This window comes from Xiphophorus hellerii, chromosome 19, assembly GCF_003331165.1.
Source record: "Xiphophorus hellerii strain 12219 chromosome 19, Xiphophorus_hellerii-4.1, whole genome shotgun sequence".
Classification (NCBI taxonomy): Eukaryota; Metazoa; Chordata; class Actinopteri; order Cyprinodontiformes; family Poeciliidae; genus Xiphophorus; species Xiphophorus hellerii.
The window spans coordinates 26981332-27053420 of NC_045690.1; the positions used below are offsets into that span (position 1 = coordinate 26981332).

Here is a 72089-nt window from a genome sequence, read left to right on the forward strand (position 1 = left end):
CTTCCATTTGTTTTGTGAAGATTTGCAATATTTTTCTGGCTGAACATGAGAAAGGCTTTTTAGAAGTTTTGATAAGAGAGGTGAATATGCGCCAAAGGTCAGAATTCATCATTTGGCCTCTTTTCAAGACGTATGCATGTTTAGAGGTGTTGACCTGTCAAGTTCCTCTGTGTTTAGAAAGAGTGTTATATTAATTACTCACAATCAGAAAAACTGGATGAGATGAAGTATTTGGAAGCTGGGACTGTTTCGGTGGATTTTTGGTTTGTATCAAGGAATCAGCCATTAAGAAGAGAAAACGCAGCTCTAACATGGAAACCAAAGCGTTGTTCCAGAAACAGGCTTGTTGTTTCAAGTTACAGTGGTACTAAGTTGTTGTTGTTTTTTTCATTAGTATTAATGTCAACCTGTGATGTTCATTCTAATGGTCAGAATCAAGACATTTTAGTGTTTTCTGTGGAGTAAAACTGCGTATCTGTAAGTTTTATGACCAGTTGGAATGACATTAGATTGCTCTGTTGTCTAATGTTGGGTTTTACTTTGAAGACAAACAATGAATGTTTTGGTTCAGCAGATGGTGAAGTTAAAAAAATGATAGAATTCATCCTTATCTTAGTGGTGGGGTTGATGAAATGCCCAGCTGCCTTGAGTACAAGTCAAGGAAAACATCAAAGCAAATCTTTTGAAAATTATGAACATTGTGATCTTTATATATTTAGTTTTATTTTGGTTAATGATAAGGTCATTCATTGCTAAGAAAAAACTGAGTTTCATAGTTCATAGTAAAGGTGGACTCTTATGGTGTGGGGCTGTTTTATAAATGTGAGAGAGGCAGAGGAAGTCCAAAACACCAGAGACATGTGAGCGCCCAAAAATCATTTGTTGTTAATATGAAACCATAGCAACACAGAGAAAAACTTCAGGTTGTGTTAATTTGTGATAAATAAATTCTTTACCTTCACCACTTATAACCAGAATGTGAATTATTTTTATTGATTCACTAATTATCAATCAATCGATCGATCAATCGATCAGTCGTTTATTCACTCAATTTAATAAATTTCACAAACATATTCTCTAACAACACTTACTATACATTGGTGTATAGTAAGTGAAATATTTGGACAAATCTGAGACAAAGGTGAGTAGTTCTGTTTTCCGCATAATTAAGCACACCCATGAAATTCATGCAATAGAGATGGGGGGTGAAAAGTTTGTCAGTGGGGTTGTGACACGAAGGGAGGTCAACATGAGACTGAGAATAAAATGACATGATTTTCAAAATGCAAATGCAGCAGTGAGAGCTGATTTTAGGAGTTTGGTTTGACCTTTCAGAGCCATTGAGTGTTGACAAGGAGCACTCACTGAGAGCTTCAGTCCCAATATAACACTGGGAGAATCTAGTCTGCTCAGAGGAGGCCAATCTAAACTCTTTGATGTCCTTACACATTGTGTTTGGAAAGAGAATATTGCAGTGCATCACACCAGAAACACAATTTCAAAGTGAAGTTGTCAGGTGAGAACATTGCAGCGTGGAGCATCTCACTACATGGATGAAAGGCTACAGGGATCTTCATCATAAGATACAGGGTCTTTACATGATGGACTGAGTGTGTATTCCCAAACCACAGGCCCCAAAAACACAGCAGAGTTTTGGTTGAAAGCAAACTGTTGGACTTCAGCAGTCAGTCCCATGACTTATATGAAACTGGCAATAAGGGCACTGAGATTTATTTAGAACATATGTACTTGACTTGGGATTTATCTGTATGAGTGGACTGAATTGATATTTTAAAGTGAAATAATAATAATTTTAAATGAAATAAACGGAATTGAATTTACTGACTATCAGAGTTCAGGGAAGAACCCAGAGAACCTTCAAGATTTAGAGATAGTTTGGGTGTAAGAACGGGTCAAAATACAGAAGACATCTTAAAATTATTTTTACCAAAAATATTTAATAGATATTTCCAATGTTTAATTTTTAAGTTCTTTGTGTATTTTCCTTGTGTGTGTGAATTACTTAGTTTTTGGATGACATTGGGTGTGAATTTCATGTCAATGGCCCAATTAAAAACTAAACAGTTGACATGTTTGACACTTACAGTTTTACCAGCTGTAACTTCTTGATTCCTTTGTTCCTTTTCAGTTTGTTTTATTCTCTCGCCACCTCTCACCCATTATCTTAGCTAGTTCTACATTTTGAACTTGATTTTATTATTATTATTATTATTATTATTATTATTATTATTATTATTATTATAGTTTTTTGTTTAACTCTTAAGACTCATACTGTATTTGGGTTCTCCATAAAGCTGTAACACTAGTGATGACTGGGGTGGACATCACCTGGCTTGGCCTGTGTAATTAACTTTATTTTTTAACTTCACTTGTTGGCACCAAACATTTAAAAAAATTGGTTATCACAATGTTCTTCTTAGCATGTGTGCTCTTATTTATTTATACATATAATTGCAAGGTGGTTAAAATGGACAGGAGAAGCTGTAGAATGTCAGAATGAGCTGACACACAATTCATGTAAAACACTCTGGTTTTTTATGTGGCTTAAAATCTACTCTGGAGTTATTGAATTATTATTTTTGTGTCCAAATGATTTTTTTATTTGTATTTTTTAAATTGCATTATTCGGAGCCTAGGATCAGAATTCTTAGCACAGCTGAGCAACCTCAATAGATCACAGCAGCACTGAATGTATAATAAATGACAAAGTAAGAACTTATAAAAGAAATTTACAGGCTCAAAGCATTTATAATTTTGCACTAAACCTCATCATTTTTGTTGTAAGTCAAATTTTGTAAATGTACCCTGGAACTGGCAGACAAGACATATTTGTTTTATCAAGTTATTGTTATTAAATTACTAAATTTGAAAAGCTCCAGGATATTATTGCTTTGTTTGTCTTGTAGAAACCTGAATTAGAATGTTGGCAGTAAAATATGTTGCATATTAGCCACAGACCAGAGTTGCACAACTGAACTGGCATAAACGGATCAGAAAGCTATGTTGCCATGAAGGTTTGGCTGAGTAAAGCCGGTTATCCCAGTGGTAACTTTTCTAACACCTTCTGCTCTGTCCAAACCTCATAATTAGTACTGAACACACTGAGGCATAAGACTGAACACCAGAACACTTTAACATTAAATTAAGCAATATTCTCCAGTTTAAAATAGGTCAGATACTCTAACAACTTTAAGTTGAACTGACATTTAAATTACCACATTGTTTCTATTTTTTTTGCCAAATTATCAAGGTTTTGTTTTTCGTTCTCATTCATTTTACTGCTCTGTAAAAATTTCTTCTAGTTTTTTTTTTAACTGCCCCCAGCAATACCTTTGCTATACTGTACAGTGTTTGGCTGTCCTTTTCTGTTTGTCCAGCACACACTCACTCAGATGTGTAGGTTGGCTGTGGAGTGTAAGTGGCAGGTAAACAGCATAAGCGGTTTGCAGGCTTGTATTCAGAGCCTGTAAACTCCTTTCAAATTCTCCCATGGGAGCAGAACTGCAGCGGCGACACAAAAATCGATCCAGCTGCTGAAAGGATGGAAGTACGGAGGGAGACGGAGGCCTGGCCTGGCAGGAATGACTCAGGAATTTTTTGTAGAAATAATTGTTTCAAAATTGGGCTGATGGGAAATAACATGCTGTACATTATAAAAGCACAATGGTGGCTTATGAAAGACTGAGGGTCAATTTTGTTCTTTCAGGAAAAAAAATCTGTTTTCTTTAACAAAGCTGATATGAGTTTTGACTTCCTGCTTTTTAAAATATGCTTATTAGTTTAACTGACAAATGTTACAATATAAAAAGTGAGAAAATTCACTTCAAATGCAATGTTCACTCAGTGAAAATAAATTTTTACCAAAAAATCTAAAAAAATATATATATATGTCGTTGCTAAATGCACATGGTATGTTGTGTTTTGTTACTTTTCTACCAGCAACGACGAGGTGGACGAAAGACGTCCTCATCAGAACGGTTTGAGGAAAAGGTGTTGTCTGGAGCCTCATCCAGAGAACACTGTTGTCTCAGAGAGGTTAACCCTGCAGACCAACAATGTAATGGTAATTTTTCCAAAATGTTAGAGTGTGGACATGAACAGGTCTCTATAGACAGATTCTTTTTTTAATTGCAGGACTGAATTCAGCGATGTGAGCGCTGCCAGCACTTCTAACGACGGTGACATTCAGGGTGCCAATGCTGCTGAAATTTGTGGGGGTTCAGTTGGCTTAGAGGTCCAGAGCAAAAAGCTTCAGGATGGAGAGCACCCAAAGTCTCCCCTTAAGTCATAATTGAGAGCACACACACGCACACACACGCCCACGCCCACACACACAACTACACTTTGATGCTAACAATTGAGGCTTCTTTTTTCAAAGAATGTTAGTCATGTCAAACAAGTGAACGTCCCACAGATATTGCGTAGAGTTTCTTTACTGTTTATTGACTCATTAATCTCTCACCACACAGTTCTTCTAGCAGTGTTTTGGGTTAATGTCTGTAAGACTCAAAAGTAGCGTCATTTGAGTGCCGTGCAGAGGTTGGCGTGTGGGTGGGGGGCTTGGAATGATTTTTTTCTTTTTTAATTCATCAGTTGTCAAAATAATTTTAGCTGCACTATAGCTGTCTCCTTGCTCACCAGCCTGCTTTTTAACTGAACTAAAGGTCCATGTCAGTGTAAAAGGCAGCTCTGCCTTTCTGCATACATTTTATGTTGTGCTTCAACAGTTTGTTCAGATGCAAATAAATCACAAGCACAGGCATGAGGTGAAAACACACGCGCACACACCTCGCACGCGCACCCCCGCACACAAGCCCACCCACACACACACACACACACACCCCCACACACATACACACCTACACTTTGATGCTAACAAAAGAATTAGCCTGATTCACTTGCTCAGCCTGCCTCCTGACCAGAAGAGAGTTTCACTGAGTTATTTTTGTTAAACTATTCTTAACTCTAGAGTTCCCAGGCTGCATTAAAATGGTTCAGTAAGATGTCTGAAATAAAGGATGTAAACATAAACTGATACTAAAAAATATATTTTTTGAAATAGCTAACTGTAGTGAGCACCTTTCTGACTGCACACCACCTATTCAATCCCCTTGGTTTACATGTTCACTCCAAAAGTAAGTTTGTCCCATTTTATTTTAAAATGAAGGAGGATAAGCTGCAGTTTTTTTTTATTTACCTAAATTCACATGAAAAAAAATTACATATTGTGAAAATTAAACATTATCATAGAGGCTAAATTATATAACTATATGTTACTTTGTAAGTTGAATCTTATTTAAACATAAACAGAATTTATCAGCTTTATACATTACTGTAATTTATACAGTAATATACAGTTTTACATTTATAGACTATAAATGTAATTAAAACCGTCATAGCGCAACAACAAAGTATATTCCGTCTATCTTACAAACTGTAAATTCTCCAGTTTTGAAACATTTTATTAGCTCTGATGAACTGCATTAAACTTTAATAGAAAGATCTGATAATTGGGAAAAGTTTCATAAAGTATTGATTTATTGCAGTCATAGACATTTGGTTTACTGGGCTGAACATGGGAGATTCTGTCTATCAAAAGTTATACAATCAACACTGACCTGAGATCAAGTAATCTTCCTAAAAGATTGTCCTAGCTAAAGTACATTTCAAACATCCCTTGGGTGAAATGTGTGTCTGTTAAGTACATTCAACCAAAAAAACCTGATGACTTTATTTTAACTACCAAGCTCTTGACCGCTTGAGGACAATGACCAGAACATTGGGGTCTTTATCCTAATACATACACTCTATACACACACTTTATACAAAACGGGAGCACAGTCATCTGCTGCCTGCTAATTTTCTGACAAAAATAAAGGGAGGAATGACTTGGTAAATCAATACATTCTGTGAAACTCAGATGTTTACACTCATTCATATAAATATCTGTAAGAATTTTAGACTCACTGCTTAATCACCGTACATTCTAAAGTTTAGTGATATTTTCTTAGTATTTCTCATAATTACTCTTTAAACTCTTTGACTTGAGTCAAACAGTTTGAGTGTCCTTCCAGATTTTCTCTCAATAGTTTACTTGAGATTCGGTCCAGTCCACCAGACAGAACTGGTGGAACTTATTAAGATGTCCAGGCTTCATCGCTCACACACACACCCCTACAGTTTCACACACATATTTTCTATGCAGCTGAGTTCAGGGCTTTGTTACAGGCACTCAAAAACACAGATGTTGATGTCTTTAAGCCAAATTGTGACTAATTTTGTGGTGTGCAAAAGGTCATGCAGGTGATACTTTAATATTTTTTAAAGTAGTAATCTTTGTGTTTGAGTTAATCTTGTTTGCAGAGTAAATCTGAGCTGTTTCAGGGTGTGAGGGAAACTCACAACTGATTAACATACCAGGCTTTCTTGGCTAATCACACGCTTTTATTATTTTTATTATTATTTTATTATTTTTTATTATTTCAGGCAGTTTGACCACCGTATCTAACCCATGCCACTAACGGGCTGTTGAAAAAAAGTAAAAAATAAAAACTGTCCAGGTCTGTTTATGTGTCCAGGGGAAATGCTAAACCTAAATCTGGTCCAGAGCCACCAAGTGATGTTACAAATGATTCAGTTCTTATGAACGATTCTTTACCCTGAACTATAGAACTCAAGGGAGAGTTATTTGTTTTTTTATATATATATATTTTAAACTTTGCTTGTTTTTAATGTTTTGCACAGATGTCAACAGCTATTATTATTATTGTTGTTTAATTTAAAATGATATCTATGTAATCAGTGAATAAATACAACAGAAGAAAGTATGGCGATATGAGTACCATAATTCATTGTCATAATTGGTGTAGTTAATGGTAGAAAAGAGGATTTTTGATTTTGTTGAACTTAGGTTCATGTTTTTCTCTACAAATTGTTACATTTTTCTTTTAGATTCAGTATTACAAAAAGCAATAAAAAGTTATTAGTGCACACAACATTATACATTCCCATTGTATTTGCACTGGCATATAAATGTTGTAACAGGTGAACATGGCAGAAACATTGTACCAAAGGATGAAGCAGAGTTGCAGACATCCATAATTTTCTTCCTGGTATCTTTACTGAATTCTTGTATTTACTTCATGACGTCCCACAAGGACCCGATGTGTCAGAGGTCTGGTCTTAAAATACATCAACAGCTGTGCCTCCAACTTCAGTCTTGTCAGTCCAGCAGTCAGAAACTCACAAAGCCATGACATCATGTCTTGGGGTTTAAGTGTTGGGGGTAAACCCTAACCCTAACCCCCAACCCAAGTCATGAGAAATCCTCTCATTATTCTGCCTTTCAGAAAATGTTAATTACTCACTAAGACAAGAAAAGTTTAGTGCGATTTAATGTAAGAAACTGAAGACAAAAGATTAGATCTTTCCATAAGGTGTATGCAAATATTTGGACCTCCTAACTACGGTTGTGTATGTGTTGGGGGTGAAAAGAGAAAGAATCTAACTGTGGTGGTAAATTATTTAGACCTACCTGTCACAAGTCATCTTTACTCGTCAGTCGTAATGAGTAAAGGTCCAGTAGAGGGTTTTGAATCTTACCCTACTTCTGAGATTTTCTTAGCAGTGTCTTGTCCATGTTTATTATTTTTACAAGAACTCAGGTTTTTGCTTTGCCTGACTGCAGCGATCAATAAAGCTTCATCTCAGTGAGCTAAAAACAACAAACATCTGAGGAGATGCTCTGAGATGAAAAATTAGTTGGCAGCGAGGCAAAAATTGTGAGGCACGATTCATTTGTTTTTACTCGTCTGTTGTCTGTGCTGCCACTTTGTGTAGTCAACATGTGAGTGAGCATGGCAGACAGACGGATGGAAGGGGAAGGGAGAGAGGGATAGTCAGAGGGAGGGCTGCCATGTTGTCTGGTCTCATTTATTTTCTAACACACAACTAAATCACCTCGATGTGGGAAAATGGTTGTATATGGATGTCGTCACTGGGTGATGCTTCTGATTTCAACAGAGAGAGGGCTGAATGAAGTAGTTACTACGGCAACAAACTCATCATCCCTCTCACTACACGAGCAGAAAGAGAGTGAAGGAGAATAGACAGCAAGAAGAGACTGAATATTCAGAGGGAGGGGAAAGAAGTGAAAGACAGTGAGAGGATGAGGAGGTGGAAGAGGATGAGAAAGTAAAAGATGAAGATAAAAAGACAGGAGAGGAGAAAAGCTGTGTGAGACCGCAATATAATAATAATAATAATAATAATAATAATAATAATATAATAATAATAATAATAATAATAATAATAATAATAATCAGAGCAGCTGGAAGGTGCTGGAAACTAATATAAAGACCCAGACAGAAAACAACCCAGTCTGGTTTTTACTTTTCTATTTTCTCTGAATTGTACATTTGGTCTAAATATGGATTCATTTGTATATATGTGTTTCATCATAAGATGGCAGATAAAGATGTCAAAGTATTAGTGCTAACACCGTCTCCCATGCAGGAGGACAAGCAGCAGCTTTCAAATTCCAAACTTTTAAACAGCACATCAATACAAAACAGCAGTTAGCTGAAATCCAAAAGCTTCCTGTAGCATCAGAACCGGCCCTTCAAGCAGATTTACTATCTACATTTAAATTGGACCATCCTTTAAGCAGAAAACACGAAAAGTAATCTTTTAAATTAATGATCTATATCTACGTTATGCACTATTGTTGGAGAGGAAGTTGAATTTCTCTCAGTTGGATTAAACATCATATATCTGCTAAATCTTCTATAACGCTTCTGGACTGTTTTGGTCATTCCGTATTTAAATACAAGCACGTCTTAAAAATTTCAGACTCCAAGAGAAAGGATTAAGTTGATTTCTAAAATGCTGGAAAGACGACAAAAAGAGACAAGCGAATAAAAAGAGGGAGTAATGAAGCGGGAAAATGGCAAAGGGAGTGAGAGACATATGGCGACTGGTGGTTTGCAGACTTTTCCGCCTGGTGGCCTCGAGCTGACAGCTCGCTTCGTCCCCATGAATAACGCAGGAACACAACATGGACGGACATAAAGACAAGGTAGAGACAATAGAATCAGGCAGGAGTGATAAAGTAAAGCAGAAGCAAATGGACGCGAATGCAGAGCAAAGGGTGAACGTATTTACTGGGTTGTGTGAGCAGAATATAATGCCAGCCAGAGAAAGAGAGAACATTTGTCTGAGCCGGAGCGCCGTGAGCTCCCCCACAAATGAATGCCTGACAGATTAATGGCATCTTATCTTGTGTTTGTACTCTGAAATATTATCTCTGAAAAAAAAAAATAAAAAAAGAGCAGATAAAGCAGAATTAACACAACAGCACAGCAGGAGAGAAAGGAATTAATACAGCAAACAAGGAGCTCAACCTAAATAAAAAAATATGGCAAAATATAAAACACAGCAACAAATTGTTTTCATGCATTTGGGAGGTAAACAGAAACTGTTTTACTTTTGAACTTTTTACTCATATTTAACTAAATTGCTTTTAATAAATAAAAAAAATAAAGTATAATAACAATAACAATAATAATAAAAAATAATGTTAAGCATATAAATGTATAATATAAAAGTTAATCACATTGTGCAGCTTCTTTATACAGTAGAGGTAAAGACAGCTTCTGATTCATCCCTGTACATGGAGGTTTTGTTTTAGTCACTGACGTTTCATCTGTTCTGTTGTTTTGGATCTCTGCACCGCACAGCTTTTGATTTTAGGCTGCCGTTGATTCAAAAGCTCAAGTAACTACACACAAAAAAATCTAAATATGAATAAAAACAAACAATACATAGATACAAGATGCTAATGTGAAAATATAGAGCTGTGATAAATATACAAATTTGGATGACAAGACAATAATAACACAGTCATCAAATAAAGTTGATCCAAAGTGTAGAATTATTATTGTACAAACACAGCAAAAAATGTAAAAATGCAGAAGCAAAGCAAGAATGTCAGCAAGACAGAATACAATGAGGCATATATTAAAATTTTATTTTATTTCTACATTTAAAGACTGATGTTTATTTCAGACTTAATTAATAATTAAGCAAGGATAACTACTGATTTTTAAATATTTACATGTGAATATTCTGTAGATCATAATACATTATTAATAAATGAGCAAACAGGAAGTTACTGTCTACATTTTGCCCAACTTTAAACTTTTAAAATTCAAATTTAATTCAACTCACAACATTAGAATATTATAGAATATTAAAATGACATGACATCTAAAAATATCACTAGAATGGTTTTGCATGTTTTACATTGCAATCATATATACGTAGTCATATTTAATAAATGACAGGTACAGCTAAGTTTCCTTTTATCGGAATAAAATTACCTTTTGAAAACAACAACCTTTAAGCAGGTATTAAATTTATGTTTTATTAAACCCACATTAAATAAATGGAGTTTTCAGTATTATTTTTATTTATCAAATGGGTATAGAGAGCATAAGTAGATCAGTAAAATTCCTTCTGCAGTGAATTTTCCATCTCTATTTGTAATTCCCTGGCCAGTCTATGGGATCATTCTCTGTGATGAAGCTTTACTGATCTTGTTTTGTCCCACCTGAAGTTTCTCTTTGTTTATTTTAGGCTGCTGGATTCATCCGCCATGCAATCAAACATCTGATAAGCTGCTGTATGTGGCTTTTCCTCATTGTTTGGTAGCTGCAACAGCAAACGGATTGTTAAAGAGAATCGAAACACAAAGACTGTTTCCCGCCGAGCGAACAGACAGAAGCTTCTTTCTCCTGCAAGAAAACAGGAGAAACAAACGGCCCGACACAGCAGACAGACCAGGATTCTGCTGGAAACACGTAAGAGATGGAATATTGTATTTTTGTTTCATAAAAACTGAAATGTGGGTTACTGAAGAAGAACTGTCAATAAAAAATTATACTGCTTTAATGTCCTAAAATATTTGCCTAATAATGTGTAAAACTCCCAAATGTAAAGTAATGTTAATATTACACAAAAATGTAATGTCAAAAACAATTACTTCTGTATTGAATAATATGCATTCAATACATAATAATTCATTGATGTTTTAATGTTGATTATTTATTGTGGTAAATTCCAGTTAATTTCCAAATATTAGTAAAGATAATCAGGATAAAATAATAAGTATCAGCTGTGTTCATCCTGGCAGAACAGAACATTAGTAAACAATAAAGAGCTGATGCCAGGAAACTGATTTAAAATTCTAATGAAATGACTTGTTTAGCTGACAAATATAAAAACAATAGCAATGCAGCGTGTCATGTAACATGTTGGCGGATCTGCAGACACACACTGTCCCTGCAGAACAAGACAAAGAGGATTCAGTTCAGTTTTCCTGCAGCTGCTTTGACTTGACAGCTCATTTACACACGTGACAGGTTTCACTGCTTTGGTTTGTGTGCGTGTGTGCAGGCGTGTGTGTGTGTGTGTGTGTGTGTGTGTGTGTGTGTGTGTTTGTGTGTGTGAAAGCATGAAGCCCAGGTAACAATGTGTGCTTTGCAGCAGAAGAAAACCTGAATTAGCTGCTCGCAGTTGGATTTTGCACGTTGTACAGTTTGTCATTTCATGTTTCTGATCAAATAGTTGGAGGATTTCAGACTGTTAATTGTCGTTTGCCTGTAATTAGCTTCTCGCAGTCTCTAAAAAAAAATATTTCTGTTTTTGTCTTAAAGCCGCCTCCTTCTCTCCCTCCATCTCTGTGTTTTTTAATTGGCATATAGGGAGGCTTGTTTGTTTTTGTTGTCTGCTGTTTCTTAAATGTGTGTGTTCGTGCTCATGTGGCCCCCGGTGTCCCAACAAGCACTGCGGTAGGTGTTGGGAGGCGCTTTCGGTGGCAACAAACACACAACAACAAAACAACACAGAAAATCTCCACACAGGGATCCACATGACAATGTACACGACAAAGACAGAAATAAACAACACAAACCTGACACAAAGCGCTCTGGAAGGCACAAAAACACAAAAATATGCACATGCTTTAAAAAGGAAAAGGAAAAAAAAATACACACGCACACACACATACACCCCCACATTCATCATAAGCAACTGAAGCAACAGTCTCAAACGTTAGTTGGCTCTCATGTGGCGCCATCTAGTGGCAGTGTTAAAAAAAGAAAGAAATAACTCACCCGTAAAAGCAGCAATTTTTTTCATGTCGGGAAAAGATGAATTATTTCTGCTTTTGTGATAGTGAATTTTGAGAACAATAAAATGCAAAAATAGCCAAAAAATAATAAATAAATTTACAAAGATACCTAGAAATGAATGTTTTTAAATTTCTACATTTCTTCTACAGTGACTTCCTGCTGATTTCCTGTTTGCCATGAAGCCACCAGGCAGACAAAGCATCCTGGAAACATATGCAGAGTGGAGCGCAGAGTCACAAAGTGATGCAGAGGGAGAGAGGAGGCAGATGGAAGTCACCGGCAGCTCAGTGTGTGCATCTTCATCTGCTGTTGTGCGGCATGCAGTCCATAAAAGATGAGTGATTTACCTACAGGTTTTTATTTTTGCTGTTGTTTGTTTTGTTGTTTTTAAATTTTATGCCTGAAAAACTCTTTTATTGATGTAAATCCTGTGTTGCGTGAACCACTGAATAAACGTGGATCCTAAATAAACAAAATGAAACGAAGAAAAGAAAAAAACTTAAAAATAAAAGGTCACATATGACAGGATTGAGAATAATTAATAATATTATATAATATTAATGTAGGCTGGGATTTATTTGTTACTGTTGAGGATACATCTTCATTTACAAGTTTTCCACAATAGAAATATTGTGTGACGTCTATTTGATTAAAGCTACGCTTAAAACTTTCCATTCAGGACTTCTGGTTAGTAAATTAATGATGGGTCTGCATTTAAATATTCTTGGAAGCTCAATCCAACATATTTTAATTACTCCTGTCTGTAATTACATCACTTTTAAGGAGTCAGAAATAAAATAAATGTAATCATCTTTAGTCTGACTCTAATTGTTGGAGACGGCTTTATTGAAACTTTCTGAGGAAACGCTTAAAGAATCCTTGGGTTTAATCGAACGTTCTGACATTTCATGATCAGACTGGACATGTACGGCTTTGATTCTTTTTTTCCAAACCTGCCATCTTTGCAGCCATGTGGGGAGTGGCTGTTGTCTGTCTGCAGTGGCTAATGGTGGAGGTGCAGGTCATCATTTGACCGTGAGTTAATGGAGAGTGTTGGAATACTGTGACCAGGTGTTTCACTGGAAGTAGGTTCTCCCTCCCAAATGTTTAAGTATTTTATAATTCCATAAACTAATTTAAGTAAAAAAAAAAAAAAAAAAAAAAGCCTTTGTTTGCATTTTTCAATCAACCAAGACAAATTGAACAGTTTCCTCACATAAATGCCTCTTTCAGTGTTGCCCAAAAGTAATATTCAGGTTATTGATAGGTTTCCATGAATACTATTATTTGCAAAATACTCTTAGAAATTTCAATAAATTTTTAGCCCAACAGCTAAAAATAGTTGTGTTGTACCTGCAGGGGGTGATGACATCAATACTAACCTCAACACAACACACACACAAAATCAACCTTAGCAGAACTTTAGTAATAATGTGGCTGTAGAACATCACTAGATAATGAAAGTGCTTTAAGTTCAGATCGTTTACCGTTCTGCTCTGTTCCTGAGGCGTTAGCAGGAATCCACTGGGCGTTGGAGGGTGGACAGGCGGTGCAGGTGAGCTGACAGGAAGGAGGAAAAGCGTTGCTGTGAAGAACAGCTGAGTCATCCAGGAGAGGATATTGTTGTTAGTTTTCCTGATGTTTTTTTTTTTTTTAAATCGGTGATTTGAATGGATCATGGAGTAAATACAGAAAACACAGGTAATTATTTGAGGGTAAAACATATTAAAAAAAATCACTTGGAATAAACCTGAGGTACCAGAGACTGGGAGAGGGTGCAGCAGGTGCAGCAGGTGTAGTCAGCTTGATTTAACCCCTAGAGGTGGAAGCTGCAGCTCAGTGGAAAGGAAAATATCACACAGACAACAACACACCCCAAACCAGGACAGTTACAGAGTAAAGTCTCTGTTATCTTTAATTATCGTTGTCTGGTAGTAAAACATTTAGGTGTGAAAAAAAGCAAAAACAGAAGAAAAATGCGAGAGAACAAATACTCTGACAGCGCTCCTACTTTCAGGTTAGCAAAGATGTGACAGCACAGTTATGTAGCAATGGGATGTTTATGAGTGTCCTTATGTAAAAAAATATACTAAAGACCACAATTAACTTTGTTATCATTTTAATTTTGTAACATAAACAAATAAAATGAAGTTCAAGATAATAAATTGCAGCGAATTTAAAACACACTGCAAAAAAAACATTTAAAATGCTCAATTACCACTCATTCCACAAACACATTTTAAGAGCTATAAGCAGCATGTCAACATAGTTTATGATAGAGTCATTGTGTTGTCTTTTTTTAATGTGAAATGAAAGAGTTAAGAGTAAATACTGTTATTTTCCAGTTCAGAAAAACATCCATCCATCCTGTTGCCTGGGAAGAGATGGGTATGAATAAGGAAGAGGGGTGGAGTACACTCTGGGTCCCAGATATGAAAAGATTTTTATAACCATAAAAACAAGTATGACACTGAGCATTTCTTCAAACAGCCAATGAATTCACAGTTATGAATAAAGGCATTTTGAGATTCAATGATCAGTTCACCAAACAGGCATGCACCTTAATAAGCTTTAGTTAACAGCAACTGGCAAAAAAAGAAAAAGAAAAACAGAAATGGAGACCTTAGACACTTTGTCAAACAATTATTTACAGAGCAACTAATGTTTAGGACTCTACTTGAAAACTCAAAGATCCATCCATCCATCCATCCATCCATCCATCCATCCATCCATCCATCCATCCATCCATCCATCCATCCATCCATCCATCCATCCATCCATCCATCCATCCATCCATCCATCCATCCATCCATCCATCCATCCATCCATGCTTATCCTTGCAGTTTTGTAGGGGTGGGGTTGGTGGGACAGTGGTGGGAGGACTGGGGGGTGCCTGGTGCCTATCTCCCTCACAGAAGATGTGCTAAAATTGTTAGCCTGAGAGCCTGGAGAGAAGTCTGATAAGAACACTGACTGACATTTTGCAAATCATCTGATGCAGCCACATGAACCCAAAATGAAGGGAGACTGATTGTTCTGACACAATATTTTTGGCTACTCTTTAGCTGTGGAAATAATTACTATCAGTGGTAAACAAATCCCGTGTAAGATATAGACTAAAGAAAATACTTTTGTACCCTTCAAAATGTCAACCAGAAAGTGCAACTTTTGATACCAGTTGCTGTGGTTTATTCAATCCATAAATAATTCTGCCATAAATTTCACAGAACTTAAAACAGTCCTGCCTATTGCAAACATGAAGCTCTTCTTCTCTAAACCATGTTTCTGCTCTCATAGTGACGGCAGAAACACAAATATCTCACAAATATCATCTGTCCATTTTTTGATCTTGCTTTTTGATTTCAGACTGATTGAAACTGAGCGATTATTATTTTTAGCAGAGTGTTAACTCTTACATCAGAATAATACAAAGCTCTGGTCAGGACACGACTCTGGTTAATAGCCCTCCTTTACAGTAACTTCAGTCATTTGTTCAGTTTTAATTTTTCACACCAGCCACCAGAGGGCTCTGTAGATTTTCTCCAACAGATGACTGACAGCAAGTATGTGCCAAACAGTCAGGTTGCCTTCAGGTCACAGGTGCAGTCATGTAAATCTAATATCACATTATCTGCAGTGAACTCTGTTAACTGCACAGACAGCAGTGACTCAGTGATGTGCAGTCAGGGTAGACACTAACTTTTTCTTCAACCTCAAAGCAGCTTTACATTGTAGAATAATCTGAAACAACATAACCTAGAGTTAAAATCAGTTCAGAGGATTTCCTGCTATTAGAGCGCACGATCACAGTTGATTTGTTCCTTTGCATCTACCATAGTCGTATCATATAGATCTGTTGAAGTACAATAAGAGATTAATGGGAAGGTAGCCTGTTATGCTGCTTTTAGACTGACTCCTATGGTGCATGTGTAAGGTTAAAGTTCAAAAAGAGGCACTGTAGAAGAAAGCAACTAAAGTCACTTTCTCTATTCTTAGATGAAGAAAATGTGATGTCCAGATGTCTGGAGAGGCAGATGAGGCAGTGCATCATGACATCATGACATGTAAGACACTAAAAATGATAAAAGAAAATCAATTGGTGAACTTGATGGATATTAGAATTTATAAATAAACATATTCATGGTCAAAATTGCTAAATTTACACATTCCTGGCGAGACAGTGATGAGCCATGGTGGTGCTCACTCTGACTGACGCAGGCTGGAGATGGCAGAGATTAAAGCTGCAGAATGTGACTTTTATATAAAAAAAAATGTTTACATAAACTGAAACTGTCTCTATGGCTGCGTTCACACTGCAGTCTGAAGTGACCCACATGCTTCTTTTTTTTTAGCTTAATGCAGTGGTTCCCAAAGTGTGGGGCCAATGTCATTGTAGGGTGAGGGGGTGCGGCAAGCGGTATGGATGGATGAAAAAAAAACAGTTGCACAAAGTGTTTCACTGTAAAGATGGTTTGTAGTGTGTTCTGTTGCAACCTGAAAGGGTGAAACAAACTTCAGTGGCATTTGAAAAAAAAATATGTGTATAGGTTTATGTCTGGTTGAACGATGTGTGTGCCCAGTTGATTATCTTTTCATATTTGGGGGGATTTGTAATCCATAGGGGGACCAAGAAAATCTTTGGGAACCACTGCCTTAATGTGACCAGTATCTGATCTTGTGAACAACACAAGTCAGATTTTTTTTAAGGTGACCCAGGCCTCTTGAATATCTGGTTCTAAATCTGTTACGTATTTAATCTTTTCATATGTGACCTGAGTCTGTACAGCAGGTCTCATTCATCCCACCTGGACGTCATTGATACTCGACAAACGTCACTATTCTGTGTCCTGATAGCAGGAAGAAAAACAACAACCATGGTGGACCATAATGAGGATTAAGTTGTTAATCTGGATAACAGCTTTAAAATTGTAAGGTACGCTTCACCATTAGCATCCATGTTTACTTCAGCTAACACTGACTACTACTTCTTCTTTTTTATGGCAAAACTCTGAGCACGCTCACTACATACATGACCTTGCACCCTCTACTGTGCATGCGGTACACTGTCAGGTCATTTGCAGTTCACCCAGGAGGTCACACACAAGTCACATAATATTTGGTAATGTGAACGACCACACAAAAGTACTCTGATTTAACAAGCAAATCAGATTGAGGGAGAGCAACAGCCTCACAATTGGTTTTAGCTGTTTATCTTTAACTTGGCCACTGAAAAATATTTCTTTTGTTTGGTTGTCTTTTCGAGCCATTCAGAGTTGGACTTGCTGCTGTACATTGGATCATTGTAATACTGGATTAACTAGACTAGTCACACCTGTAATAATTTACATCAGGCTTTCCAAAGTGTAGTGTAAACATCTGTGAATGGAACATCAAGTATAGCGACAGAAAAAAAACAAAAAAAACAGAAATAATAGCAACAATGTAGTTGGTGGTGAAGGGAGTTTGGAGGTTGTCGATTTGCCCTCTGACAGGCAACTAGCGCCGCTGTACTTTGAAAACCCCTGATTAGGTTATTGCATATTGTTCTGAGAAGGTAGAGATCTCCTGGATGAGTTGGTGGAGTGCTCTTGGAGGTGTTTTCTCTGTGCATATTGTCTCTCACTGTAGTCCGCTAGAGTCACAAAGCCTTAGGGTGTTTTCACACCCGACAGTCTGGTAAACTTGATTGGGGACCAAAATTGCTGCATTTGTTCCATTTCCAGCTGGTGTGGTTTGCTTTCACACTGCACTGTGTCAAACCAACTAAACCCTTTGAAAAATCTGTTCACCTCCTCGCCTGTGGCGGCGCTGCACCAAGAACTACTGAAGGAAAACTTCTGAAGAAGACACTGAGTACAACGTACTTGTTCAGGAAATGTAAACCACAATGGAGTGCCATCAGATTTTAGTGTTTGTAGTATATTTCTCTTTATCTCTAGACTCGCGTTTGTTTTGGTTGTCTTTACCCAGAATCCTATGTGCTATCGTCTGCTTCTTTCGACATCCACATATGCATTCAAACCTCACCACAGTTCCCTTCTACTGAGTCAAAGCTTTGACAGAGTTTGCTTTTTTGGTCTACATCAGTTTTATTATGCATTCACACTTCTGCAAATAAACCGGACTTTCTAAACAAGACTGGAGTTTGATCAAAGCAGATTGAACAGGACTGGTGTGAACGCACCCTTAGAAATAGTTTTGGACCCCGGACTGGAAAAACCCCCAAAAACAATAAATATGTTTGATCTGTTCTTGAATATGTTCAGATCATGGCAGGATGGGTTGCATCTTAAGACATCAGGAGGGTTAACAAAAAAAAAAGAAAAAAAAGCTCACAGAACATTTAAGAGTGACAATAAACTGAAATCTGTAAGGGAGATTTTGTTTTCAGTCTGATATGTTGAGAAGCTTGAGGTCATGTACTTCCTATTTCTTATTCATTTCTCCATCTCTGATACTGTTAACTAGAAAGATATAAAGAAGGTATATCTATTATAATTTTTATTTTGAGTTTACTCAAAAACAATCATGAGACCTTCAATTCTAATGAGCTGCCTCCTTCAAAGGGTCACAGCCGATTAGAACCTGAACTTCATATAAGCCATGGGGGGAAACCAGAAACAGAAGCAAGCTAAAGCTTAAGTTTAGCATCTCTAATAAGAGCAACATGTATGTTTTAGGAATGTAGGCAGAAGCAGAAATCAGATACAAGAAAAGCTACTGGAAAGACATGCAAACTCCACACAGAAAGCCTCCAGTCAGTGTTTGACAGGAACAGGAACATTTAACTTGGAGGTGTCAGCGCACACTGCCGGTGTGCAGATTAGTAAACCTGTAGCTGTTTTCATAGAAAAGAAGCCGATTTGAATGAAATGAAATGTAATACCTGCTTGAAAAATATTTGTAAATGTTCAATACTGCTCCTCCAGAAAAAGTTCAAACTTCCTTCTTCTGATTTGTGTTACTTCGCGACGCTGTCCTCAGAGTTCACTGACCCTCTCACTGAGGGTCTCCAGCTCCTCCTCCTGCTCATGGTAGCGCTCCATCCCTGGATCAACATCGTTCAGAGGACCATTCATGAAATTCGAGGGGTAGTCAAGGCCGCTGAGCTGAGCATGATGGAGCCAACGAAGGTCATCGCTCTCGTGGGTGATGTACCGCTCATTCATTCGACCCTCTAAATTCCTCAGGTCCAGCCACATCTGATAATCCTAGAGAGAAAACACAAACACACCTTAAGATTAAATGATTTAAAACTAATTTGATCTTTTGTCATAGTACAATTAAATATCAATGGGTGGAATAAAAATCAATATTTTTGTGTATTAGAGGAAATAGTAGTAAATGTGATGAGATGGAAAGATGAAGAATGCACTTTGATGAATTTTGGTAAACGTTCGATGGATAGAGACTGTTCACTGTTTTTTTTTTGATAATATCAGAGAGGAAAATGAGTTCATTTTATACAAATAAAGTTGTTCAGGTTAAAGTGTCATTTCCACACTTCTGTGAGTTAGAAATAAATATTTTGGAATGTCAAAGAAAAAAACCCCAACAACAATAAAGTCATAACTGACACATAACAGGCTTGCTGGACTATCTGGGCTATTAATGGTATGTTGTTTTGTGGTTTAAGTTAAGAGGTTGTTAGTTACAAGGTCTCAATTCAAGATGAGGTGACTCATTGGTATTTTCTCCCTTTTTTAAAGCAGTCAGAGGTTTCACTTTGTAGCAGAAATATGTGACTTTTATAAAAATATGTTTACATACTTATTAAAACTGCCTCTGGGTGTTTTACTTTGAATATGACATGAACTGTTTTCATGTAAAAGCTTAATGATCTGATTTTCTACAACATATCTAAAAAGTTACATCACATTATCAACTGCATACTTTTTTTAAACATCAAATAGAAATAAATAAATAAAGATAACACTAAATAACACAAAAACATTGTGGACAAGTGTAATTTGTATTTCTATCACCAAAACCAATTCACACAATTCTACAATCCTTATGAAAATGGGTCTGCAGGTAAAACAGACACACAAACTGTCCACTAGTTGATTATATTAGGCTCTGTATTATGCAGAGCAGCTCTTCTTCTGTTCATTGAAAACTTGTCATGTTATTAGAAAAATGTGTTTCATAAAAGCTTTGTTTAGTGTGTTGTAAACTCAGTGTAGTACCAAGGTAAGATGAAACATTTATTTTACAGTTCAGCTATTTTCTTTTGAAGTTTTTAATTGGACAATTTGAAACAATATAGCATGTTACATATAATTAAACTCACCCATAAACACACACTAACACCCAAACAAAAAATACAGAACAATAACAACCCCATCCATTTTTTTTGTTAAATGATCACTGTAAAAGTTTTGAAATGTGTTTCCTACCTGTAACCAGGGGTGACTGAGAGTCTTGTCCACACTGTACCTCTTCCTCATCTTCACCTGCAGGAGGTTGTTGATCAGGTCGATTGCTGCAAGGAGGAGAAGTAAGCAACAGAACCAGTAAAGAAAGTAAAGATGGTTGTCAGTTTTTTGTTTTTCTGTCTCAAGCTGGAGTGTTTTTCTTCACTGTGTCGAATAAGAAGTTCATTTACAAAGCAAGACAAAAAAGCTTCAGTCTTTCTTATCGACAATTGGTAAATCCAGAGCAAGAGAACAACTGTGTGCACGTTTTCCAGTGATTGTAAAGTTCCTGTTTCACATGTTTTGCTTTGCATTGAAACACTTTAGAAAGGAAATGAACAACTTAAATAATAATAGGGCATACTCAAGCATGATTGACATCACTAACACCCTCTTCCTGACTGTGATTGGTTGTTTCTGACCAGGAGCAGTGCATTTCTGAAGATGGCAGTAGAACTACAGGGAGGAGGAGCTTGACTTTTTTCATAAGTTATCTTTCTCATCATATACTGTCATGACATACTGACAGTTTTAAAGTGTCACTGATACGATAAAACTACTGACATGATTTAAAAAGATCAACTACTGCGGTTTCTTTCTGTTTACACAGAAGCTTTTAATAAATATCTCTCACAGAATACTATAAATGCAGAGTGTTGCTGTTTTTGTCTGTGGGAACTATTATGTGCCATGTTGTGACATAATCAGGGTAAGTCAAACCTTAAACAACTAAATACACAGGCTAAATACACAAGAAAGCTGTGAGGATTTCGGCACAGATTTGAGAGATTTATCAGTTTGGAGGAAGAAACTCAGATGGAGAGATGAAGAAGATGGAGCTGCTTCTACTGAAGGACTGCAACAATGTTTATTGAGGCTTGTTGTTCAGGAAACAATGATGACTCCAATGTTTCTGGGGAGGAAGGATCCGACGGTGGAGGTTTAGAGCTGAATATCTGTTGCCTCCAAATCACTGAATGCCAATATGCACATAATTATTACTCTTCTTTTATTCTGAGGTTTCTACATTTATTACAAGAAACTTTATGAAAGTGTTTTCTTCTTGAATTTGATGGTTAAATGATTTATTTTGGATTTTTAGCAGGTATTTTACAGTCGAGAGGTTGAGTTAATGTGTCAAAATGCTGAAAAATGCTGAAACTAATAATGAAATCCTGACTAATTTAATAGGCTCTGCATGCAGGTAACTGACCTAAATGTTATTTCATTTAATTATACAAAAAGTTTAACTTTCACCTTCTTTTATTTCCGTCTATAAGTTGTAATGTTGTGTGGGCAGCAGTCTTTCTTTAACCTGATATTTGGACATGCAGATCTATTGTTCGAAGACTTTCTCCTGACATTTAATCTGGAGGAGCATTGCCTGCATTTACTTCTAAACAGCACCTTAAGTCACTCTGTCAGGATGAGGGGGAGGATGGAGAAGTGCTCGGGGTTTCTGGCTGAGGAGCGAGTGAGTCACTTATAAAACAGTCTCAGTGTCAACTTGACAACTTCAGTTAACAAACAGCGTGGACACAGGTAGAAACATCGACATGAGTCACCGAGCCGCCCGGAGAGGCTGCAGCAGACTTTACAGACATGGTGAACAATAGCAGGGCGAGGCTGGATTAGTTAGCTGTAAAGTGTGTCCAAGAACATGACTGCAGTTTTTTTCTCTTTTGGTAGTCTGCTAGCATGTTGCTATAATAACTGGTGGGTTTCAGGTGGGTGATGTGAACCTTAAAGCTGAAGTATGAAACTTTTATAATTTTTTATATATATTTGTTGAAACTGTCACTTTGTCATGACAGTATAATCTGTGGAAAAAAATGTAGCTCCTCTGCCTACTCCAAGTGCTAAGAGAAAGAACCATTCAGAGCCAGGAGGCAGGTTGTAGCGCTGCCAATCACCCTCTGTGTGGCGCTGCACACCCCTCTCTCCTCTTTCCCTTCTTGCTCTCTGCTGCCCTGCAGCTAGCATAGCATGTTGTGAATGTTAAGGTTAGTTAGCATAGCCCATGATGGTGGCAGATAAACGGTATTACTGTGATGATGAGTTGTTTCTCCTTCATTGCCACATTTAGAGTAGATGAGGGTGATTTACAGCGCTAAGCCCCTCCTACTGGCTCTGATTGGTTGTTTTTGGTGGCCATGGTTAGTTTCTTCAGACTGCTCTAGCAGATCAGAGGTGAGGTGAAGGAGAGCCATCTTTTCACAGATTATCTGTCTCATAACATGATGACAGTTTCAATAAATATGTAAAAAACATGTTTTATAAAAGTTACATTCTTCAGCTTTTAGGTGTGATAACAAACACATCTAAAACAATTAAAATATGATGAAAATTTTAAATATTTTCTGCGATTAAATCTCATACACTATATAGATTTATTCATGAAATTTTTTTCTACCTGTCTGAAGTTAAATCTCACTAATTCTGAATTCGTATTTCATACCTTCTGATTTTCTCAGTAGTTTTTATTCTGATGTTATGTCACCTTTCTTTCAAACCTGGTTCCAGTGAGCTCAGGTTTCGTTTTCTTTTTGGTTTTTTATTGAAAATTTTATGGAAAATAAACTGTGGTATGGTGAACCTGACGTCCAGCCTAAACCACTAAAGAGGTTCTGTAGAATCACATACCTTCCTGGGAGACTTTCTTCCACGGGTGTGGAGGGTACATGAAGGCAGCATTCTGGATTTGATCATTAATATCTTCATCTTCATTGAAAGGGAATGTCCCACTTAAACTGCAGATACACGATATAGTTACAATGCAAAATATTGCTATGATGAGAAATATATTCTTTCTGTAAATATGCATCTTTCTCAATCCAAACATGAATTCGACCATTGATCACGAGTCATTTTTCTGATGCCTACCTGACGTAGATGATGACTCCCACCGACCACATGTCCAGAGAACGATTGTAGCCTTTGTTTCTCAGGACTTCAGGAGCAAGGTATGCTGGTGTGCCAACCACTGAGCGCCGGAAAGACTTCTCACCAATGATCCGAGCAAATCCAAAGTCACAAAGTTTTACCTGCAGCACAAATGAGAGGAGGGTGGTCTGACAAACCCCCACTGCTCAGCAATTCCCTTCCCTGCTGGCAAGTGACTGGGCATAATGGGTGTTTTCCAGTCTCTGTCCCAAACACAGTGGCATGACATGAAGCCTGGACTTCTGGACAAGTTTCCATATGCACATAAAGTATTTATTTAATACTTTAACCCATCAAAATGCAAACTTGATAAAAAGGTTGGTTTTCTGGCACTGACCTGGTTTTAGAAAAAAATCTTAGACTTTCAGAAATGTTTGCGGGATGTTATTTGGTGTAGCTATTGTGAAAGAAACATTCAGTTAAAAGAGGACAAGAAGCATTTCCTCTCAACATTTTACAATACATGTCTCTGTTTTCATTAGTCCTTTAACTAAGAAGGATTTCTTTCTCAGGAAACATGGAGACCATACCTGAAGACGTCTTCTAAAATTAAAGAAGCTAAGAAGATAACTTAATCTGATAACTTAATAACTTAAAGATAACTTAATGTGGTTTGGCATTAATAATAATAATAATAATAATGCCAAACCACAACAAGAAGACTACACTTTGAATATATAGCTATGCACCATTTTTATTTAAGCTTGCAAAACAAAGACAGTGTTATTTATTGTTGCCTTCATGTATTTTCCAGTCATCATTCACATTAAGACTGTAAAACAGCATTTAATTTAGCTAATTAAGTTAAGGTTAAATGCAGCCCAGCCATAATCTGTACTCATATATGCACACAGATTACCTGAGGAAAAGAGTCTGCAGAAGCCAGAAGCACATTTTCAGGCTTCAGATCACAGTGGACGATGTTCTTGAAGTGGAGATGCCGCAGAGCCACCAGGATCTGATGAAGAAGCAGAACACAGAGAAAGAGCATCACAAGAACCAGCTGGAAGACTCTGAGGGAACTCCAGAACCAGAGCCCTCTCAACCGGCTTTTCTGCAAGTGTTTGCTTTATTTTTGCATCGGATTCACATAGAAGATTGTATCCATAAAATTCCTAAATCCTGTCCACAGAGGCTTTAACTGTGAACATCTCCACTGCTTATATGTTGTGTGACGACAGACAAAAGGCTGACTTTCTAACATCTTTCTGTTCCAAATAAACTCGATGGAGAAAACAATGTCAAATAATCTAATTTGAGACAGATTATTGTAAAAATAATAAATTATTTTTATTCTTGGTCAAGATGATGTGGCTTTCAGACCAAATGTTGCCAAAACTCCCCCAGAAATCTGCAGGTTTACCTCTGGAGCTAAAAAGTAGGAGGATATTGTGACAGTGCACAACGCAGACAGCAGAGTGGGCGTTACGGAAAAGCTATTTCCACACTGACTGTTTGCCTTTTGCTCTATCTGGAGCATTATGATACCTGCCTCTATTGGCTGAGCGTCAGCGCACCGCAGACTGATTTCAACACTTTCAACTTTTGCTAGCGCCACCTAGCTGCATGGACTGCCTGTAATAATAACGATTGGTTCAGAGAGCTCACTGTAGTCAGTGCTGCTTTCAGCCCGAAAGGCGCATAGCACATCTTTGGTCTGTTTGTATTGGAAATACTCAAGAAATCTTCCCGTTGATTTGTGGATTTTCTAATACTGAAGTTGAATGACTGTCTTTATTTCATAAAGTTTAGTTAAGTAACTTCAAGCTCATGATTATGGGTAATGCTGATTATAGTAAAGTATTACCTGTGTGACTAGGAACTTGGTGATTCTCTCTGGTAACCGACCTTTCTCACTGGACAGGATCATCTCAAGCATGTCTCCATGGAGCTTCTCCATCACCACAAACACTCGCTCCGGTGTCTCAAACATGCACTCTAAGTTGACCACGCCTGGGTGGTGCAAACTCTGACGGAAAAGAAGACAAATTAGATTCATCTCCACTTGGGCAATAACAATCAACAATTTTTCAACTTCAAATGAGAGTTTATACCAATAGTTTCTTCACCTTCAGTGTGCATACATGTTTATGAAACAGTAATAATGCATAATGGAATGGGAAAGTTCCCTGGGTTTCTGGAACTCGCACCAAACTTCCATAGGAATGTTTTGCTGGTTCCTTGTCATGGTGGTGATTTATGCAGCATTAGTCTTGATTGTATTAGCGTCTGATCCACAATTCTCTAAGTCTGAATTTGAAACAGGGCAGAGTATTCTGACTAACAGGCCAACACCATGATCCCATCATGCTCACACTGACCGGCAGCGCATAAAGAATGTTGACTAAATGTCACTTTAGAGACAACAGGCACCGTGATCTATGGTAGGGCTGGTTTATAAAACAATATTGAGCAACAGAAAATATGTCAGATAGAGTGTTGATAATATCTTTGAACTCAGATCCAGAACCACAGCATTCTGGGGCTTGTAGGCAGAGGAAATGCTTTAATTGCTCAACCTCTCACTGCCAGCTATAGGTTGGCATCAGCTAACTCACTCTTTGCTAAGCTAGTAAAACCTGCTGAGTAGCATGAGCACTACCAGTTTCATGATGTGCCATCATGCTTCAGCATGTTTAACTCCTCAGTGGTCTATGTGTTTTCAAAGTGGATGTCCACCAGAAATGCAAAGGTAAGTTTCTAAGACTGAGTATGCTCACTGACATGCAAGGGAAGCTGCTCAGCAGGAAACTGCAGTCACATTGAACTGTTTTGTAATGTGACACCAAGGTGTTAATGTTGAAAGTCAGCACAGAGTATGACACAGCATGACTGCCGCTGTCTGTGCAGTGCCAACAGTTGTGTGGTGGCTGCCCTGGTGGAAACGGAGCTAGACGCCCAACCCGTGCACCAAGCCTGCTAGTTTCCCTGCAGATTGTGGGAAATGAAGAAATATAGAATGAGGAAATATAGGCAGTCTGCCTCAACTACAAAACCTCAGGTAGAAGGTGCAGCGTGTGTGGAGTCTGTGGAGTTTACACAATACAGACAGCTTAGGAGGAAAGTGTAAATAAAAGAAGAAAGGTCACCACCACCAGTTTGACAGTATTTATGAAATGCTTATATCATGATATGTTTTTCAGCCATATCACCCAGCCCTGCTCTATGGGTCCTGTGACTGCTTTGGTTTTACCAAAAAAGATCTTATCATGCAACTGCAACAAAAGAACCAGACTCTCCAATTCAGTAAATGCTGCACCATGCTGTGGCCCTTCCCACACAGGTCATGGTAGGTTGGCATCTTCTGCTCTTTGGGCCAGGGCTCCCAGTTTGGAGAAATGCACAATAGTTATAGTGGAGCTTGATGAAGCACATAAACTACAATTTGCTGGTTGCTGGGAGACCAATGAAAGTTTTAAATCTTAAGAGTGTGTTTTAATTGAAATATTTACCTGTCAAATACAGGACCTAGCATTTTATTTACTATTGATAAAGTAAACAGGAGAAGAAATTGGAGGAAAAAAATATGCTGGTGTTTCTTTTACTTACTTCTTTCTTTTACTTTCCATTTATGCATTATCTTCAGTTATTGCTGCCATCACCTTTATGTTCTGTTCTTTTTCTCTAAAGAAGACCAGGTGTTGCTGTGTTTAACTGAGTCTGCTTCCTTGACAAAGATTTTGAAGGAGCTACTTCTTTATATGTAGCCAGACCGCTAATGCTAATGAAGACAGATTTTGACCAGTTCCAGCGATTACCAGGGCAGATGTTAGTGTCAGTTTTTTTTGTTTTTTTTTATTTTAACATTTTTTTTAGTGTCAGGTTTGAACAGCCATCGTGTGTTCGTGAGGTTACCTGCAAGATGGCCACCTCATTGCGCAGTTGGCTCTCCTGCTTAGTAGGGAAACGAAGTTTATCAATTATTTTGATGGCAACATCTCGACCAGACTTCCGATGTTTACCTGCAACAAATATAACAATAACTTTTGGAAACATTTAAACAGAAATTAAGCACTTTCAGTTTTGTTGGCTAATACTGGTAGTGCAGAAATATAGTATATATTTGAGAAGGTTACAGTGACACCAGGGGAGATTTTAGTTTTAGACCTTCAGGGATTCTCAGCAAGTAACTGATATGGACTCTTTATCGAAACAACGGCTAAACAATGTTTCACATCACTTTATTATCTTTTGAGAGATGCCTGTCTCTTTTCCAATCAGAAACAAACTGGTTGAATGAAATATTTAAAAATTTTAATTGGCCAAGGGTATGAATAAATTTGACCTTCAACGTATAATAACAGTTTAAGGAAAATCCTCACATATATCTCTAAAGGTGAGATAATGTTCAGTCCTATACAACATGGTCTCTAGGTATTTCACTTTTAGTTTCTACAGGTCAAACAGTTAGTTAGTCAACCAAAAAAAAAAACTAAACAAAAAAGAGTGTTTGTCGGATCATGGAAAGGACTTTGTTAGGTGAATTATTTCTCCTGTGTTTCAAAAGGTGACATCAAAGTTATAAATCATTTTTCTGTTACTAGGGAAACAATTTTATCCTGCTATCAAGGATAAAATCAGGTTTCACTACATGAGTAGGTGGCATTAAACAGGGTAAGTTGGTCACCTGTCTAGCCTACAGACTGTAATAATAGCTAATTCATGCCAATAACCTGCCCACATTAAGCACTGTGAACACCCAACATGGGCAACACTTAACACAGGGGTGGGCAATTCATTTAGCATTTTATATTATAGCACTCTAAGACCCAGTGTTGTAATGTTACAAAATCATGTTTTTTGTTTGCCACGCAGACTTAGAGACTGAACCTTATTGTTCAGTCGAGTGCTTATGGTAAGAAATTTGGAACTCAATTCTCAGAATATGGTAACAACTTAAAAAACCTTAAGTTGTGACTTGCTCAGATCTTGACTGAGCAAGATCTCTGAGATCTCTGTGATTCACTGGACCAGAATAATCAAAAAGAACCAAAACATATTTTTCAATTTTGGAGTAATTATTACAATGTCAGTTGGTGCAACACTTGAAAAATGGAGCATGTTTTATGTGTTGTAATATTACAGAGTTGGGACAGCATGGCAGTCCATGTTGCGCTGAAAGTGCACAAAGTTAAGTGTGGTCTAAATAGATATATTGTAACAGTTCAAGTACAATCATGTTCTCTCCATCCTGATGATAATCAGAGCTCAATGCCCTAAATTTGTTTTTACAATTTCAAACAGTACATGAGAGGCCAGCAACACCCATTGGGCTTCCAAGTGTGGGTGACAACTGGCATATCTGGTATCATGATGTGTGAGTTTGATGTGAGCCATGGTAACACGTCTACCAATGATATTCATAATTTGCCTCATGATAATCAATCAATGAGGCGAATTAAACATTCAGTTGTTCAGTTGTTATTCCGACAATGACTATCCATAACTTATGCAAAATTTTGCCATATAATACACCCATTGTTGTGATATCACATTTTCAAAAAACATAAAAAAAACCCTCTGAAAACATCATATTTTCTCCTCCAAATTCATTTAGATCTGACAGAAAATCCAACCCGACCCAACCTTGTGTCCAGTCCGATCTAACCTGATTAACTGACTCTAATTAGACTTTTGAGTGAAGTAAACCTGACATATTATTGTAACCTGATAGTTTAACTTAAAGACCTCTGCTCTCTGCTGGCCAAACTGTCCTGTTTTTAGCTAAACATCTTCCAGCTCCATTTTGTCGCTTACTGTAATCGCAGGGTGAATCAAGTGCAAATCTTCTGGGATGTGAGATTGTTAGGAGTGAAGCAGTGCAGAGCCGCAGTGCGCTACACTTGTTACAGTATGATTTTATTTTTTTCTTTCTGTCTTTCTTTCTGCATTTCTTTCTTTTCTTCTTTCGTCCTGTCTTTCTTTTTCACTGAAAGCTTCACATTCATACAGACAGCTAACTTCCAAAGAAACTTATACAGTATGTCAAGTAAATTTTGGTATTGTTCAAACAGTTGATTTTTAATACATTTAATCATTTAAAATGCTCTAATAATTTTACAAACAGTTAGCTGTAACAGAATAAGATCCTAACAAATTTGATTAAGCTACTTCTTTGCAGTGGAAACAATTACTTGAACTATACACCTTAAATAATAACAGCAAGGGTTTGGATGAATGTGTAACTCACCTCCATAAACAATACCAAACTGTCCAGAGCCAAGAACTTCATCTGGAAAAATCTGATAAACTGAATTGATGTCCTGGAGAAAAAAGTTTGAATACAAGATCAGTAGCAGATTGGATAGCATTAAAGTGTTGATTAAACTTTAATTTTTCTAAACCAATTTAATCTACAGTATGTATGTACTGCAAAAGCAATAAAAAACATAAATGAGACAGATTTCAAAATTGGTAAATTTGTTAATATAATATTAACAGTAACTATCAATGATGATCAATAAGTATCAATAACAGAATAAGAAAAAAGCAAAAAAAAAAAAGTAAATGTAATTTGTCTACAAAAAACATTGCACTTATACATATAAGTGTTCATATAGAAAAACTAAAGAAATATGTCAAAATTAGTGAGTTCGGTGTCAATAACAATCTTAAATTGACAAAATTATGTATATACATGTGAAACTGGCAGAAAATCAATCAAATCAAAAACCACAGTCACATTCTGTTTACCAGGTGGGGGTGTTGGAGAGGACAGGGTTGGGTCACTGGGGTTGCAGAGGTTTGGACGGTTACCATGGGATCGGTTTGTTTAATTGCTGCTAATCTGGCTTTAGTTTTAATTGCTCATCCCCAGACATGGAGCTCTGCGTCAGTTCATTTGAACTGATTGTTATGTCACACATAATGCTAGAATTACTGATTATTTAACCTGATTTTGTATTATATTTAGGTTAAATCTATAAGTAAGCCTGACTGCAGAGAACACTGAACATTGCTCCCAAGTTGGTACTTTGCTCCAGGCGTTCTGTACCTGCTGCTTTCATTTACTCGTGTGTTTGGCAGATCATTTTGTAAACTGGTCACTGTTGCTTTGGTCCTATTAATGGAGGAATGATCAGAATCTCAGATGCCATTTGCCTTTGCATCTGAGCACTGAGCATAATGGCGGAAAGGATTTTAAATGCGTTCTGTGTATTGTGAGGAATCCATACTATTTTGTGATATTGGGTCTTACCCCTGAGCTGCAACGACAACATCACCAAACTTGACTCAGATTTTAAGAAGTTCAACAATTTCACATGTTAACAAATTAAGCAAAAGTTGTTTTAAATAAAGAGAGCTTCCCGGATTTAGGAATGGATCCAGGACTGGACTGGAGCCTGGAGACAGCGCTGTGCCTTACAGCGTGTCACAACACAGCATCACAGATCAATATCAGCTTTGAGTCTGAAACTAGAAAATATTTCCTGCTTCTGCTGTTCATAATCGCTGTCATTTCATCCCCGGTTCACAGAAAGCCTAATATCACACCTCAGGCAAAGACGACAGGAATACAATATTATAAACCTCATCCTCCTCCTCCTCATAGTTTGTGGTCTAATTACCATAGTCTCTATGGAAACCATGTAGCTGAGTGAGTAATCACAGTAATCTCCATTTGATGTGCTTGATACTTGCTCACCTTGGAGATGGTAAGGGTGCATGTCTGCATGGAAACATGACATGATGTTCTTGGCAGCTTGCAAGCTTTTTTCTTTTAATATATATTTCAGTTACATAAACCCATGCTGACACAACGGCAAAAATATGAAAAGTGTCAGTGGAAGCAAAAAGCATAATTGATTCAAATCCATCAACTCTGTAACCTTGCAAACGCTTGCGTGTGTGTGTGTGTGTGTGTGTGTGTGAGTCTTCTTACCACATTTTCCTGGATCTGAGAGTTGGAGACTGAAATACTGATGGAAATTTCCTCTGTTGATCAGAAACAAAGATGATCAGAACAGAAATGGAGCCAAACTGTCACACTGAGTCATTATCAAAGAAAATTCAGTTCTTGGTGCAACTTATCAGTCAAAAAGGAAAGAATAACCTTGTAACTCAACTCTTAAATGTTAAAACTGTTGTTTCCCATTTCCTCTGGCAGTGATCTGATGTTAAATCAATATTTTAATCTGTTTAAGTCATATACCTGAAGCCTGTAGATGACTGTTTTAGTTCAACAAGCAACCTCGGTCTGACTCTTTGGAAGGATTAGTCATGAACAGTTTGACGTCACAAAAGCTTTAAATATCTCTGATGGGCTTTGAGTGGGCATTGTCAGTCTAAGGAGAGCAAAGACCCTGCAGGGAGATTCAGCTTGAACAAAAACTGTTGTATCTAAGTCATTTACCACGGAGATGATTTTCTATTTTTGCAGGCTCTACAGTGGTACAATATTTTACCTCCGATGCATTCACATGAAGAGTCCTTTATTTATTCTACAAGGACTTTCTCAAACTTCAGTCTGTCATTTCAGTTCAAGTAGAATAAAAGATGAATTTACATTGAGAGTTAAATTGAGAAAACATTCCATGTTCAGTAATCAGTGTTTGGTTCGTTGTTGGGTTTCGAATCAACGTCTTTAGATTTTCAGTTTTTTAAAGCTAAATGTAAAAATGTAAAATCAGACTAATTTAAAATCCACAGGGTTTGATTTTTTGCTTCAGTCATTAACAATTTGAAATAAAATCATACAATTATCAGTTTGTTCCTGTGATATCATCAGCTGCTCCTGAAATGGGTCGACTCCTTCTACAGACAAACAGGATAAGACTGGTGCTGTCTCTAAAGTGTGAAATGAAAAAGTCATGCGCCTGGAGATCAGGTCATGACTTCAGGCCAGAAATCAGAATGTCCAGAAAATGTCCCAGAAATATACAGCTCCACTTCACTTTTACCTTTAAAGTGACAAAAATTGTGGCCCTCATTTTAGTTTTCCAAAAATACTCCACCTGATTATTTGTGTATTATTGTTTTATTTTGAAATGGTAGTAGCGAACACTACACAGATTTGCAGTACAAATTACATATTTTCAATTTTCAATTGATTAGTTTTCAGAAGCAGCGTTTTTATCTAAATGTGTTCCTAATTTCACTGCCTTTAAAAAAGAGACATTATGACTAATACTTTAGACCTGGTGTTTATGAGTTTTCTTTCACACACAGCCCTGTTAAGGTAGCAGCAGCCTATAACTCTGGTTGTGTGATGCAACATACTGCAAACAAATCATCATCACAATGTTAGTATTTACAGTCAAAATATTCCAAAGCTATTAACGAAGTGTCAAAAATTTCTGCTTTTCTTGCATACATTGTGTTCTACCAGTTTTATTGATTCTTAATGCTTTAAATACACTCAACTGGTAACCATGAAGGTGTTCACAGAGTACTGGAAGTGTTGAATGGTGAACGTGAACTTAATCCAGATGATATCATCAAAAGCAGCACTGTGCATTATGCACTGGCTTTTCTATCTAATTAAAATTGATACATTTTTGTTAGAGATAATTGTGTATTGGTTTGTTTTTCTTACTTGTCCATATGTTGAGGTTTAAGTAAATGTTGCACAGGGTGAGCTCTGCTGGACACACACATTATTGCTGTAGACTGACGGGCTCCTAGCTGGTCAAAATGACCTTTTCAGAGTGACGATGAAAGACAACAACTGTTTCACTGATGTCAGTTCTTTGCTGTATTTTCTCCACATCTTCAAAATCATGAAGAAACAATGAGGATAAATTTCAAGTCTCACCTGTTTCTCAGTATCTTGGCTAGTTTTGTTACTGAAATGATTCACTGAAGGTATCATGTCCTACGCTGCACCTTTATCTGAGATTGTGCAACAGTTAATATTTTACCTCAACAAGGACATGAGTCTTAAAGCTTTAGGCATTGGTTGTTTAACAAAGTTCATAGTCATTTAGTCTTTTACATTTTTAATTCATAAAATATATGCAGGTGAGCTGGTCTTGTGTCTTACTGTGCCCACTTCGGTGGGAATTGTGGCAAATTCCTGTAGAGACGGCTGGCATAAGAGCATGCTGGATGGCCATTTCCCACATCCGAGACACATCCTGCCCAACTCCACTAACCTGAAACCAGTTTGTGGAAATGAAATATTTTAAATTATTATTATTTATTTTTTTTATCTATCCATCTTCTTCCACTTAATCTGGGGTCAGGTCACGGGGGCAGCAGGCTATCAGAGGCCCAGACTTCTCTCTGAACAGCTAATTGTCCAGCTCATCCAGGCGAATCTCATGGTGAGGCCAGGCCAGCAGAGAAATGTTGTCCCTCCAGCATGTCCTGGGTCTCCCTCTGGATCTCTTCCCACTTGTGAGGAGAACTTGTGAACAAGACCCTGGGACCCTTAAACTCCTCCTTAAACTCCATGGCCTTAGATTTGGAAACCCTGATCTTCACACATCTGCAAACTGCTCCAGTGAAAGCTGTGGGTCATGGTGAGATGAAGCCACAGAACCACATCGTCTGCAAAAGGCGGATTCTGAAGCTGCTTACGAAGTCGTTTTTGTTGTTAATGGAAATGCAGCTATTGCATTTGTCTTTTTGTATGAAGATTCTAAAGTGCTAATAACAACCAAATGACTTTCTACATTTTAGAATTACTTTCAATTATTACTGAAACGCTGGGATTCATTGGCAGTAAACAACGCAGATTGTAACCAACACCAACCATGCTGGGATTGAGAAAATACATTGGCTACTATGCAAAAGGATGAAAAGGCATGCTCATAATACAATCTACTCAAAGTTCTGTTCTGATAAATCATTTAAACACCAGTGTGGGTGCATTAGACCCTCATGCACTGAAAGCCAATTCTACATCATTTCACTTCAAATAGAATTCAAATTGGTCTCTCACCAGGATGCTACTGCCAGTCATGGATGCTTCGCCTCTCAACAGGTTCTCTCCGACATAGTAAACCAACATTGCTGTAGTGATTTCAAAACAGTGAGGGTTGGCTCCTTCTGGAAGCAGAGAGAAGTTCTGAGCTGGCTCCAGAGACAGGATTTCTGACAGAGGAATCTCCTGAAGACATATAAGGAAATAAATGGAGCACAACTTGTGAAGATACAAATTCTTGACGGTGTATGGTTTCTCTTGAATTTGGATTTGGGAGATGAGTAGAATTCAGAAAGAAGCTTCCATAATGTCTGGGTTTACTGAATCCACTTACTCTGAATCTGTGTTCATTTTGGAAACGATGACGATACCTTTTCTAACAATGATAATGAGATTGAACTGAATTGTGACTAGAACTAAATTACATTTTAGGCAAAGGACTAAGATTAAAACTAAATAAATAAAAATTTGTTGTAAAAATTAAAAATACTCTGAATTGGAAATGTTAGTATTTGGTTGCACAATATTGACTTCAATGTGGTTTAAGAATTCTGAGTACTTTTAAGTTCAGAGTGAGCATAAGAGCTATACAAATCCATCGTGGTGAAGCCTTGACATCTTGAATCACCATGGCAACAACTGGAAAATAAAATCAAGCTATTTTACCCTGCTGCTGCAAGATGCTCTCCTTCAAGCTTCTAAAGGACATGATAAGATATTGAATAAAAGAGTAACATGGCAGCAGCAAGAATACTGCCTCACAATACAATACTCAGTTGAAAGCATAATTATGCGACAAAGATATTTCACTGAGATTATTATTAATTTCAGGCTTTATGTACCTTGTTTATATATTTGTTATGAAACAAAGATTAAGGGGTGATAAAATATGAATTCTGAAGACAGACAGACAGACAGACAGACAGACAGACAGACAGACAGACAGACAGACAGACAGACAGACAGACAGACAGACAGACAGACAGACAGACAGACAGACAGACAGACAGACAGACAGACAGACAGACAGACAGATAGATAGATAGATAGATAGATAGATAGATAGATAGATAGATAGATAGATAGATAGATAGATAGATAGATAGATAGATAGATAGATAGATAGATAGATAGATAGATAGATAGATAGATAGAGGAGTTCCTTAGTTTATTAGTCTTGTCAGAGCTCAAAATGCCCCATCAACACATTTACTATCATAGAGAATGTGATTCTTCCTCAATAATCAAAAGGTTGGAAGTGTGTATCCTACCCTGTAGTATTTACTTCCTGTATCGTTTTGATACAAGGTGATGCATTTACTGTCCAGCCGCCAGTAATGCCTTTTTCTCTGAAACAGAGAGAAAAAGAGACGTCAGCAGGAAAGCAAACATAACCAGCAGTAACTGAGAAAGGTCAGGATCAAAAGGCTGTTTTGGTGGAAAAATAATTTTTAAATTTACTCTATTGTGATTAAAAACCTTTTCTACGAAAAAAGGAGCAAACATTCTCTAAATATCATTTGGAACTCAAATAGGACTGCAACTAATGATTATGTTAGTAATCAAATATCCTCTGGATTGTTTTGATGATTAATCAGTTAACTGGATAAAAAAATGGCACATTCTGCAGATTTTTCATTGAACCAATTAAGTTTATTTTACTTAGTATTAGAAACACAATCAAAAAACACAAAAAGTCCACGAATAATTCAATTCAGTTTTTACATAAAATAAACATTTTATTGAATAAAATGTAGTAACAGCATTTCTTAAGTGGACGTCTCAGCATCTGCTACAATATTTTTTATTTTAAACGCAGTATATAAAAATTTTAAGCACAGTTTTGGCTTAATTGCAGCTAAGTCTCAGTCTCTGTATACTCCAATTAGCGACCAATCAGTTGCAAAATTAGTAGATGATTATTGATTATTTCAATAACTGACTGATCACAATTAATCCAATTAATTGTTTCAGCCATGAACTCAAATTGTGCTACTAAAAAATAAAGAACAGCATTTAACCGAGTAAAATAATCCACAATTTGTGAAAATATAAAAATCAATTACAAGAGTATCCTTGCTGGTGTAGTGAACCATCCAGCCTTCCTTCATCACATTGCTGTTCTTCCTCTTGGTGTGTTTGACAGACTGAACAATTCGCATCAGTGGGATGTTGTTACTGGTGGACGGGCTGCAGGCAGACAGACAAAGCACAGCCTCAGCCTGGTTCTGTTCCAGCTTCTGTGGATGAATTGTTGGAGTGTTTACCTGATGGCACGGTTGGAGTCATCCAGGTCAGGGTCACGCAGGTCACTAAGGTCAGCAGAACCAGTGTCCAGCATTAAGCCCCCATCTGAAGTTAGTGCTTCATCCATGTCATCAAGTAGGCTACCACGTCGGTCACCACTGGGGTCGTCAAGGCAACCCTCCACCATCACAGCATCTGACTCTGCTCCGGGGCTCAGAAGATCTGTAACACAACAATTAAAGTCAAACGACAAAGAATTTAACTCAGACTGGAATACAATTTCAAAACAAAACTGGGCTGTAGGGCGAAGGTCCAGAAATACCTGGTCAACCTGAATAGCTTGGCCTATCAGGGTTGTTGTACAGATTGTTTTAGCAAGAGAATCCATTCACCTATATGTGTAAGTACAAAATAAGCTCTGATGGTTTTGTGTGTGGAAACTTGCCTTCATTTCTGGAAACTTCTCCAAGGCAGTTGTTTGGCACTTTCAGAGCACATCGTTTATGGCAGTTAAATTTACAATCTGAGAAAGACACAATAACGGAGAAGGTCACCATTAGAGTGAGTAAGCCAGCTACTGAACCAGGTAGTTACTCTTCACCAACCCCCACCAAAATAAGGTACTTGAAGACGTTGAAGTACTGGTGCTGGCGTAAAAATAAAGATCACTAATGTACATACCTTTGCACTGGAGACCCTGTCTGAAGAGGCCTTTCAGCAGCTTCTTGCAGTGTTGGCACACAGTTGGCCTGGTGTATGAGTGGATTAGGAATGTGTGGGGAACCTTGACCTTTGATAGTAGGATTTTGTCCAGCTCAATGGGGCGTCCGATGTATGACTGGGTGCTAGCTCGCCGCTCCCTGCCAGAGTAATAATCTAACTGGTTCTTCTGTCGCAAAGACAAAGAACCATGAAGTTTGCTGGTGACATGTGACATTTTTAAAAACAATTATAATTCAGACACAAAACAGAACAGAATGATTCATATGTTTTATCATTAAAGCAAAGGTAGCTAGCATGACACAAGTGATGTGTTATAGTGCGGCTTAAGGGTACATATTCAGCCTCTACTATAGAAACAATACTGGAGTCTAATTTGTACTTTCTGGCTTAACTCAGTTTCATTCTAATCACCTTAAGGAGTATTTCAACATCTAACTATTATTTTACTGTCCACATTATAATCTCGATATTACCCAAAATATTTTCAAAATCTCTTTACTTTTGTTCTAAACAAATAGTAAGTTTTTAAGTTAAAAAAAAAAAAAAAACCTAGATTGTAAAATCCTGCTACTGCATTTCTACAATAAAACATTTATGCTGAATATATTCATTACACAAATTTACACTCGAATTTTGAAATTCCTATGAATGAACTTGGAGGGACTTACCTCAACATTGGGACTTACAGGAGACTGTATCATAATGAACATACACAATAAAACAATGCAGTCAGTTATGTCTGTATAAATAACATTACATATTTTGGTCATCTCTTACAATAAAACTGACCAGCAAAGCATCATCTGTGTAGTGGGGAGGTGATGGCTCAGCAGAGAGGGGGCGGCCCACATTAACAATTCCTCCTGTTAGTGAAACCGTTGAATTGCGACGCCTTCTCACCCCACTGCAGTTGTTGGGAATCTTAAATGCACAGCGTTTGTGATAATTGAGACCACATCCTGGAAAACAAAAGTCCAACAAGAATTTTTTTTTTTAGTTATTATACTCTGGGTTTTCCTTTCTTTCATCATGCTCTGCTTTTGAGCCGAAACCTTCTTACCCTCACATTTGAGCCCCTGCCGTACCAGACCCCACAGCATCTCACCGCAGTGGTCGCAGAAAGTTGGAGCTCTGTACGAATGAACAAACAGACTGTGTGGACGGATTTGGAAGTCCTCCATAGTGGCTGAAGCTGCAGAAGATCAGATCATAATAACTGTGAACTTGTAGAAAAATATTACTTGTAGAAATATTACTGTTAAAAGACTCCTTGTGTTAAAATAAAGCTAATTCAAATTGTTTTAGGTATTTTTAATGTAAATTATTGATAAATGAGCTGAATAGTGTTACAATTCAAGGTAACTGGCTGAGTACTCATTTTATCAGATCCATCCATCCATCCATCCATCCATCCATCCATCCATCCATCCATCCATCCATCCATCCATCCATCCATCCATCCATCTCCCCTAAAAATAGCCCCTATCCCCAAAATATGGGGCCTGAGCTTTGGGCCCTATAAGAAGTGTGGGTCCTCACAACGTAGCATTTGTTGAAAAAAATTTGTTGAAAAAATATTTCTCCCCTTGCCAGGTGAGAAATTAAAACACACTCCCACACAAACTCAACTGTGCTGTGTTGATAGTGTATACAGACATTGGGAAACAGCAGTGGTCCGGCTGTCAGTGCTGCTGTGTGTAAACAGCTGAGTCCTGTACTTGAGCCCAGAGATGGGTCTCAAGGACAGATGAGGACCCAGCTCAAAGAACTGACATCAGTTTCAGGATGAGCCCACAACAGTACACTCACTGGTGCAGACAAACATTTCTGGAATTGATTCAAACATGTCGAATAGCCACTTTGTCAGTGTGTGCCATTTCACATTGTCAGGAGCCTCAAAGGGTCCTACTGAAACAACCCTACTGCAGGTCTGCCTGTGATTTTAAAATGTGAGGAAAAGCATCTCAACCTAAAGAATTCAGTAAACATGTTACTCTTTTTTTTTTTGCCCCGCAAGGGGTCTTTTTGTGGGCTCTAGTGTCCCTTTTTCAAAGTAGGCTGACAGGAAAGGGGGAAGGAGAGGGGGGAAGACATGCGGTAAACGTCGTCGGGTCCGGGAGTCGAACCCGCGACAGCCACGTCGAGGCTACATTTGCCTGAATGTGGGTCGCGCTAACCCCTCAGCCACCACGGCACGCCCAAACATGTTACTCTTAATTAAGAAACATATTACAAGCAAGACATGGCTCTAAGTGGCTAACTTAGAAACTGACAAACAACTAGACCTGCAGTCAGTGTGAGCAATATCACATATTGCTTTTTGAATATTTCACATATTATACAAACTATAGGAAGTCATCAGATTGGGTTTACATTTATCAGAATATTATTCAGGACATCTGGTCTGTTTCGTGACAGAGCAGATCTTCAGAATCAGAATTCCTAACTGATCAATTCTCATGGAGACCTGGATTTGTTTGTTCAACAAAATGATATGCAAGACCTATCATACACATTCGCAGACTCACAAAAATGTATTCCACAATACCCAGAATGTTTTGGCTGTTTGGCAATGCACTAACACTCTTCCTCCTTTCTCACCTGACAGAATGGCTTCCACCAGGTCACCCTCCAGGATCTGCGAGGCAGAGCGCAGCAGCTGCAGCATGTTGTCTGATGTCTGGTCATGACGAAACAAAAGAATCTTTTCATACATCCCATAGAATCCACACTCTGGCAGCTGACAAAGAGAACAAAATATGTTTTTAGTCAAGAAACGTTTGTCAGCTTTTGGGAAAGTTGTAACTGCTATATTCTTGCAGTATTCTGCCATTCTGAGGGCTGATTAACGAAGCTGTTGCCCTTGGAATGACAGAATCCTGACTCAAAAACAACAGAAAAAGAAATGTAAGCAGATTTTATTTCTTTAACACTTGAAAAAAATGGTCAAGAGTTTATAAAACGGAAAACAAGAAACAATTAGTCACTGCATATCTCAGCAGCTGCACTTCCACTGACCATGTAATTTCACAATGTGATATCTCGAAAATAATTTTGCTAAGTGTAAAAACATACATTTTGCAAAGACTTTCGTTTTTCAATAAAAGATTTTTTCATTAGGATGAGATGGGTTTTTATGCCGTACTGAAATTGGTTTATTTCGTAAAACTGCAAAGAAAACATTTTGCACCAGATGTTGCCACTGGTGGAAACCATGAAGAAGAAATGACAGGAAGTAGTTGGAGTATCATGGTCCAGCATAACTTTTAATGACTTACAAATAATGTTAAATTAAATAATTAATATTAAAGTTAAAATTGAGCAAAAAAGACAGGATGGATTTTATTTGCTTGTTTTGCTCTTTGACAACCTATACCATGGCACATTCTGTCACAAGTAGTTTCTGTTTCATTTACTCAACAAAAATACTTTCAAAATACAAAATATACCGAAACGCCAAAATATGAAAATTATATTTACATGTATAATGACTCACTATGAACAGAGAAGAGACTATGACATGCAGGAGCAGAGAAGGAGTGACGTGAGCAGAAAATGATGACAAAAAGAAAAAAACATGAGGTTGAGCGGCCTCATTGTTCAGACCTTCACCTGCCTCTCTAACCGGCTCTTCAATGATACACTTCATAGATACAGTTTTTTATGTGTGCTGTCACCATAGCAGCATTGCAGCTCTTGTTGTCATAGAGACAAAAAACAAGGCCGATTCCTCTCCATCTTTCCAATCATTTTATTATACAGCTTACAATATAAAGCAACACATAAAGCTTTAAGACTTTATGTGTTGGCCAGTCAGCACAGCAGTTAGACCTGCAGATCCTCAAATGCTCCATTTAAATTATTTTAGTTCATAATGCAACCCAAAACTGAAAGCTGGAAGAGTTACAAAGTGTTAGCCATCAGTTAATGGGTGATATCGGTTACACTCCTCCTCACAAGCTTTACTAAATAAAAACAAAAAAGTGATCATTGCATACTGCCAACTACTGTACTAGAGAAATTATTTTTTAAACAAAAATTATAACACAATACATTTATGTAAAACTGAATATCTTTAATGAGGCCTTTATAAATAACTTGAGAGTTTTAGCAAGCCAGTTCAGATTATTTCCAGGTCTTTGTGAGCAGAAAATTAAAAGTCATCCAGAGTTTTACATCTTAAAAACAATTTGTGCACCTGATGGTATTCATCTGGCTTCAGGGAATAAAATAGCTTACTATAATCTTCACTACATTAAAATAGTCTTTGCTTTCAAATGATTTTGCCTTTCAGGGGCATGCACACCAAGTAAAGATTAAAATTCAAGAGCAGAACTCTATGAAACATGAGTAACTGTAGTGTTTCTTCTATGTACTGACCACAATGCACACAAAGTAGAATAGTTTACCTCTTAGTTTTTCACCACTTAGCTTCTTCAGACTTAAGACATACTGAAGTAAGTCTTAACAGTAAATGAACAGTAGATTGAGCCTCTGCTCCTTCATTTTCGTCAATATAAATTCTTAAGCTCTTAGTCCAGAGGTTTCTATCTCCAGTCCTCAAAAACTACTTCCCCATGCCTTTAAGATGCTTCTCTCCTCTAATGCAGTTGAGTCAAATGAATTGCTCATTTCCAGGCCTTTGCCAAACTTGATGCATGCTAAAGAGGTCATTTAATCGTTTGAACAAGGTGTGTCAGAGCAGGGATGGATCTAAAAGTTGCAGGACAGTAGCTCCTGAGGACCGGAGTTGGAGACCACTGCCTGACTATCATTGCAAAACTGCCTGCTTCGTGTAGCCAAAGTACCTATGATGCATGTTCTACACATACTAAGGATCACATTAGAAGCACCTAGTCACCATGTAGCAGTCCAAGTCTGAGTTAGCTCAGCTTGTGATTTTACAGTATTAAGCTATATTTGAAATACTGTGATGAAGGGCCAGGAAGAATTCATTTTTGATGTATTCAAATCAGTGCACAATAATGTCAATAAACCTGTCATTGGGCGCTTTAACCACATACTGGGTGATGAAAGAACACATTACAGTTCTTTAGTTGTGAATAGTTTTATCAGAAGTGTTGACAATTCTGAACAGAAGAGGTTAAAAAATAAGGTTCACTGAGCAGTAAGTTTGGTGTGTAACCATAGACCAACATAACAAATGTGGATAAACTGACTCTTTAAATTGTAAGTGATGGAATATTTGTACCTTAAAACTAAATTGAAAATCAAGTAACAATTACTTTAGAATGAGCACACTTTAAATCATACTTAAAACTGAAAGTTTTTCATATTTATAAACCAGAATTACCCATAACATTTTAAGCTGAGAGGGGGATAAAATAAGGTAAAAAGAAAGAGGCATGAATAAATAAATGTGAGGACTTGAAACAAGCAGGAAGAAATATGACTATGAGACGGACGAAAGACACACATCTGTTCATCATCTTCCAATTTGTTTGGAAAGCAACGGCCTGTCTGTATGTGTGTGTCTCTAATAACGGCCCTCACAAGGACACTTCACAGTCCCAATCATCATCAGTTGCCAGGCAACAAAGGGAAAGCACAACGGACTGATACACAGTACACACAGTTCCAGTTTTACTGCTATAGAGGAGTAGAGGTGTTAGTATATGTGCGTTCAAAGCCTATGAGAGGTTATAACCAGGCTGCTGCATGAATTAAAGTTAAAGTTAAGTTATGATATATTATAACTTAAGTTATATTTTCTTTATTTGACCCAAAAACTCTTCCTTGTTAGTTCAGACAGCATTCATGCAAAAGAGAATTGAAAGAAGTCAGAGCTTCACCTGGATGATGGAGCTCCTCTGCTCACCTCTCACTAGAAACTTAACCAGTGGACTACTACTCTATAATATGTATGAATCCTCTTAGTCAAAGTAAATAAAACTTTATTTTTGTAGCACCCTTCAAGATGTAGATTGCAAAGTGCTGTGCAGAAAAAAAAAAAACCAATTAAAAACAGTTTCTAGTTAAAAGCGGTTTCAAAAAGCTGAGTTTTTCCCTCAAATTAAGGGGGAGATCTTTCAGTCTCACAACCAGCAGGTCTTGGCCACATGACCTTAGGATCCTGCTGGGGACATGTGAGGAGATGTACACCAGTGCCTGGCCAGCCCTGTAAGGTCTTAAAGTGTACTCTGTAGTAGATGGAGAACCAATAGATCTGGGCAAGTATCTCTGGGATGTTGGCACTGCACAACTTCTAGTTTTATCAGCCATGAAATTATGTAATAACCATAGTTTAGTGTGATAATTAGAAAACCTGATAATTAAAAGAATTTCTTTATGGATTCTCATTGTGCACACCTCACACTAAACTGAGCTTTAGGGTGTTTTCACACCTGAACATCCAGTAGACTTGGTTTGATTAGGGACCAAAACTGGAACATTTGTTACATTTTCCCCTCTAGTGGTTAGCTTTCACACTGTTCTGTGTCAAATGAACCAACCTTTTAAAACACCTATTCAGCCCCTCACCTGTGGGGGCGCTGCACCAAGAACCACGGAAGGAAAATATATGAAAACAACTGAAGAAGACACTCAGCGTAACTTCCTTCTACAAGAAACAGAGAGTTTAACTGTGTTTTTCTTTTGTCTTCATCAAAAAGCCATGAGCCATTCCTAGACACGTGTTTGTTTTGGTTGGATTTACCCCAGACACCCTGCGCTGGAGTCCACTCCATGCTGTTGAAGTGTTCTCTGGTCCACTCGGCATTCACATAGGCATTTGAACCGCACCAGAGTTCACTTCAACTGAACCAAGACCTACGTTTGTGGGCAGACCAGAATTTTTTTTTTTTTTTCCAGATCAGAATTTGATTGTACATTCGCATCTCCTCAAATGGACCAGACTTTATAGCAAACAAACTCGGGTTAGATTAAAGCAGACTTGAAGACATCAACAGAAACAAACTGTTTGCAAAAACTCTGAGGCTCCCAAACAAAACAATTTCATTTCCAGGACTGCTACCTTTTCAGGTACTATCTGGGAAAATCAAAAAAGAGATCACTGACTAAGGAAAGCAGGGGGAACCCTTATCCACGCTAGAAAGAAGCTCAACTTCCCTTGAATTCAATGGTGTTAGCAGAAGCTCCAACTAAACCCGAAAAGTCAGAAGGATCGTGAGGCCCCGCTTTCACGGTCTGTATTCATACTGAAAATCAAGATCAAGCGATTTAAGTGACTAATTATTTACCAGCAATACCCACCACAGATTGTTAATGTTATATGCCTTCTCTGAGTTCACAAATCTCATGTGGACATGACAGCCAAACTCATTTGATTTCCTCACCAACTCACCAAACCAAACTGAAGATCTGATCCTCTGTTTTATAACCACAACAAAATCCACATTTCTGCTCCTTAACCCAAAGCTGGACAACTGAATGGAGACTCCGTTCTGACACAATAGACTTTTTCTGGAGACTGAAGTGTATACCCTGGACAGTTGAAGGGCACTCTCCAAACTCCTCTAGAAACCAAAACCCTGATCTGCCACTCCACTGGTGTTGTCTGTGGCAGTTCAAAGTGCTTTAAATGATAAAATCATAATAGAGTAATAAATGAAACCAGTAATTTACATTGCATTTTGTCAAATGCAATCATCAAAATCATCAAGAATAAGAATCATCAAATAAATCAAATATAGTGATCAATCTTCTATTACAAAATTAATCAAAGCAACTTCAAAGCTTTCAAAGTCTCTGAGCAGATGTCACCCATTCCTTGTAGCCTGGAACTGAGGAGCCTTTTAAATATATTGGCAAACTCCACCACATAGTAATTAGACTCAAAGGTGTTGGAACTTTGGCTTTAATTTATGTTCACGTTTTGATCATTTATATGTTGTTTATCTGTTTAGATCTTGCCATGTATTTCTTTTATTTCCTTAAATTATTGTTTCTTCCTGTTTATTATTTAAATGACTTTCAGGCTGTTTATAATCATTTTCCTCCTTTCCTCTTGTAATCACTTCCACCTCTTCTGGTTTGCATTGTTCTCCTCTGGCTCTTATGTCATACCACTCTCTAAAATATTACTGCTCGTTTCCCCATGTTGATTATTTTCTACATTGTTCTGGCTGATCCACTCCCGGTTCTTCCAGCGGGAGTGGAAGAACTTAAAACTTCTTGCTCTCCACAAAATGTGTATATTTTCTCTACAAAACCCATTATGACATACTCAAAGTTCTGCTGCAGCAAAAGATGACAGATTTAAGTATATTCAAAAGGCAGTTTTGCTCCACATGAGAATATTCTGAGTCTGGACTAAAGGTGAAGGTACTCTCAGAACTTACTTCAGGACACTGACATTCTGCCTCCAAAGCTTGCTTGAATTCCTCCCAGACCTCTAGGTTTTCTGGCCACCCAGCTGCTTTAGGAGCGCTCAAAGTAAGCCCTCTGTATTTTTAAAGCATGGAAATACAAGCAGGACCGGTGAAATGTCTTGGAAACAATGACAGAGACAGACGGAGTTGGGGTTCAAACCGGCAACTCACCAGTTACAGGACAGTGACTGGCACTGTCACCTCCTTATTAAATAACATTAAGCTCTACACATTTGGAGTGTGTACTTTCTTTTTCAACATGAATATCAAAGCATTGATTTGGAAACTTTTTTGATGTTGAATTTCAAAGTACTCACTGGACCTAAAATCAGGAACACACTCAGGTAAGCAAATTCGATCTTTTGCAAACCGCAAAGAGAATAAACTTTTCAGCGTTCAAAGAACAAACATTGCAATGGCTCCTCATTCATGTTCGTGTGTGTTATCACATTTTAAAATAAGGTGTTATTCATCATCAGGTGTTAAGTTCTGTGGAATTACCATGCCAGCTTCTCTTGTTTTTAAGGATCAAGCATTTCTCATGACATTTGTTGCAACATTCCCTTTTCCAGACAGGAGTATGAGTCTTCAAAAGGGCGAGACACCAAGGAAATCCTTTCACAAGAGAAGAAAGAGATTCTATTGGGAATACATGATTAGTGTCTGTATAAGCAACGTACTCAGCAGAGCTACTTAGGTAACCTATTCAGAATCAGCAAAAAGTTGCAGTTTGATGACATTTGCTCAGATCAGGAGTGTTGACAGTGCTTATGGACTCCAATTTTAAAAAATTGCTCCAGGCCAACACTGTGACATTTATTTTTGTTTAGTTATTTTGCTAAAGTCGCATCATATTGCTTTGTGTACCTTGTTTTAAATAGAATATCACTGAACTGCACATTTAAGCAAACATTCAGTTTCTTAGGAGTTTTTGACGTTCTTGTGAATCAATTGTTTAATAAGCCCAAAGTTAAAAATCAATTCAGACAATTGAGGCTTGATTAAAAAAAAATGTAATCATGCATCCTTTTCTGGAAATTTACTCATCAAAATAAGATGTTGAAGGGGATTATAACCATGAGCATTTCTTCTGGGAAATTCGTTTTGTAAAAATAATTTTTGGTAATCAGCTTTACAAGTTACACAAGGAAATTGTTACAGTATTAATGTAACAATAGGGCCAGCTACCAGATCAAGAATATAATTGGAAAGCTGCATAGAAGATCAGAAATTAGTATTTCAATCCCTATTTAGAATCTGAAATATGATGGCTCAAAATGTAACCTAATAATAAATGCCAATTATAGCTCAGTTTTAGCTCACTCTGTTTTCAGTTACAGCTAAAAATAACAAATTAGGAAATGTAGGATTTTGAAAGAGCTGTACCTGACCAATTATCAGGAAAATATATTTTTATGTAGAAAGATGTTAGCAACCATTCCTCTGATCACTACACTGGTACACTAAGCATTCACCTTCTAAATATTCAGAAACAACCAATCATGCACAGCGCCCTGAAACAATATTTGCCCACTTGCAGATTTTACCTTTTTTTTAACAGTTAAAATATTTCAATATTCCTCAAATACATACATTTTGGAAGACAAAAATAAGCTGTGCACAGTGGACCTCCAGTGTGGCTGGGCCATAAATTTAATCAAAAGTGCTGTTATTAAAAATAAAATTTTTGGGAAATGTGATTTTTTTTTTCTTCACCAATAAACTCAGAGTAAATAGGTAAATATTCTGAGAATAACTCGAGTTACATTCCACAGAAAAATCAGTGGATGGGTGAGAGCACAAAAAGTGGACTGCAAACAGGCAGGCTTCATTGTGAATGCAAAATGTAATTTCCAAATGATGATTTCAGGTATCCAAACCAACGTGGCCTTATGCAAAATTATAATTACCCTTTTGTTAAAGAATGAATTAAGAGTGAGCAATGCAGGTGGGATTCTTTAGGCACTTTATGATTTGATTCATTTATAATTCAGAAGCAGAAGATGTAATCATAAATCAAATGTTAAACCCTTCATTCACACAGAACCACCACTAATCCTCCGTCTTCGTAACGTTAACCTTCTGTTATAGTTCATTGATATTTAATATTTCTCTTATTCGTCACGAACAAAGTGAACAAAGTGAAGGTTTCAGAGTGGCCTAATCAAAGTCAGGACTCAAATCCAATTGAAATTGTGTGGCAATACCTTAAACATGATGTTCATGCTCAAAACGTGTCCTATGTGGCAAAAATGAAATGTGCAAAGAAGTGAGATAAATGACTCACTGCCAGTTTTTACAGATGATTGATGGTGGCGAGAAAAAACAGTTGATTTTTTGTTTCGTTATGGTTTTTTTTGTTTGTTTTGTTTAATTTAGTTTGGATAACATATTTTCTCCTAAAAAATTGATACGTTATTAGAAAACTTGTCTGTATTTTCTCAGGTCACTTACGTGCAAATTATCACACTAAACCTTATTTCAATGCCAGGCATTTGAAATTTGGTTTCTGTAAGGAACTTGACATATTAATAAAAAGGATGAATGATTTGTTTTCATTTTAGAATACTGTATGAAATATTACCATTTTAATGACCATAAATGTTTCTAACCCAGACTAAGTTTGGTTAGGCCAAAATAGATGTAATTTATTAAGCACTTATCAAGGAGAAAGCAGCTGATTAATTAGTCAGGCTACCTGCTTGAGTTCAGTCCTCAGTCAGCTGCTTGACAGATAAGCAGCTCGTAGCTTACCAACTGTACTTTTGCAAAGGGTGTTACATTAATAAGATTAAAACACACAATGACTGTGTGTGTTTTACACACCTGGAAATATCTGCAAACAACTGAATGTGACAGTTTTTTGAGTGGGAAATACGATATGTAGGAACCTCATATCAGCCTTCTTACCTCAATGTATTTGCTGAACTTTTTTAGCAGTTTTGTTTTCTTATGGTAAATTTGTGTCTGACTTTCCAACTGTGGTCCAGAATTTCCCAGCTGTGCTGTGGTCAGTATCAGATCAGTATGAGGGGCCGTTTAGGACAAAATTTACGTTTTGTCTCTCACACACTACCAAAAACTCTCGCATACTCCAAAAAAATAGCCTCGCACACTCCAAAAAATTACGTTTTGTCTCTCACACACTACCAAAAACTCTCGCATACTCAAAAAAATTACATTTTGTCTCTCACACACTACCAAAAACTCACGCATACTCAAAAAAATAGCCACGCACACTCAAAAATTACTCACGCACATTCAAAAAATACTCAAATTGCGTATACACACACTACTAAAATGTCACACACACACACACAAACGTTAACTTTCTCGCTCACATACACTACTACCAGCTCGCTCACATACACTACTACCAGCTCGCGCACATACACACAAACGTTAACTTTCTCGCTCACATACACTGCTAACAGCTCGCACACACACAGACGTTTATCTCTCACATACACAAGACTAAAGTTGAACACACACACAGTACTAAGACTCGTTTTATGTATGTGTGAGAGCGAGACTCTTTATGAATGTGTGAGAGCGAGACTCTTTATGAATGTGTGAGAGCCAGACTCTTTTTGAATGTGTGAGAGTTGTCACGGAAGAGGCGGGGCATAATTTTTGGATCAAACTGCGCATGCGTAGATCCTAAACTATAAGTTTCGATTGTTGACTCACTGTATGTTCTATTACTTAGTATATTTGTGCTTTTAAATATATATAGAACGTTTAACTTTCTTGTAGATTAAATGTGCTATAGAAATAAATGAATCTGATTGATTGATTAAAAATAGCAAAATTGCTGTAGTACAATCTGTCCACTGGGTGCCAGATTGTAGCACTGCGGGCAGTCGTTGAATCGTTTAATGCGCCTGTCAAAGTGCTGGTTGCCTCCGGAGAAGATAGAATGGTGTTTAAAATGGCAGCTGCCTGACCAATTCTCTCTCGTTTCGAATTAGAGTTAGCCATGTTCGGTATAGCAAACTCTTTCTTCTTCGGCACTAGTTGGCGCCGGTTAATAATTCCTGTAATACTGGCACCCAAAACGTAATTTTTTGGAGTGTGCGTGGCTACTTTTTTGGAGTATGCGAGACTTTTTGGTAGTGTGTGAGAGACAAAACGTAAATTTTGTCCTAAACGGCCCCTCATAGATCAGAGTGCTGCACTGACCACAGCGCAGCACTCTGATCTGCTGACAGTTTTCTAGAAGCTCTGGACACAGTTGAAAGAACAACTTTCCTTCCTCTGTCTCCAGGATGCCAAAGTTTTACAGGGATGATTCCATCTGCAGGTGTAGCATATTAGTGTTATGACTTTGATATCCTGTTCATCTGTTTACATTTTAGTGTATTATTGTATTCATTTGTTATTGTTTTGTTTTGTTGTACTTGTAAAGTGTCCTGCACAAACACAAACAAAACACATTATTATTATTATTATTATTATTATTATTATTATTATTATTATTATTATTATTATTATTATTATTATTATTATTATTATCCTATACTAACTGGATTTAAGAACAGGTGATAAAGATCAGTAAACAAATAATTACAAAGTGCATCAGGATGTGGTTATTATTGAAAGGGATTATGAAAAACGTTTTTGTGTTATATTTATGCATTTTCTTTGCAATGTGTCAGATTCTAAGCTTCCGTTGAGCGTCTGACAAACTGCTGGTTACCTTCTGGTTGATAATGGAGCACGCCACTTCCCGGACCTGACTGAGGTTGAGCTCCGCGGCGTCTAGCAGCACCGGCTCCCGGCTCATGCCTATCTGGATCTGGAAGGAGATCACGCCGCCTCCCCCTTCCCCACCTCCTCCCTCGGTGTTGGGGCTGCTCGTCCCTCCCAAAAACGGCAGCGGGCTGGGCGCCCGGATCAACGGTGGAGCACTCATTGAAGCCTTCTCCTCTGTGGTTCCCAACTTTGCCAAGAAACAATTAGAAGTCACGGCGGTGACAGATAATCGCCCGGTGCTCAACAGGGAGAAAGAGAGGAAGGAGCCAAGGGAGCAACCAGAGAGGAGATTGAAAGCGTGGAAAATCGCGGGATGCTCTGACGCACGGAACACCCCAAAGCGTCAGAAAAGCGCAAAAAGAGTTTCAGACAAAACACAATTCATCAACTACAGGAAATCTCTAAGTAGACTAGGCTAAAAACGCACAGAGACGACACGAGGACACAGAGAACGGATGTGAACGGAGAAGGAGAAGTGACTACATGACTGGACCAGAGAGCTGCCTGGAAACCGGTGAGGCGGGTGACAGAGTCATAGACGTCAATACTGGATGGAGACGAGGAGGAGGAGGGAGATGAAGAGGAGGAAAGGAAACCTCCTGTGCTGATATGGACTGAGATATTCATTTTTAAGTACCATTGTTTTGGCTTAGAAGTTTGAAGTGTCATTTACTGGAAGGAGAAAATCTCGAAAATTAAGAACCGGTGCAAACAAGCAGCTAAAGTTCTAGAAATATGGAAACTTTGGAGACTAAATAAATGAATAAAATTAGCTACTCATTAGCTACTCGGTCATATCTACAGCATTTTATATATACATATATTAGCGAGTATTCTGTGGAAGGTGCTAGAAAAGGTTTTATTAAATTGTTAAATTGGTTGGAGTTTTTTCTCACTTCTGACAACCAGTTTACTTCTAATCCTAAACATTATTTGGTTTCAACATTGACGTGCATTAAAGGAGATCTTGGACGTGTATAACAGGCACAACACTGTAATATTTATGTATTTTATTTTTGGTTCAACACATCTCATTCAAATGGTTGAATTATCTCCTCAGTGCGGTCAAGTTTTCCAGAGTCCCACTAATAACCTGATTATTTCACTCAGGTGTGTCTAAAAGCTGCCTGGATTTGAGGATCGATGCTCTAAAGCATTTGATTGTGTGAATCATCAAAAGCTTTTCTACAAGCTACATAACCAAGGAATTCCTATCAAATCCTGGTTTATTGCTAATGGCATCAGTAAATGTATGTGAAATCTGGTAATGCTACGTCTGATGCATGTAATGTTGGGATTAGATTCAGGCCAGGAAGTATATTGGCCCATTACCTTTTTAACATGAAATGTCAAATGTGATGCCATAATCAGTCACCTAATGTATGCAGATGACTTCATAGTTCTGTGTCCATGTTTTTATTTTTATTAACGGCACTCTATTTTTTATAATGTTTTGTAATTACTATACAGTATTTTTTTATTCCTTTTCAATTTTTTCATATTTTATTTTTCTATCTTTGTGTGAGTCTACTGGCTTTGATTGCCTGCCGCTTTGCTGCTGTTGCACTGGAATTGAGACAATAAAGGAATTTCTACTTCTATAACTCTCTCCCAGTCTTCCCAGTTTTACTAGCTGTTTGCCACATTACCACATGAAAGCTGAAAGCAGCATTTGCACTCTTCTAAATGAAAAAACACACCTTTGTTCCTTAGTATTGATTAAATCCCTTAAATTGATCTTGTTACATGGTGTCATTTTGGGTAGGACTGTTAGAAAGCACTTAGTTCTTTCTTAACTATTTTATAGTGTATTTTAAATGTTGTAATTTAAATTTTAAATAGTACTTTATGCACTAAGATGTTAGTGAAATGTTTGGTTGTTGTATTTGAGTCAGTCAGGCCATACCTTACCATGAGAGTGTGTCCTCTGTTTCAGTAATCTTGTATCTCAAATACAAGATAACTTCCTCTGTTATAGGAAGTGAGCAGGTAAGAGCAGGAGCTAGATGGACTGGCAATGTGTAATAATTCCAAGTAAGTAAGAGAAGTATAAAATGATTTATAAAATTTGTATGTGTATTGATAACGTACATCTGAAAAAAATTGAATATTGTGCAATAAGTGCAATATTTCTTGCCAGTCATCTCAGAAAGTTAGACAGTCACTGAATGATATTTTCTTCCATTTTTTAAAGTTTGTAATGTACCACAAACCTTTAAACATTTTCATTAGAATTGTGTGTAATTAACCAACACAAAGTAGAAGTGATAAGTGGACATGTAGTTTTAAACAGCTTTCATGAATTGAAATCTAAAAAGTGTGGCCTGCTTGTATTTTGGAACACGTGTCTTACTATATATATCTATTTTTTTTCTTAACCAGGACTTCCCTGGATTCACTTCAAGCCATTTATCATAAACTCTAACCATCTTTCCCATGTCTGTTAAAGAGAACGATCCCCAAACCATGATGCTCCCACCACTATGTGTCACCATGGTGACTGGTATTTTCAGGGCAATTATCTGCTGGACAGATAATTACAGGTACCAAGCTAACTCTGAGGTGATTGGGGCCCTTGCATATTTGGAGAAGTTTGTAGTCATGGTACCTTGGCTCTTCTGGTCAAATGAAATCCCCCTTGCAAAAAGTCTGATTTCTTGAGTGTTGCAGCTCTATGCATCATGCCAAAAGGCTGTCACATCGCTGTTTACACAGTCTGAAGTAAACATGGAGGTGGTCGTTGTTCAGTTGTAGTTATTTGACTAGATCATACTTGCTGATTTCCAACCATATGCTAAACCCTGTCTAGCCACTGTTCACTCTTTCTGCTCATCATCATCAGTTCCTAACAGACTAACAGGTGCACACTCTCTCATACTGTCGAGCTTTAGCTTTTTAAAACTTGTATAAAGTTCTTTACAGTAACCCATACTGTTTGACCCACATCCCATTTCGAGGTGAACACACACAGAGAAGTAATGCTTGACATGAGCTGCTGGCTGGTCCTCTAAACTCATCTTTTCACTCCTGCCTCATGTTTTACAGAGCACCTGTTGCATCTGCCTGCTCAGCTGGCTCAAAGCAGACAGAGACGGAGAGGTGCTGGTTGCTAGGAGACACACACGCGTATGTATACTAATACACACTTCAATCAGCCCTCCTACACTTCAGCCTTGCCTCTATTTACTTCCCTTTGTAATCAAGAACTATGACTGTATTTTAGAATCTGGTGCTTGTGTGTCTATATCTATGAGGGCTAATTTGCAAGTGACTCTGGTTTGAATGTATTTGCTGTAACTAGGATAGACCTTCAAATTGCTGTTACACAGTCTGAAGTAAACATGGAGGTGGTCCTGTTAGGTTTTAACTTGTTATGAGTTGGATGTGAAAAAGGGATGTACTTATTTATGACAAATTCATCATATCAGGGTAAAATGAATGACAATAATAGAATTTGCCCAGTTTCAGACAAATGAGACAGAGGTCCAGCATCAGATCAACATCGTCTTACAAATGTTGTTTTACTGTCATCCAAGTGAATACAGTAAAAAAAGACAAAAGAGTGGTGGAAGACAAATTGGACTCCTGTAGCTCATCTTTTTCTGACTGCTGCCCTTTGTCCAAGTGGCCTCAGTACCTGAAAGTGTTTGTTTTGATCCAGTTTTGCATCTTATACCTGTTTATATATTAAACAGTGATTGTTCTTGGTATCAATTATCATTTATATTACAGAATCAGGCAGAATCTAACACCAGTCCTGATCTAGTTCCAAAGCTTCATGTATGAACCATGTTAGGTTCTACATATATTGAATGTTTCAAGGTTCTTATTGTGAGTAATAAATGAAGTCGTGTCTCAGTTCCTTTATTGTATATAACACACTATTGATAAAATAATATTACAATGTCAAGGTGTTCAAGCAATACCTTGTGTTATGTTTTTGTCAGTTCTGCCAGCTATACAGCTCACACATCAGTAATGTACCTGCCTGAAAGAAATCTGACAAATTAAACATAGAAAACATACAGTTCCAGAGATCACATCCTGCTTTCCACCAGCCGTAAGGCTGTTGCTCAGGATTTGTTAGACCCAAGGTTTTACCTGGCTGGTATTTTTATTCTTATTATGCAGGGGGGAAAAAGAAAGAAAAATGCCTTTGTATAAAAATCAAGTTTTTGCAACACCACAAACAAGAAGTCACTCATATTTAATAGATCAAAATATTATTAAAAAGTAATGTTTTTTAGTTCCTCAATAAGGAAAAAAAATACATAAATATAATTAGTTTCTCATTGATGTTTTCAAGAATAAAAATATTTTTGATACAGAAATGAAGGCATGATGAAAAGCAAGTTTAATACCTGCTTAAAGCCAAGACAGCAGATTTAAGCAAAAAGGCAATTCAAAGGGCTTTCAATGATGAAAACCTAAGACAACAGTATCATTCAGTGGCATAATAAAAAAGCGCATTAACAGTTTGAATTCAGACGAAAATGAGTTGATTATTAATCAAAGGCAACTTTAAACAAATGCGTTATTAGCCTTGTCGTAAAGGAGCTCAGTGTTCCAGCACTTTTGCATTTTTATGGAAGTTTTATTCCAGATTATAGGAGCATAAAAACTGAAGGCTGTTTCTCTATCTTTGGTTCTGGTTCAGGAGATGTAATGCAGACTGGAACCAGAAAACCTGAGTGGTCTGGAAGGTTGATGCAACCATGTATTTTGGTGCTAAGTCACTCACTGATTTATAAACTAACCAAAGCATTTAAAGGTCTTTTCATTGAGCTCCAGGGAGCCAGTGGAAGGACTTTAGGACTGGAGTAATATGCTCTAGTTTCATGGTTCTAGTGAGGATGTGAGCAGCAGCGTTCTGGATCAGCTGCAGCTGTTTGATATTTTAGGCAGACCTGTAAAGACACTGTGACAGTAATCAATGTGACTATAGATGAGTTTCTCGTTCTAGGACATTAGCCTTTTGACCCTAGAAATGTTCTCCAGGTGATAGAAGGCCGATTTAATAACTGTCTTTAAGTGACCCTGAAGGTTTAGGTCAGTCTATCACTACATCCAGATTTCGGGCCTGATCTCTATTCTCTATCTGCAATAGCTGCAGATGTGCAATGACTTTAGTTCACTCCTCTTTAGGTCCAAAGTTAATATCTTCAGTTTTGTTTCTGTTTTACAGAATAAAGTTATGTCAGATCCATGCATTGTGTTCTATGTATTTGTTTAGTGCTTGAATGGGTTCATAATCACCTTGAAACATCATAATGTAGAGTCATTATCATAACTTATCTTATGTGTTATAATCTGAGCTAATGGGAACATGTAGATATTAAATAAGATGGGGCCTAAGATGGAACCTTGGGGTGCCCTGCATGGGATTTTTGTCTGATCTGATGAAAGCTTATATGTTGGCTGAAAGAAGTTCCCATTCTGTGAGTAAGACTTGAACTAGTCAAGTACTGTACCAGAAAGTTCAACCCAGGTTGCTGCTTTTAAAACTACTTTTATTCTGACAAATGAATCTCATTATGTCAAATGTAAAAAGTAGTCTGCAGTGAGAGTTAACAGAAGTGATGTGAGCAAACCATGAGAGAGAAATCAGACTCATGTATCAGGCACAACAGTGTCATGTCTGAGTAATATTAACCTATTCATCCTTTTGTCAAACACCCTGAGGCATTAAGAGATGCTTTATCCACCACTTCTAATGACCTGGTTTTCTATCTGTCAACAAGCTAACACCAATAGCTTTCCTGTGATATCATGCAAGCTATGGCTTTATAGATTGGTCTTTTTTCCCCATTAAGATCCATCCCAAAATAGGGCCTAATTACACTTCACATCACAGGTCTTAGGAGTAAAACATGACTGACAAATAGTCCAGTGAGAAATGAACCAACTTCTGGGTGAGGAATACTCTGTTCTCAAAATACACTCAAAGTGTATTTCAATGTATCAAACAGGTCAGGCTCAGTTCCATCCCTTTCCTCCTTTTTTAACTTGGTTGCAGTGATTCACTATGACTGCTTAGCCCCCTGAGGCTTCATGTAGGCTGAAAATATTTATTGTAGTCAATGTCCTTATTTGTGGAGCCGCTTGCTAAAACAGGATGTTCACGATGAGTCATGGAGGATGAGCAGTAGAGGAGTAAACTGTGTGAGGGAGTTTCATTTCTGTGTGAATAAGCAAACCATATTGAAGCACTTTGAAGATACCAGGAAATGCAGGTAGTGATTTTAAAAAGGAAAACGACCTCTTGACCTTCACTGAAAGTCTAAACAGGACAAAGAAGACATATTCAGCAAATGACAACCAGAGTTCTCAACCAGAATTAATATTTGTGGATCAGTATTCGCAGAAATTACCAATACAGCAGAACTACTGACTAAGATGTATTTGATGAATGAACATGAGGCCTACAGAAACTGGTCCACCACATCCATAACTGGATCTCCAGGTTCTTGGATAAATTAGAGCAAATCTGAGCACCACTCTGTAATGTCCTCCACCACAGCAAGGCGTGTTGATATACCAGAAGTCACAGTAATAAGTTTTGAAATGATGAGAATCAATAAGAGAGTTAGAGGAACAGCCTCTAACTGGAGGAAAACGGTGGGAGTGGGTGATTTAGCATGACTGTGGGCAGAACAGGAAGTCAGGGGAGCTGAGAGAAGGCTGAAGGTCTAAAGTCTCTTATTTACGGTAAAATACCAGCAGAAATTTACTGTATCAATACTTTTTTATTTTTTTACAATGTATCACATGAATATTACACAAAGTCATAGACCTTACACATATTGCACAGCAGCTCAACCTGTTAAAGGTAACATTGTGCTTGAAGACCACATATGTCCTATAACTGAGGTGCCTCAGTTTCATCCTCCAAAACTAAAAGCAACTGATATTTCTTTCTTCCATCAGATGATTCAAAAATAATCCAGTCTTAACAAGTCATTCACCTGTAGATTTAGTCTCATTCAATTCATAGAACGGAATCTTATTTACATAATTTGTTGTAAGAACAATTACCAGTTCCTGAAAGTCACATGATGCTTAAATGTTGAACTAAATGTACATGATTATCTAAATGCTTTCTGAGACTGTCCAGGTGTCGATGACTTTTGGGTTAAAGTATCTGAAGACCTGTCAATATGCCTCCACGTCTGTCTCTAACTTTTCCTGCTTGGTGACATCATACAGTGACTTGCAAAAGTATGTCACTGTATCCCTTGAACTTTTACATATTTTGTCACATTACAACCACAAATCACATTACAAACCCAGTCATGGTCAATGCGGTGGGACAGGTGCAGGGCTGCTGGGGAGTTGGCCTTGTTTCATGCAACAGCAGAATAAATGATGTGATTTCTTTATGAAGCTTTTATCAGATTTTTTCAGAGCAGTGTATTTTAATATTAAATAACTATCATTTATGAGTAGAGTTCAGTTTCATATTTCATACGTGTGGATCTCTTTCTGTTTGCCACATTAAGAAAAAACATCTGCACCATCTAAATTTAAATCTATATGATGACATAAAACAACATGGAAAATCATTACATAGTTACACGCTGACTTTTTGGACATGCTCACTTCTTTCTGACATAATGTGTTGTTTGGTTTTCATAGCCCCCGTCTTTCTGCAAGGCTATTCCCATTACTGTGGCTCATTATAGGGCCTGAAGTGTGCTCCCGCTGAATACACTAAATTCAGAAGGGGAATTTAGCTGTAAAATATGAAGTTAATGAAGATTTTTGGTATGACATCTTTTCAGGGGTTACATGCTGTAGAAATATTATAAAAAGTGATAATGGATGGGTGTTCCTCTTCTCAGAAGCCAGAGTAGTTGCTAGTTTAGTGACTTTATCATTATATATTAAGCAACCTTTCAGACCCCCTCTATTTTTAAAAGCAACTAAATCTAGCAATTATTTTCTGTTACTCAAGACTTTGGCAACAGCATGTGAAAGCATCAGTCACTCTGCAGTGATTGAATGAGCAACAAGTCTTGCCTTGCAACAAACCCGGCCTGCAGTCACAGCACAGGGGACTCCCATTCCACTCCATCCATGTCCACATTGCAGATAAAAGACTTGTGCAAAGCCAGAAAAACGCTGTCTATAAATTCTCAAAATGCTCACTATTCCAACTCCTGACTGGTCAAAGTGCCGGTGTCTGAGTGAAATGATTTTACTTCTCAGATGTAAAATCTCAGACGTAAAATCGGGGCTGAGATGTAGACATGAACCAAGCTGTGGTGTTGTAATCAATAGCAAATTCCAACTGCAGTAGCCTCCCGTCAATCTAAAGAGGGCAGCACATGATTTTAGACCAAATGTTTCAAAACTAAACAGTTCTTTTGAAAAAAAAAAAAAAGTTGATTTGGGTTTAATTTTCTCTATATCAGCTAAATGTTTTGGAATATACTTTGGGTTTGGTTAATTTTCAGAAATTTTTCATAAAGTGTTATTTTTGCCTCATTTTTGGTCATTAACAGAAGCCTACCAACAATTTTGTCCAGGCTGTAGTTAAAACATCTCCCCAGCAGAAGGCCCCCCGGGGCCAATGGCACCAGTGGAGAGGCTGTGCATCAGGTGGCAATGGAAGTGACTGGAATAACTGGCTTCAATGATTTGAATGTGTGGTCCAATAAAGAGTTACAATACTTTGTTTTGTCTTTTTTATTTTAATCCTTTAGATCTTTTTATCTTAACTTGATTTGTTGTTTGTATTATTCTTTGTTAAAGTTAGATAAACACAATGTAGTAGCTAATAAAATATAACTCAGGCAAAAGCTTATTAACATTAAAAAGTTACTCCCAAAATTACAATTCCAAGATTCTGTAATATATTGAAACTTCTGAAAACTTTTATTTCCTTTTTATTCTGTTTCTTGCATTTTCTGCCGGTTCTGTTTACTACAAAAAAGTAAGATAAAACCATCGTCAAACAATAAAACAGATCATCATTGCATGCTTAAAGAAACCTCTTAGTCATGCAGTTTATTATTCTTTAGACAAATTTACTGTATCTTCATACACATTATTATTGTAATTGTGGGTATAAACTCATATCACTGTAAAAACTATTCTCTGAGTATGTAGGAAAGCACAGATACATGTGCATCATTAAAGAAGGAGTTGATATGCAGGTTTTTATCAAGGTCACTTCAGCTGTAGCTGCCTTCTGCTGCAGAGTTTGTGGATATTCTTGTTTGTTCATCTGCACACTTAAAGACACAACTAATAGAACATTTATGCTCATACAAGAACACATAATGTGCTGGTTTCTCTTTAAAGCACTTATGGACTCTCACCTGTGTGAGGCTGGTGTGTTTGGCTACATCCATTTGGTGTGGCTGCAGCAGCAATGTGAGTGCATTTGTGTCAAGTGCATTTTGTTTCAAATGAAGCAGAAAACCTACAAATACAGATTTACGTTTTTGTGATGTGAGAGTGCCCTCCTCCGCTCACAACGGAAACTGCTTCTTCAACACTATATATTAACTGATAATGGGTTTTGTCGTGCCCATAAAAGTCTTAATCTACATGTGTATCATGCAGCAAAAAAAAAAAAAAAGTTATCTCCAAACAAAGCTAAAAACATATCAGGTTTCATAAGAGCAACAAGGTAAAATGTCAGTTTCTTTCCTAATGAAGATATTAATTGGCTGCTGAAGAAAAAACAATGTAGTTTTTTTTCATGCTGTAGAGCCACAAAATGTCAAGTGGACAGATGCAGCTGTTTTTCTTTAAACTATTGTATGACATTAGCAGTTAGAAAGTAAGTTAAGTAAACACATAGATTCTAAAGCTAATTATAGAGAGAAAAGATTAAAATACTTTAATTAAAAATCCATAGACAAAAACCACCTGGTAACACCTCAAAGACAGATGACACCCAAGGGAGAACAATTAATTTATATACTGTATATATATGGCTGGATAGCTCAATAGATAAGGCATCAGTATATCACCCGAGAGGGCAGGGTTCGAATCCAGTCTGGGTCCTTAGGCAAGACCCTTCAAGCTACTGCCTACCTCATACCATGAGAGACACAAAAATGCATAACATGCCGGCTCAGACGTCGCCCGGCCAAACAAGGTCTGCGTCAGGTGTTGGGGAACCAGAGCACCTTGATGACAAATGGGCTACTGGAACAAGACGGAAATGGGCGAGAGATGAGAATGTGGATCTGTTGGAATGCTACTACTCAAGTAACCCTAATCAGAGAGGTTACATGCAAAGACTGGTGAAGGAATGGTTACTTCGACATCCCCAGTCAACACTAAGCGCTAAACAACTAGTAGCTCAGTGTTCCAACATCCGCAAACGGCAACTGCTATCACAACTTGAGATTGACGAGATACAACACAAATGCTACGGCAACCTGGATGCCAGTCAGGGGATACACGGCCCCATTGAGCGAATCAGAGCTGAACGAGACGGCTGCTGACCTGAGAGAGAAAATCATGACCCGAATGACAACCAGACCTCCTCGGCGCCAATTACAACGGCTGAGTGAAGTACCATCAGAGATCATTGAGAATGTGAATGCAGCATTGAGAACAATCCCTACCAACACCATAACAGAAACCAATGAGCTGATCTACAACTCAGCATCAGTGATCCTTGAGACACTTGGCTATAAGAGCAGCCATGAGACCCAATACCCACCATGGAAAAGACGGTTAGAGGCTAAAATCAAGGTATCAAGGAGGGAAGTGAGCCAACTGTCAGAGCTCCACAAGGGTACAATGAAAAGACCAGTACCCAGAAAGTACAGGCAGATGCCCATACCTGAAGCACTCGAAACTGCCAAACAGAGGCTCCAAGCCTTGGCCAGCCGCCTAAAGAGATACACAAGGGAGAATGAATCCAGAAGGATTAACCGGCTCTTCTCCACTCAACCAGCTAAGGTGTACTCTCAATGGCAGGGTAATAACAACAGAGTAGACCCACCAAGGCTGGAGACTGAACAATACTGGAAAGGCATATGGGAAAGGGAGGCGTCCCACAACAGCAATGCACAGTGGTTGATCTCTCTACGAGAGGACCATAATAACCTCCTCCCTGAGCAAGCCTTGGTAACCATCACTGTGACAGATGTCCAAGAAAGAGTCTCAGAGTGTCAGGCCCTGGACAGCACCAGGGCCTGACATGATCCATGCCTACTGGCTAAAGAAACTCACTGCCCTCCATGAGCGACTGGCAGACCAAATGAACCAGCTGCTACAAAGTGGGACGCCCTTCAGTTAACCCTGAATGGTTAACTGAAGGGCGGACAATCCTAATCCAGAAGGATCCATCAAAGGGTCCAGTCCCACCCAACTACCGACCAATAACCTGCCTCTCCACAACATGGAAGCTCATGTCAGGCATCATAGCGGCCAAGATAAGCAAACACATGGATAAATACATGAGCACGGCACAGAAAGGTATCGGTGTAAATAGCAGAGGAGCCAAACACCAACTCCTCGTAGACCGCACAGTTGCCCGAGACTGCAAAACCCGACACACCAACCTGTGCATGGCTTGGATTGTTTACAAGAAAGCCTATGACTCAATGCCGCATACTTGGATCATTGAATGCTTAGAGATGTATAACATCAACAGGACTCTGAGAGCCTTCATTGCAAACTCGATGAAGCTGTGGAAAACCACCCTTGAAGCCAACTGCAAACCACTTGCACAAGTGTCCATCAAATGTGGCATATACCAAGGAGATGCTCTGTCCCCGCTACTGTTCTGCATAGGCCTGAACCCCCTCAGCCAAATTATCAACAAGACTGGCTACGGATACCGACTCAAAAATGGGGCCAACATCAGCCACCTTCTCTACATGGATGACATCAAGCTGTATGCCAAGAGTGAGCGAGACATCGACTCACTGATCCACACCACCAGGATCTACAGCACGGACATTGGGATGTCATTCGGACTAGAGAAGTGTGGTCGGCTGATCACAAAGAGGGGGAAGGTCATCCGCACAGAAGGGGTCTCACTCCCAGAAGGAACAATAGCAGACATAGAGGACAGTTACAAGTACCTAGGTATACCACAAGCAAATGGCAACCTTGATGAGGTCACAAGGAAAGGAGCCACAGCTAAATACCTCCAACGAATAAGGCAAGTCCTGAGAAGCCAGCTCAATGGCAAGAACAAAATCCGCGCAATAAACAGCTATGCCCTGCCAGTAATCAGATACCCTGCTGGAATAATTAGCTGGCCAAAGGAGGAGATAAAAGCCACTGATATTAAGACTAGAAAACTACTAACAATGCATGGAGGATTCCATCCCAAATCCAGCACCCTGAGACTGTACACGAGCCGCAAGGAAGGAGGCAGAGGACTAGTGAGTGTGAGAACCACAGTCCAGGACGAAACAACTAAGATCCATAAATACATCAGGGACAAAGCCCCAACAGACAATGTGCTCAGTGAATATCTCAGACAACAGGGAACGGAGGTTGAGGTGCCAGAGATACCATCATGGCAGGACAAGCCCCTACATGGGATGTACCACCAGCAAATAACCCAAGTGGCTGATATCAGTAAATCCTACCAATGGCTGGAAAAAGCTGGACTCAAGGACAGCACAGAGGCCCTCATCCTGGCCGCCCAGGAACAGGCCCTAAACACCAGAGCAATAGAGGCCCAGATATACCACACCAGACAAGACCCAAGGTGTAGGTTGTGCAAGGAGGCCCCTGAGACAGTCCAGCACATAACAGCAGGGTGCAAGATACTGGCAGGGAAAGCGTACATGGAACGACATAACCAAGTTACAGGCATAGTGTACAGAAACATCTGTGCAGAATATGGACTGGAAACCCCGAGATCAAAGTGGGAAACACCCCCAAAGGTGGCGGAGAATGCCAGAGCTAAGATCCTATGGGACTTCCAGATCCAGACAGACAAAATGGTAATGGCGAACCAACCAGACATTGTCGTAGTGGATAAACAACAGAGGAAAGCCGTTGTGATAGATGTAGCAATACCAAGCGACTACAACATCAGGAAAAAGGAGCACGAGAAACTAGAGAAATACCAGGGCCTCAGGGAGGAACTGGAGAGGGCCTGGAAGGTGAAGACCACAGTGGTGCCTGTGGTCATCGGGGCCCTCGGGGCAGTCACCCCCAAACTGGACCAATGGCTACAACAGATCCCAGGAACAACATCAGACATCTCAGTCCAGAAATGTGCAATCCTTGGCACAGCCAAGATACTGCGCAGAACCCTCAAGCTCCCAGGCCTCTGGTAGAGGACCCGAGCTCAGAGGATAAGAACCACCCGCGGTGGGTGAGAAGGGAATTTTTTTTTTTTTATATATATATATATATATATACAGTATATATACTGTATGTATACAGTATATATATAGTCTGGCGACTATAACTATTCTAGTCTATACTGTAAATCTAGAATAGTTTTATAGACTATTTATCCTAAATCAAATCAAGTGTTTGATTTAGGAAGACACAGACTGTATGCTGTGCTCTACAGGTACATACGACATTAGACATTTATTTCTAAAACTCTAAAGTAAATGTAAGTAGGTATTTTATCTTTATAGCACCACCTTTCACATAAAAGAATCACAAGCAGCTTCACAAAGACAACATAAAAATGGTAAAATAACTGAAAAGAGAAAAAATAAATCCCATAACTAATGACTGAACAAGCACAGTAATATTTGAAAATATCTGAAGGCAGGATGGTTTGAATGCCTTCATCTGTTTTTTTTTTCAAATTAGTCCAGAATCTCAAGACTTGAGATAGCCTAAGAAGCTCCATCAGCTGGGGACATTACTACATGCAAGGCTAGTGCTATGTCTTGCACAAGGACACAATAGTTGAGACAGAAGCCTCACTGGATGTAGACAAACTGACAGCCACTGAAAAAGGCACAGAAGCTGAAGTGTTTGTATTGGGCCAAGAAATATATGATGACAGATTTTTCAAAGTTTTTATGAACTGATGAAATGAGAGTGACTCTGTTGGATCAGATGGATGAGTCAGTGGCTGGATCCTATAACAGACATTTTCATCCAGCTGTGGTACAAGAAGAAGTCTGCATCTTTCAGAGACAATGATTTTCATACTGGACATTGCTCCATCACCTGAATCCAAGTACTTATTTTTGTGGCTAACCAGAAGAAATGTAAAACCTAAGTTCAGTTGACAACTGTGGGCACAGGAGATCTGCAGTGAAGTAAAACAGTCCGCCTCTCTGAACAGGTGTGGGAGGCTGTGGCTGATTATCAACAGGTCAAGAAACTGATAGACTTGATCAACAGAAGGCTTATTACTGATACTGAAAAGAAGGTACTGAATATTTACTGAACTTAACATAAGTTAAGTTATGTTAACTTAATGTGATGCCCACGGGTGTGTGCTCACAATAGAAAAAAGGAGCATGCATTTCTTTGACGATGGGTGTAGTAATGGTGTTTCACCAGTAGGTGGCGCATGGAGACTCTGAGCTGCCTGTTGCTCTGCCGTTTTCTCATAAGCTGAGAGAAATTGGAGCAACACAGACTGCGTCTCCCATGTGCTCATTTTCATACATTTTTCAGGTGAGAATAACCTGCAAGTTCGTTTTAATAAAGTACTTTTTTTATATTATTTGGTACCGTTCGAGAAATGTTTAAGCAAATGTGTCAAAGTGTAAAGATATTGAAATAGTTTATTGTATTTCGGAGCCAGCAGTGGCTAGAGGGAGTAGCTAACATGCCGTGATGCTAGTGGTTAGCACACTAGCGGCAGATGATAGCGGGGTATGTAGATCAGGCTCCAGGGTTTATTTGTGTAGTAAACATATATACATTCACTTAATTAAAGTAGTTTGAATTCTAGTATAGTTATGCCAGTTTACAATAACTTTAGATACATGCCCATTAAAATGTCACCGTGTGTGATTAAATATGCATATTAAGTGCAGTGAATTGAAGGTACTTGTTACCTGAGGGAAATGGGACAAAATAACAAGGTTATTTGATTATTTCTGGTTTAAGGAATGCTAATGTTGATGTTTATGTCAATGATAGAATATGTTTAATATGTACAGTAAATTACTGATCTATAAATTGGGCTGTATTGACAGTTAAATGAGCTGGTTTGTTAAATAAATAAGCTGAGAGAAATTGGAGCAACACAGACTGCGTCTCCCATGTGCTCATTTTCATACATTTTTCAGCTTTATCTGCTGCTGACGGGTCCGGAACCCTGGTACCCGTTACATTAACTTATGTTACTGAACTTAACATAAGTTCAGTAAATGGGGAAAATATACAGTATATATACATACTAACAAAGTGCTGCTCTGCTTTAAAAGATGTCAGTGTTATGCTGTTGTTTTAACAAGATTAGCACATAAGCTAACAAATTCGGGCTTTTATCAAGTCACGATGCTAAGGAAGACAGCTGAGAGTAATAGTCTCCACTTTCAGTTTTATTTTTCAGTTTTCTTCTTTCATTTGTTGTCTTTTTGAAACTCCAGAAGAGTTGGTCTGATTCATTGTTTTAAGTTCACCACTAGCTCCTGTGTCAGTGTGGGCACTTTTCAGACAGTCACAGGGCCCCTTTCACGTTAGGGGGTAACGCAAGTTCCCTTTCCAGGGAATCAAATTGTGCTGTTCAATGGGCTTCACTGGTTTCTTTCACCAAGTTTCACTGTAACATTGACCATTATCACAGTTATTATTTACATCTCTACAGTCCTCTGTGGACGTCAATTTACCTTAAGCTTGGTAAATTGGCAATTGCCTAGCTTGCCTACCATATTGTGACGGCATCCCTCTACTAAAGGCCCTGTTCTCTGTGGTGATCAATGGGTATCAAACTAACACGCTGCTGCAATTCACAACCATGTGAGAAAGGGAAAAATCATCCTGTATTACACTGTCTTGTATGTAACCCCTGATCTGTATACATGTAAGTGTTTGGGGGATTGATGGCAGGAAAGGATTACAAAAAAAAATTTTTTGACCCAAAATGTTTAGCAAATGTTTCTTTCCTGATCAATTCCACAGTGTTTGCTTCAGATACTTTATAGTTTTTTCTTATAAGCAAGAAAAGCTGAACTTCTGAAGTTTATGCACAACACAATTTGCATTTCTAACCCAGGGGCATGCAAATACAGACACTCATTACTGTGAATATCAGGGTGACAATGACACCAGCTCCTCCATGATAGCTGTTTCCCCCGTGAGTTTCATGTAAATATTGACGAGCGTCTATGCCCGCAGCTGAGCTGCAGCGTACAAGCTGTCAGCTTTCATGTTTCGTTTCCTTAGACATATGTTGATGAACGACAAAATAAAAATGGTGCCGCAAAAGGTGACAAGACTTGCAAGCATTTTTTCTTCTATCAAGTTAGTGCAAAAAAACAGGCGGCTTCTGTTCATTACTTAGGTTCCTTTTCTTCTGCACTGAGGCTGAATATTAAACATGTTAGCATTGGAATTTCAGTGTCAAACATTTAGACCTCCCTCTTGATTACATGGCCAGTCTAACAGAGTCAACCACTTGAGTCATGTTTATGTTATCATGTTAGCAAAATACCTTTGTCCTTATAAATGTCTAATTCATGGTTAACCTATAAATTTATTTTACAATTTACGTAAAAATATTGTAGATGTACAACTATTCCAAGAAATCTTCTATTCACAGGAGAAAAACAATCATCACTGTATCATTAGCCTAAGTAACAATGCAGTGATATGACCGACAGCATAAAAAAGTGATAGTGTTGCAGATGATTAAATAAGACTTGTTTGGTAATGTATTCCAACGTGTTGCAGTGGAACATATGTTGTGACAAAAAAAAAAAAGAAAAAGAAAACTTCTCTTTTTTTCTACGTGTGAGTCTTTCGTTACAGACTTGTTAATATACTTTACAAAAATCATGGTGGGACTACCAGACCAGCATGTCAGTTAAATCAATCAGCCTCAAATACATTTTGAAAATATTACTCAAAACTGTTTCTTATAAAGATTAATTTCTTTCATTAACTGCCTTGTGGTTTACCAAGGATCCAACCATCATATATTAATAATCGTTGCTTTATGACAAAAAAGCTGCAAAATACCAGTGGTTGTCATGGTTCCAGCATTGTACACACCTTTAAAATCAATAAGAAGAAGGATTGCTAAAAGGTCAGTAGAAAATCTAATTGGTCTTTGATAAATAACTTTCTACTAAACTGGTTTACTAAATTTTGCTACACTTTTGGAGAACTAGGATTAAATTGGAATGAATGGAACTGAATCTGTTTCTGGTTTATTCTATTTAATTATAGTGGATATGAGTGGATTTGTGCTTTAAAATGACTTGAAATGACACTTGTTGAGATATGGCACCATAACAATACATTTAGTTGAATTAATCAACAATCATGGTAAAATTTCAATGTTTTTCACCAACATTACACCAGATGTACCCAGACTGCAAATTAAGTGTCTTAGCAAAATATAAAAACTAAGCACTGTATGCAATAAAAATTAAACTAAAAAAACAATTTAAGTAGCTCATTGTATTTATTATTAATAGTAGTTTCTCTGAATTCAACATAAAACGCCACTTTTAACCACTACAACTATACCTTAGCATTTAGTGCTTAGTGCTTTGTAAAATTCTGTTTTTCTTTACTGACCTGCTGCGATGTCTTTCACACATAGACAGCTTCTAGCATCTCTGAGGATAATTAGACCACTGTTATTAGGCAAAGTCCTCCATATTATTAATAATCTCTCCTTCTAGAGTTTTATTTTTAGTGTTCAGGTTCACGGCTGGCCACTCTAATACATTCTTCTGAACTTCTGAAACCAAGTCTTGAGGACTGAGGTATGTTTTGAATGACAGTTTGTGGGAAGGTTCAATAACAGCCAAGCTTCTTCTTCATCACAGCTGGCATGAAATCTTCTCCCAAGATTTTCGGATACCCGATTTAATCTATATTTCTGCTCATTAGAGGTGTGTGATGCTGCATATTTTGGTATCGATCAAGTAAATACACGGCCGGTTGCACCGATACTAATACCTTTCATTTGAGGTTTGATATCTCATCAAACTCCTAAACTTTAGGTGTTTTTGTGTTTTTCCTTTGAATTACCTTGTTCAAACCTAGGACAAAATTTGCACTAAAAGTATTCAGAAAATCCTTTAATAACACAATAACATGACTTGTTTATATTTTTCCAAAACAAACAAAGACCAAAACATTATCATTTGAGAGCAAATCAAAACAAAGTCTTTTTGTGATAGAGTTGAGAAACTAAAATACAAAAATAAAATAATATTTTAAGGGGGAACCGAAAACTGGTATTGTCTGAGTATTGATCAGTATCAGGTGTTAATTTGATACTGATACAATTTGGCATCAATATTATAAGTGTTTCAGATCAATGCAGATCTACCCTCCATGTACTCCAGTTTTCCAATGCAAAGTCTGAGACCATGGTTCTCAATAGTGGCTCCAGGCAGATGTGGTGATAAAAGAGATAAAGATAAAGCTGTGGATTAACCGGTCTGAGGTCATGAAGTACGGTTCACGGATACTTTGTACTGTAAGGTGCTTCTGTCTTGGATGTAGGTTGAGGAACTGGATCATCCTGGGTCAGTTAGGAGTGGAGTCACTTCTCCTCCACATTATTAGTTTTAATCCTGGTCAAACTACAACCTTTACTGAAAAGACTCCAGTCTCAGTTTGCTGCTTCATACATCATAATCCTTATTTATGTTTTTTTGAGGAAATTGAAACTTGTTTTTTTGTGCTTATGGTGAGTCGTGGAAAACGTCTTGGAGTTAGTCATACAGCCATCAGTGTTTAAAGAGTGACTCCATGTAGGTGCAAATGAAAAGCCTAAGTTGTTAACTTGAAAAGGAAGGACTTGTATCTTCTGATAAACATTTTCACATCCAAGGGAAATACATCAACAGTAACAGTAATTTAACAGTGCTGCTCCACATAACTTGTGCCAACACTGTAAGCCTTAAGGCTTCAAAAAGTGTAAAGTGTGCAGATCCTGTATGAATAATATATATTTCATTGCTCAAACATAAATTCTGAGATCCCGCTGTGTTTGTTGCAGAATATCATCCACCCTGCTGTGAATTATTCATCAATTTACAAACAATTTCTGATTTGATAAATACACAAAGCCTGGGGTTTAAAGTGGTGACACAATAAAAGATAATGTAAAAAGCAAAGAAGGAAATCCAGTCTGTAATGTTAGACTGCTGTTCAGTGCGTAGCATTCAGACATGAATGAGTAATTCTTTTTTTTTTTTCAGATTTTGTGGTTCTAGTGATTATTATTCAAAGTCGGAAATTCAACTTTGGGCAGCTGCATCTAGAACTACACTTATAGCATACTATGTAGCTTCTCTGCAAATCTGTGTTGAATTAGACCCTATTAAAATATGCCAGCAATTCTCACTTCTCATTCATATCTATTTCTGTTATGGTTTTTAAAAGGTGACTGTAATTCAAACTAAGAGGATATAGGGTAGGACAATTATACAATCCCTCGAAAATCATCTCAGCCTAGTTTATTTAAGACATTATAATGAAGAGCAGTACAACTACAATACGTGGTCAAGGTGTCCTGGTAAACCAACAGGTCCTTCATTGTGGTCAGATTTTTAGTCTAAGTCTCTGGCCCACTCCACTGCAGTCTGCAACACATCGACACAACACAACAAGAGCTTTTGATGGATATATCAGCGGCTTTCAACTTTTATAGTTTCTTAGACATACGTTTTTGGAGGTTTAATGAACGTTTGTGTTTCAGCCTGATAGTTTCTCTTACTGTAGTTGCCCAATCACTTTGTTTCTGTCACTACATTTGCTCTCCACAAAGTTTTAAATTCTCCTGTGATTTTGGTCACTGTGCTGATGTGTTTACCCAACACATCCCCTCAGAAAATTCATTTCAAATGAATGACTGCTGTTTACCAATAAAATGTGAGTGTGGGCGTTTGGTCAAACCTCTACCCTGTAAATGCTGAAAACAGAACACAGGTGTTGGTTGTTCCATGATGTACACCTCCCACGACAGACATGGTAAAAAGAAACTACAACCTCTTTCAAGTCCAACCTTTTATATATGAGGAAATTACAAAAATAATAAATTCTTTATCAGTTTTTCAAATTACATAAAAAAAACTGTGTGACTAGAACTTGCATGACCTACTTGTCGCTTTCGTGGGCTGGGAACCCAAACAAAACATGACAAAGACAAATGGGTCCTGTTCTGCTGGAGGAGGGAAAAGTTTGCTTGCCTCCTCCAGGCAATTTTTTTTTATTTTGCGTTATTGTATTCCTTTGCATTCAATAAGCAAATACATCTTGGTCTAGTTTGTATCTCAGACAATGGATGAAAAGCCTGTCCGTTCTCATCCACTCTTATTTGCTGCTGCATTGTGGATGTTTGTCATGCAGTCCTAAAGAAAAAAATATACAACTTCATCTATCTCACAAACTAGATATTAACATACATGTGAAGGACTCACAAAGACTTATATTGTAGCAGAAATACTAAGTATGCAAGATGCTGCATAAACTTACTAGTAAATACATTATTGCATGGAAATGCAAATCATTGTGAGGAAACGCAAAAGTATTGCGTTGTCATGCAATAATGTCCCTTTTATGAGGGAATGCAATACTTTTGCAATGTGAGGCAAAAGCAAAACATTTATGCATAAATAACTTTTACATTAATCCCCATAGACCAGCACCCACTGGAAAAAGAACATGAGGCAAAATCACAACGTGACAACGAAGACCAAGTGGTGCTACAGAACATAACACTCAGGCGAAGAAGGAGCGGTGGCTCCTGTCTCCTGTCATTAATGACCTGCAGCTCCAGGCTCAGCTCCGCCCTCAGGTGGACACCTGGCCCAGCAACAGTCACACATACGTCACAAAACACACAAACACACCCCACAGTTTGACATAATCAACTTGTGGTAGAGGAAGAAGCTGGAACTGTAGATGAAACCACCGGACTGTAACTCAGCTGATCTTCTATCCTGACCATTCTTAGGCACGCCACTCTGAGAAATAGTTAGCATGATGAGCTCAGAAGACACACAGTTCCACCAGGTGCTGTCACTAGTCTGAGGGGTCGAGTGGGAGAGGCATGGGGGAGAGCTGCTTGGCTACTGCAGACTGCAGCTCCAGGAAGGAGCTTTGTGGAAATAGGAGAGGCTTTGCAAGACCAAGCATTCAGGCACCCCAAATGGTTGCCATGGAAGATTAAAGGATTTTTCAAACATGCGTAAAAAAATCAAAGCAACAATCTGGGTGTGGTTTTGATGAAGGAAAAGCTTTTTAACATGATACAGATCAAGATCAAATGAATGAGAAGGGAAGTTTGGTGCCTTCATGGACCGCAGCCTGTGCTCTGCTGTGAGGTCATACTGGTTATAATTGGCCCAATGGACAAACATTGTTGTAATGACATACTGAAGGCGGAGTGTTCGAAAGAAAATTAATTTCTTAAAGAGACAAAGCCCCAATTTCAAGGAGTCAAATTACAGTCAATTTTCTTTAAGTC

The 72089-nt window shown here is 37.9% G+C and overlaps 1 protein-coding gene across 2 annotated transcripts; it reads right to left on the bottom strand.

The window, feature by feature from the left end:
- Positions 1-18221: 18221 nt before the first annotated feature.
- Positions 18222-52095, bottom strand: prkd1 (protein kinase D1). 2 transcript variants are annotated; one of them, XM_032547756.1, is made up of 21 exons: positions 50460-52095; positions 40011-40149; positions 38470-38601; positions 38199-38368; positions 38078-38101; positions 37368-37572; positions 37132-37209; positions 36707-36908; positions 36506-36629; positions 35711-35788; positions 34458-34625; positions 33555-33666; positions 31455-31507; positions 29763-29835; positions 27428-27534; positions 25380-25541; positions 24432-24530; positions 23513-23673; positions 23273-23379; positions 20612-20697; positions 18222-19423 (listed from the first exon to the last, which is right to left on the bottom strand). In XM_032547756.1, the coding sequence occupies exons 1-21, from the start codon at positions 50673-50675 to the stop codon at positions 19193-19195; spliced, it is 2727 nt and encodes a 908-aa protein (XP_032403647.1). In that variant the 5' UTR covers positions 50676-52095; the 3' UTR covers positions 18222-19192. The 2 variants fall into 2 exon arrangements, with proteins under 2 accessions (XP_032403647.1, XP_032403646.1); XM_032547755.1 differs by having other exon boundaries at positions 37368-37575.
- Between the last annotated feature and the right edge of the window lie 19994 nt (positions 52096-72089).

Coding starts and splice junctions, on each gene's coding strand:
- prkd1 (XM_032547755.1), bottom strand. CDS start 50,675: ATGAGTGCTCCACCGTTGATCCGGGCGCCCAGCCCGCTGCCGTTTTTG. Junction 38,602..40,010: donor GGTGGAAGCCATTCTGTCAG/GTGAGAAAGGAG, acceptor GATCTTCTGCAG/CTTCAGCCACTATGGAGGAC. Junction 38,369..38,469: donor GCAGGGGCTCAAATGTGAGG/GTAAGAAGGTTT, acceptor TTTGTTTTCCAG/GATGTGGTCTCAATTATCAC.